The following is a 72089-nucleotide window of genomic DNA, read 5'->3' on the forward strand; positions in this document are numbered from 1 at the left end:
ACCTGTGTGTGCGCTGGGAGGTGAGCATTTGCTGTGTCCTGGAGTTCGAGAGTGGACCCAACTCTTATGAGTTAACTGCACCATGACAATGTACTGTGTTCCTGTGAGTGGTCCTGGTTCTCCATGGATGGACCAGGCCTCTATGAAGGCTGAACACCTGTGTGCTGTGGGGTGTGCATTTGCTAATTTCAGGAGTGGACTCTGCCCTCGGTTGTGGACTGTTTTTGGCAATGCACTCTGCAGTTTGGAGTGAACTCTATTTCTGATTATGCACTTTATATACTGGAGTGGACGCTGTTCCTGGGAATGGATTCCCATTTTGAAGAGAACTGTTTATGGTAATGAATTCTGTTTGTTGGTAATTGACTGTCTTTTTTGCTTGTCGGGTTTATCACCTGCACTCTCTTGTGTGTCCCTGGGTCTAGCTGGCCTCACTGTGAGCTGGGAGGCTCATAGGTCACCCCGAGAGCCAGAGGATGGGTAGGCCAGAAGGTGGGTAGGCCACCCTGATGCCAGTCACCCTGAGAGTTGGAAGGTGGGTAGGCTGTTCTGAGCACTGTCATCCTGAGTAGGGATAATCAGGACGGGCTGTTGTAGAGGTGGTCGGAAGGTGTGTCAGAGCAGCCGAGAGCCAGAAGGTGCGAAGGGGCATTCAAATGGTTGTGGGCTGCCCTGTGCCCAGGGGAGTGGGATGGGCTGTCCTACAGGTAGCTGGAAGGTGTGTCAAGGGTAGTCCATGGGCCAGATGGCACGTTGGGGTGGTTGCAAGACAGATGGTACATAGGGGCAGGCCGAGAGCCGGAAGGCGGGTAGGCCATCCTCAGCAATATCACCCCAGACACGTACTGGGGCGGGTGTCTAGAGGTGGCTGAAAGGTGAGAAGGGTGGTTAGGGAAGCTGGAATTAGGTAGACCGTCCAGACCACTGTCATCCTGGGGGTGGGGAAACAGGACGGCTGTCCTAGGGGTGGCTAGAAGGTGTGTCAGGGCAGATGGACTGAGAGCCAAAAGACGTGTAGGGGCGGGTGCCTTTGAGTGGCTAGAAGGTGGGTGGGACGGGTGGCTTGCTGGGTTACGGGGGTGGGAGGGAGCGGGGAGGTGTCTGTATTTTATGCATTGGCTTAAATGTATTTGTTAGTGTTACTATTTTGTGATGACTGAAAGTAGGGTTTGTCCTCATTTCCCTGAAAACTGGTTGAACGGTCGGGTTTGCTCCTCTCCCTTGTAATATTGCTGTTTCTCTGTGTACAGCTGTTAATGTCAATTGTTTGTAAACTTACTGTTTAACAAAATAAAAGAAAACTAACTAACTGGCTAGGCTGACCATACACAGGTCCAGGAAGCAGGCTATGGAGGTGGACGTTATGGCCCATTGCCTGCCACTCTTCCATAGCTACGTCTGAGCCTGGGTGTCTCTGGAGAAGGAGCACGCGGTGTCCACCAACTCTCCTCAGCTGTTCCTGGAGAGATGGGCACCATAGGGAGTGGAGTGTTTTATTTCCCCCCTACCACTCTATATTTTGATTTAACCCCTGCCCTCCCCTTCACTGATGTGAAGGGCACTGCTTGTCACTGGCCACTCAGGTGTTTCCTTTCTTCCTGGTGGTGGAAACTGAATAATGATTAATACCCCTGTTGCCTTTCACTGTGTCTCACACCTACACACACACAACATGGGCGCTGGGGAAAAATAAGCACTACCGCAGTTAGGTGGTAGTGTGGGGGTTTAGGTAAAATGAAAGAAAGAAAACCACATATATATATAAAACCAGGGGATAACTGGTTGTACGGTGGAGTTTGAGGTTTGGCCTTGTTGCCCCTTTCTCCTGTAAATTGTTGTTTCTTGTAAACCGCTGCTTATTGTTCATTGTTGACTTTTGCTTTGCATTTTGTACAGTTTGTTAAAGTTAAAAAAACATATAACCAGGAGATTTAGAAACTCCTCAGCCCAGGGGACTGACTCGGAGCTGGCTGACTGTAGCCAGTGAACTGTGCACTAGTAAATAAAGGGTGACTTAGTGACGGGACACTGGCCTCTTTTGCAGTTATTACATGGTCAATTAATTGTTTTGGAAGGCAAATTGAGTGCACAGCAATGTTTCACAAACTGCTGTTTGAAGGAGAACCAGTTTGTTTGTTTGTTTGTTTTGGTGGTGCTGACTGAGCAATGAATATTGACCAGGACATCAATAAATATTCCTGCTGTTCCTGAAAAATGCCAAAGCACTTCTTCTGTGTACCAGTACAGATAGTTGCGTACCAGCCTTCAACTGAATCTCACAGTCCTCCCAACTACACAACAGTTCTTCAGTATTGCACTACAGTGTTAATGTGAATAAAATGGGAGCAAACTCAATCACTGAACAGTGAGTGTACAACTACTGAATGAAACTAACAGTTGCATTAATGGTACACAGTCCAATTTCCATGCCGACTGTCTAATGACTCAACTTGTGATACGTACAATTTTTAAAAATTCAGTTGTAAAATTAAACAAGCCTTTCTGTGATACGATTCATTTTTGAAAAACGTAACACCAAATCGTCATACTGTACAAAACAAAAGCCTTTGTTGCAACGTGTCATTCCTCACAAACTTGTCATGAGGCAAAAAGTAGGCTTTTATATAAATCTTTTAATTGATCAAATTCCAGATTTTTGGATTAGCGAAGGAGCTGGAAGAGCTGCCGGGAAATAGGTTTTAAAGAATGCTGGTTATGGTTGATTCATTGATCTCCATCATCAGGAATGTTAAGCAAGGCACGCAACTCCTAACCCCACCAGGTAAGAAATATTTCAACAAGATTACAAAGTCAATTAAAAATGGACACAAACATGGCATTTGTTTGCATTTTTGTGTAAATACTGGGTTGGAAAATTAAGGAGCCACAATCCCTGGGGATATTGAAATGTTAGAACAGGTTACATGAAACTACAGCCGTAAGCCTTCCAGATTCCTTGCCAGTTTGTCAGTGCCTGGAATCTATTGATGCTGTTAGGCTCTGGGCTTCTATGGTGATTGAATACTTTTTTTCCTAACTTTGTTTAGACAACAATCCAGATGGGAGGCATTATACACCTGGTTATTTCAGAATGATCAACGGCTTGGTGGAAGTGACAGAGGGGGCTGCAAGGTTAGTGGCTGTGACAGGCCTGAAGTAAGTGATGTAGTGGATTAGGCACTGCAACATCCATTCACCTCCAGGTGCTGGCTCACAATGTCTGTTGGCTACGATAGCTTCCTATATGAAAAGAGCATGGGCAATCTCAAATCCAATTCAATTGGGCATGAGTACACAGCAACAGTCTGGTTTTAATTTGGCTAAACATCAGTGATCAGCCTGTGGAGATGAGAAACATGTCCAGTTGGCCTCATTCACATGCGTTTGCTCCAAAGGATTTTCCACATAGTTTAACCTACTCAATGATGCCGTTGTTGAATAGAGTATGGAAACAGACCCAGCACGGAAACAGACTCTTCGGTCCATGTCGAGCATAATCCCAAACTAAACTAGTCCTGCTCCTGGCCTGTATCCCTCCAAACCTTTCCTATTTATGTATTTATCTGGGTGTCTTTTAAATGTTGTAATTGTGCCCACTTCCACCCCTTCCTCAGGACATTCATTCCACACACAAACCACCCTCTGCATCAAAATTTGCCCGCCATGCTCTTTTTCAAATTCTCCCCCTCACCTTTAAAAATGTCTCCCAGTATTAAAATCCCCCAACCTAGTGAAAAGGTACTGCTTTGAGGCAGCAGTGCTAACTACTGTGCCAACTTGGTGCCATGCTGTGCCACTCACAGCATCTTTTATGCTTTAGCCCAAGCAACATGGTGAGATTGTTGGGAGGCAGTGACAAATTGTCAATTGGAAGTGATTGTTACTTATTGACTGCCTTGTTCTTGGCACAACACATCTCATTAAAATTCAGCCTGATAGATTGAGCTTGCTGCTTGCTCTGAACAACCTCCATGTTAGATATTGGGCACCAGGGTATACTCTGGAGCACCAGCCCCTTGCATCCTACATCACTGGCATCTGAGATGTGCCAAACTCTATGAACTCTCATGGCCTATCTCCAATCCTGGATGTGTCTGTAATTCAATGCTGCACCAGCAGGTATTACTCTTATGTTGCAGCAAGGAGACTGTGTTGCTCAGGGACAATGCCTAGTTCATGGACTGGACCAGGCAGCTCTTCACTCACTCTCAGCTACCCAGGTGCTCACAACATCCCTGCCTCACATTTCCTTGCCTTACCCTTCTATGTTTTGCCCCTTCAGCCAGAGATACCAGAGTCATATTACTACTCACTTGCCTTGCCATTCAGTGCAGACACAAAGCTAGGAAGTGTGTCACAGTTGTCAACTGGCCTCAGTAACGTCAATAGGGTATAAGGGATTTCCAGCACACTACCTCAAGGCCACGCTGGATAACAATCCAGGGCCTGGTATTGTGGATAGGGTGGGATAGCTTAGTGAGATACAGCCAGCAATACAGCAGTCTGCTAGGGTGGGTGATGAATGAGGTTGGAGAACTGTAAGCTTCAAGCCAGATGAATGTGAACTGGTTCCATATCTGCATGGTCCCTGAAAATATAACAAGCAATGTCAACATTGCAGAAACACACAGCAGAAAGAGGCAATGATAGTTACTGACATAATCCCCAGACCACAGCATACTCCAAGGTTTGCAGGAGGTCACATCTAAATGTCAAGAAGTCCCTCACAAGATGCAGCGAGAGATAATGATGTTTCCTCTATGTGACTATGAACAAGTAAAAGAACTCACTGATGTGCAGCTGGAAGGATGTCAACACATCAGTCAGCACAATGACTCCCTGCCAGAAAGAACACACTGGACATGAACAGGGGTCAATTGTTAAAACCTGGAAGCCCCGCAAAAGTAATTCAATGTTGTACATCATTGAGACCAAAACTAGAAAGCAATGGAAACCAGTCTGTATTTAACCTATTCCTGAGCTGTGCAAGTAGAAAAGGTGATTGACAAAACTACAGCATCACCAATCAGCAAGGCAAGTGGGAAGCATTTACAATGTCCTATCTAACCCTGGGTCACACACGCTCTGTTACACTGCAGTCACAGTGAATTGCAATGTGTTAATACACCAGCCATATGGAAAAATGCAAGAAATAGACTTAAGAAGCTGTAGCATTTTTAGTCTAAATAATGGAACTAGAAGATGCACATAGTATGTCAAAGTAATTCATCATATGCAAACCTGTTGAGACTCACTTGAGATAAAGTAGAGTAATGAGTTATGCTATAACCCAAATCTTTCCAAGTACTTGTATATTGAATACAGATTTAAGGTGTACCCAGCATCTGATTCCCTCTTGTGGCGATGAGCTGCAATGACAGGTTCTGCTTCACTGTGATGATGCCTGAAAAATGCAGAACAGATCAGTGCAGATCATTTTTATATTCTCCCACAAAACCTGGCTGGAGCAGGAGAATCCCACAGAAGGTCTAGAATTATGAAGATACCAATTAATCTCAATGTATTTGAATCGCTAAAAATATTAAACATACTAAATGCTTCACTTAATTCTATTCATAGAATGTAGAATTCCTACAGTGTGGAAACAGGCCATTTGGCCCAACAAGTCCACACTGACCCTCCGAAAAGTAACCCACCCAGACCCATTCTCCTGACTAATGCACATAACCTGAACACTATGGACAATTTAGCATGGCCAATTCACCTAACCTGCAAATCTCTGGGAGGAAACCCACACAAACACCCCCCGAGGCTGGAATCAAACCTGGGTCTCTGATGCTGTGAGGCAGCTGTGCTAACCACTGAGCCACCATTATTCTCAAGTATTTAAGTGTCCCATATAAAATATTTCTCACAATTCAATTAAGTTGCTACTTAAAACTTAATAGATATATTTAAGGTAACAATCTCACTTTTAGATGGAAAAGGACACATATACTGAGATTGCTGTTTTCAGATAACTTATGGATTTCGTTCCGAAATCGAGTGCTTTTATTTTGGAACAACAAAAACAAAAATATGCTGGAAAAGCTCAGCAGGTCTGGCAGCATCTGTGGAGAGAAAACAGAACTGACCCGAAACATTAACTCTGATTTCTCTTTCACAGATGCTGCCAAACCTGCTGAGCTTTTCCAGCAATCCTGTTTTGGTTCCAGTTTTACAACACCCACAGTCCTTTCAGCTTTTATTTGGAACTTGGGTGGTGAAAATATGAGGCTTGGGAGGATGAAGGGTGGACCTGAGGCCTGAGATAGTTGGGGTGAGTGTTGGTTTGAAACTTTTGGTGAATTTGAAAATTTGAGTGACTGCGCAATGACAGTACTGGAATCTTCCTGAAAGCCAGCACAACAGGAAGCAGGGTCTAGCAAAATTATGAATGAGTGATCCAGGAGACCAATCCTCTTAGCCTCTTCTGAATCATGAGGGTTCAATCCTGCATCATATTTCTACCCAGCAACAACTTGCGCCCAATCATTCATGATTTGGAGATGCCGGTGTTGGACTGGGGTGTACACAGTTAAAAATCACACAGCACCAGGTTATAGTCCAACAGGTTTAATTGGAAGCACTAGCTTTCAGAGCGACGCTCCTTCATCAATTAAACCTGTTGGACTATAACCTGGTGTTGTGTGATTTTTAACCCAATCATTCATAGTCCCTTTGTCATTCTTTTCACAGTTTGCGTTCCATTGGAGGATGAAATATCACCTAGAGAACCTGGGATTGAAGCTTATTTATTATAAAATCATGAGGATTTTGGATGGAATAGACAATGTTTTTTCCATGGGGTAAGGGAGTCCAGAGCTAGAGGGCAGAGGTTTAGGATGAGAGGGAAAAGATATAAAAGGGACCTAAGGGGCAACTTTTTCACACAGAGGGTGGTATGTGTATGGAATGAGCTGTCAAAGGAAGTGGTGGAGGCTGGTACAATTACAACTTTTAAAAGGCATCTGGATGGGTGTATTAATAGGTTAGGTTTAGAGGGATATGTGCCAAATGCTGGCAAATGAAACTAGATTAATTTAGAATATCTCGTCGGCCCAGATGAGTTGGACTGAAAGGTCTGTTCCGTAAGACCATAAGACATAGGAGTGGAAGTAAGGCCATTCGGCCCATCGAGTCCACTCCGCCATTCAATCATGACTGATGGGTATTTCAACTCCACTCACCCACATTCTCCCCGTAGCCCTTAATTCCTCGTGACATCAAGAATCTATCAATCTCTGCCTTGAAGACATTTAGCGTCCCGGCCTCCACTGCACTCTGCGGCAATGAATTCCACAGGCCCACCACTCTCTGGCTGAAGGAATGTTTCCGCATTTCTGTTCTGAATTGACCCCCTTTAATTCTAAGGCTGTGTCCACGGGTCCTAGTCTCCTCATCTAACGGAAACAATTTCCTAGCATCCACCCTTTCCAAGCCATGTATTACCTTGTAAGTTTCTATTAAGTCTCCCCTTAATCTTCTAAACTCCAATGAACACAATCCCAGGATCCTCAGCCGTTCCTCATATGTTAGACCAACCATTCCAGGGATCATCCATGTGAATCTCCGCTGGACACGTTCCAGTATGTCCTTCCTGAGGTGTGGGGGCCAAAACTGGACACAGTACTCCAAATGGGGCCTAACCAGAGCTTTATAAAGTCTCAGTAGCACAACGGTGCTTTTATATTCCAACCCTCTTGAGATAAGTGACAACATTGCATTCGCTTTTTTAAGTTCCATGCTGTTCACTCTCTGATTCCATGCTAGCAGCACAATATATTGTGAATCAGCAGCTGACATTTAACTGAAGTTCACAGGTCAATACTTCAAGCTCTTTGTGCAGACTAATTTCCTTGTATCGTTGTTGTTTTTATGAGGTTTCAAAATATAGGCTACATTTCCAAGTCAAAAGAAAATATGAGTAGGTGTGGTGGAAAATCCACCTGATTGTTCTATGCCAGTGACACTATTTCCAAACGTAATGTCTTCCCCTCCCCAATTCACTTTGAGATTTATAAGTCAGCTTCAAAGTAAAACTGCTATCAAGGGAAATGATGGTGAAACTGCTGGGTCACTTGTCAACCCCCCACTGTTCATCATCCACCAGCATCTGTGTTGACAATACAATGAAGTCATAGTATCTCCAGCAACTTCAGCAGTATCCTTTACAGAAGGGAACCAGCTATCATTATAGATCCATAATGACAGTATTAAAAACAAAAATTACAGGTTATAAATAACAGTGCCTATTGCCCATCCCTTGTTGCTCTGGAAAAGGAGCTACCTTCTGGCAGCACTGCAGTCTATGTGGTGGAGAGACACCGGATGTGCTGTGATGGAGTTCCAGGGTTTTGAGTCAGTATTGCTGAAGGGATGATCAGATACAGTCAGTGCTGATATAACATGATAGTTCCATTCTCATGCATTCTTGCCTTTTAAGAATATCGTGCAATAACCGCACCATTTAAATTAATGAGGCGGAATTGCGTAATAGTCAATACAAGTAAGGAAAAATATGTTCTACAAATAAGTCTAAAATCTTCAATGGTGTTAAAGTCAATTCACATTGAAGAAACACATGTTATAGCAGAACTGACAGTATTTCCAAGTCAGGATGGTCTGTGGTTGGAGGGGATGATGATGATTTTATACATCTGCTGCCCTTGTCCTTCTATGTGGTACAGGTCACAGGTTTGGAAGCTGCTGCCCAAGGAACTTTGATGAGTTGTTGCATTGCATTTGGAGATGGGTCAGGCCACTTTTGGAGTACTGTGCGCACTTTTAAGCCCCATATCAAAGGAAAGATGTACTGACCCTGGAGCGTGTTCAGAGGAGGTTCATGAGAATGGTCCCAGGAATATAAAGCTTAACCTATGAGGAATGTTTGAGGACCCTAGGTCTATACTTGATGGAGTTTAGAAGGATGAAGAGGTATCTAATTGAAACATACAGAATGCCAAATGGCCTGGACAGAGTAGATGTTGGGAAGATGTTTCCATTGGTAGGAGAGACTAGAATAGAATAGAATAGAATCCATACAGTGCGGAAACAGGTCCTTCAGCCCATCAAGTCCACACCGACTCTCTGAAGAGTAACCCACGCAGCCCCATTCCCCTCCCCTAGATTTACCCCTGATTGATGCACCTAACCTACCCATTCCTTGAACACTTTGGGCAATTTAGCAAGGCCAGTTCACCTGACCTGCACATCTTTGGATTGTGGGAAGAAATCAGAGCACCCATAGGAAACCCACACAGACATGGGGAGAACACGCAAACTCCACCGTCGCCTGAACCTGGAATCGAGCCGTGTCCCTGGCACTGTGAGATAGCAGTGCTAACCACTGAGCCACCATGCTGCCCCAAAGACCCAAGGGCACATCATCGAGTAAAGGGAAGACCATTTAGAACGGAGATAAGGAGAAAATTCTTCAGCCACAATAGTGAATCCATGGAATTCGTTGCCACAGAAGGCTGTGGAGATCAGGCCATTAAGTATATTTTAAGACTGAGATGGATAAGCTGTTGAATATCAAGGGGATAAAGACCACCTGAAGAAAGCAGGAGAATGGTGGTGAGCAACTTATCAGCCATGATTGAATAGTGGGGCAGTCTCAATGGGTTGAATGACCTAATCTCTGCTCCTTTATCTTATGGTAGACACTGCCACCACTTTGTGTCAATACTGGAGGAAATGAACGTTGAAGGTGTTAGGTCGGGTGCTAATTAAACATCGGACTTCACTTGGTTGATGTCAAGCTTCTGGAGTGTTGTTAGAGCTGCACCCATCCAGGCAAGTGGGGAGTATTCCATCACACTCCTGACTTGTAAACAGTCTTTAAAGAATCAGATGGTGAGATCTCACTGCAGAATTTCCAGCCTTATAGCTGTTCCTGCATCCACGGTAATCACATGGCTTGTCCAGTTCAGCTTCTGGTGGGTGCTGTTCTCTAGGGTCTTGATGGTGAAAAATTAAGCCATTGAATATCAAGGGCCAATGGCTGGAACGTCTTGGTGGTCTTTACCTAGCACTTGTCGATGGCATATGTTACTTTCTACCCAACATTTCAATGTTGTTTGTGTTTTGCTTCACTTAGAGATGGGGACTGCTTCAGTTTTTTGAGGAGTTACAAATGGGGCTCAATTTTATGAAATTCACATCAACAGGTTATGATTTTATTCTGTTTCAGTTGCTTGCTTTCCTCCCTCGTGATGTGAAGTGAACTCAAACAATCAGGACTGTGCCTGATAGCCAGCAGAGATTGACCCCATTCCTGGAGGATTTGCCATTGAATCACTGTTGGTTTGAAGTAATAATTATCACAAATTCAAGCCCAGAGATACCAGTTTCAATTGTGCAATGAAAGAAATACTACCCTCTGGTGGACTCTAAGATGAATAACAGGACTTGGGACAGAAAAGTCGATCAACATAGACTTGGAAAAGCACAGTGCAATGAGACAGATTGTGCATGATGCTTTTTTAAGTGGCTTTTAAACAGAATACATTTGGAAGACTTCTATGGTGCACTAAAAAAGCAATAACTTGCAAATGTTACATAAAGACCCAGAAACAATTATCTACACTTTAGCATCTAATAACAAAAGAATAAATTCACCACACAACAAATGTTATTTAAGTATAAGTTCATACTGTGAAAATATCTTCTTTTTCAAATTAAACACATCGATTAATTTGTGTTGCAATCACATGTCACTAATACTGTAGTCAGAATGTAACACTTGTCATTTATCTCAAGAGGGTTGGAATATAAAAGCAGCGATGTACTTCTGAGACTTGATAAAACTCTAGCTAGGCCCATTTAGAATACAGTGTCCAATTTTGGGCCCCACACCTCAGGAAGGACATACTGGCACTGGAGCGTGTCCAGCAGAGATTCACATGGATGATCCCCGGAATGGTATGCCTAACGTATGATGAGTGGCTGAGGATTCTGGGATTGTATTCATTAGAATTTAGAATGTTGAGGGGACAACTGATAGAAACTTACAAGATAGTGCATGGCTTGGAAAGATCCATAATGACAGTATTTAAAACAAAAATCACAGGTTATAAGTTACACTGCTTATTGCCCATCCCTCGTTGCTCTGAAAAAAAGGAGCTACCTTCTTTCAGCACTGCAGTCCATGTGGTGTAGAGACACCAAAGGTGCTGTGATGGAGTTCCAGGGTTTTGAGACAGCATTGCTGAAGAGTGGATGCTGGGAAGTTGTTTCCATTAGACATGGAAACTAGCACCCGTGGGCACAGCCTTAGAGTTAGAGGGGGTCAATTTAAAACAGAAATGAGGAGACATTTCTTCAGCCAGAGAGTGTTGGATCTCTGGAATTCATTGCCACAGAGCATAGTAGAGACTGGAACGTTAAATGTCTTCAAGGCAGAGATTGATAAATTCTTGATCTCGCAAGGAATTAAGGGCTACAGGGAAGAGTGCAGGTAAGTGGAGTTGAAGTGTCCATCAGCCATGATTTTAAATGGCAAGTGGACTCGATGGGCCAAATGGCCTTACTTCCATTCCTATGTCTTATGGCCTTTTCTCATGATGTGAATGGATTTCAAAACCAGAAGTTACTCCATTTACAACATGGCAAAACTCAGTAAGACTACTTTAGGCATGGTTGAACAAGTATCAAATCCCAGCAAATGCCATAAATGGAGAAAAACTGCAGCAGGTAATCAAGAAAGCTGATAGGATGTCGGCTATTACTTCAAGGGAGTTGGACTGTAACAATAAGGAGGTCTTACTGTGTAAGGGGAAGTGCCATGTTTGAAAGATATAAAATGGCCGACAAGGGTTAAACAGAATAAAACAACCTGCTCCAGTATTAAGACACAAAATGGCTTACAAGAGATAAGTAGAATTAAGCAGGCTGATCCAGCATTTAAGTGAAACATAATGGTAACTTTGAACAGGGCTACTCCAAGGTGAACAGGAAGCCCAAGCAACCATCCGAGACAGTTTGATAAGGGGATGCCGAAGGATAGATAAGTGATTGTTTCATTAATGAGGCTGGAATCAAATGTTGTCTCATTAGGTAAACAGCACCAGTTAGAGTGCAAATCTTAGCCCGTGAACCAGTCAGCCTAACTCATTAAGCAGCTGTAAAAACAACAGCTGAAGTGATTTTGCTGTAATTAGTTGTTTCTTTGAAGTTATTTCCAATATTAAGAAATTAGTTCCAGTTAAGATTCTTCAGATAATTGCAGATACACATTTCAACATATGTTTTGGTTATACACGTATCTAAACTTAACAGAAGCATTAGGGGAAAGTCGTGTAAACCTAGATGTTAAAGTTAATTAGTCTCAGGAAATGTTTTCCTTCTCTTCAAAAAGATGCCTGGTATGCCCCGAACAAGACAGATTGCAACTTAATAGTTACAAAGTGCTAACAGTAGAAACAGTGGTGTAACTTGGCACTTTACAACAGAAATTACTATTATGAATCTTATGGCAGTTAGTTAAAACCAACTATCTTTTTGTATTATATATATTATATTGTTGCAACAGTGGAAAATATAAGAGGAATAACAGAATTTGATAGAGAAAGCACACGGAATACAATGAATAACAGAATTCAAGCAGGCCTTAGAGATAAGCAAGTCTGGGACAGACCCAAAGGAGTATAGCCAGTAACTTTGGAATGCAAATTAATAGGATGCATAGAAAGATCCCAAGGCCTGACGATCACAATGTCTGTTAAACACCATGAGAACCTGGGGATGTCCATAGGAATATCCATAGGAATATCCATCATTGATTAACAGCAGTCTAGGTACCAGAGAGGTTAGCAAAGTTTAAGAAGGGATCTTCTCCAGCATGTTCCAAATTAAAATCAGCATAGGCATCCTCACACATTGCTCTTTGATCCTGCTACAAGATTTGCAGATATTGGGGTGCCATTGTGAATGATCTGGAGGGGATCCTGGAAATTGAAGTTAAGGCAGATCAGGTATTCCTTCTTTTGGGATGACCAAATCTGCCCTCTCTGGGTAAGCACGGGAAGAGTTATTTAACATTCTTACTCACTGTGCGAGAAAGAACATTTTAATGAACTGGATATCAGAGAAACCTCCAGGCCTTGTGGGGTGGTGCAGAATTGTGATGGAGCATGTTCCCCAAGATTATCTGGCAAGTATGGGGCACCATGGAGCATTTTTATAAGACATGGCGGCCTTTTCTAAATTACATAGACATGGACCTATCGGTGGTACTGATTAGGACTTTTATATAGCTGCGAAGGTTGTATATGGTGGTCCAGGGACCTTGAAAGGAGGAGGCCTAGTAAATACGGGTATAATAACTGTTGCTCCCATGGACAGGAGCTTTGGTGGAGGTGCAGCGAGTGGAGTATTGTAATGTAGTTTATTGGACTGTAATTTAATTTAATGCTATTTCATTTAATTTGAGTTTATTTTAACTTAAGTAAATATGAGACAATTGTATCTAGAATAGTAGGTAGGTTATTAACATTACTGTAATATACATGTAATTTCTACTTTTTTGTATTTTTGTACTATTACAACTTTTTCTTTGAAAAAAAATATTTAAAACAAACAGCAATCTAGGTTTGTTCAATACATTGTATCACTGTCATGACGCTATGATCTTTTGCTACAAATTCGGTGTCTTATGACCCTGACCCCCAGATACCTGATGAAGGAGCAGCGCTCTGAAAGCTAGTGCTTCCAAATAAACCTGTTGGACTATAACCTGACGTCGTGTGATTTTTAATCTTTGTCCAAACCACATCATCATTGAATAGGCATTTCACAGGATTGGGTGTATGGAATCAGGGTGAAGGACATAGTTACCACACTGTATGTAATGATTGTAACACAAAATGTATAAAAATGCTGTACTTCACTGTAGGAATCAGAGTGTGTCATTGATCTCTCTTCTGATCAGAGCTGAAGATTAAGAGGACGACTGGGTTCTCATGTCAAAGGTTCAGGGAAGGTCTTTGGCCCTCTCCCTGCATTAACTGGTTGCCACTTGAATAAAAGTCTGCAACTGCTTGAGTCCTGCCTGCCTCCTGAGTCATTGTCCCCCATCAGAGCCTTGGGTGACTGTTTGTATTGAGTTTGCACGTTCTCCCCATATGTGCGTGGGTTTCCTCCCACAACCCAAAGATATGCAGGCCAGGTGAATTAGCCAGAGTGTTAGGTGCATTAGTCAGAGGTAAATGGATCTGGGTGGGTTACTCTTTGGAGGGTCAGTGAAGACTTGTTGGGTCAAAGGGCCTGTTTCCACACTGTAGGGAAAGAATCTAATCTAATCAGGAAGAGTTCCACTCCCCCATGCTGCAATGGTACAAAGTGCTGGTGAGACCACATCTGGAGTACTGAGAGCAGTTTCGGTCTCCTTATCTAAGGAAAGATATTATTTCAATGGAGGCAGTTCAGGGAACGTTGACTAGGATGGTCCTTGGTAATGAAGGGATTGTATTATGAACAAAGGCTAGAGAGATTGGGACTCTACTTATTGGAGTTTAAATGAATGAGAAGTGGTCTCATTGAGGTATTATAGGATTCTTAAGAGGGGTGGCAAGGTAAATGCTGATTGGAAGTTTCCCCTCGAGGAGGGTCTAAGACGAGAAGACAGTCTCAGAATTAGGAGGTGCCAGTAAGATGGAGATGAGGAGGGTTTTCTTCTGAGGATTTTGAGTCTTTAGAATTCCTTGCCACAGGGAGCACAGGGGCAGAGTTCTTGTATATGGGCGGCACGGTGGCACAGTGGTTAGCACTGCTGCCTCACAGCGCCTGAAGACCCGGGTTCAATTCCCGACTCAGGCGACTGACTGTGTGGAGTTTGCACGTTCTCCCCGTGTCTGTGTGGGTTTCCTCCGGGTGCTCCGGTTTCCTCCCACAGTCCAAAAATGTGCGGGTCAGGTGAATTGGCCATGCTAAATTGCCCGTAGTGTTAGGTAAGGGGTAATGTAGGGGTATGGGTGGGTTTCGCTTCGGCGGGTCGGTGTGGACTTGTTGGGCCGAAGGGCCTGTTTCCACACTGTAAGTCTAATCTAATCTAACCTAAAATATATATTTAAGCCTGAGATAGTCACATTCTTGGGGAATGAAGGGTTACGGGAAAAGGGCAGGAAAGACGACATAAGGTGTGTTGGATCAGCCATGATCCCATTGAATAGTGAGACAGGCTTGATGAGTCAAACGGCCTTATTTCTAATGTGTTATATCTAGTTTAAATTTAACCTCTGGAAAACAATGGCAGACAGAATGTATGTTATTCTTATTTGACAATCTTCTCAGATGTCAAGAGGGTGAATCTTTGATATGATTGTGGGTCTTTAATACAATGATGGACAAGAGATGCTAGTTTTATGCTGCAGTGTAATGTTTATGCTTGAATTTTATATGGATCCATTGCACTATTTGATTTACAAGGTTAATTTCCTTACATCTTTATGGAGGTGAAGATTTCAAATCCAACTAACAAAGTGGCTTGCACAGCTGTGGTGCCTTCCCCATTTATCTAAGGAAGGTCACCTTGGCGTCATGCTCCACTCTGTAGCATGCCAAGTACAAGAAACATTGGCTTGAGGCCTCCAAATAAATTCCTAGGCCAACTGTATACAGAGTACTAAACAACATAAACGGGCTTTAATACATAAAGCAAAGCAAACCATTAACATGTTAAATCACTTACATTCTAATCTGTGCATCACACAGGCATAATCATTGCTTAATTATCAGTTATTGTTGCTTAACTGTCATCTGAAGAAGCCAAGTACAATTATGTGAAAGTCAACAGATATATGCAGACCACCACACCTCTGACAGTTCTCAGATGTACCAATGCTGTGATTGTAGAAACATTCAATCAGTTTGACTTCACAAAAATGCAACACTACTACAAAAGTTAAAATTACCCTGAGAGGGAAATGAATTTCCAGTTCTTCTCCAGAAAATAAACAACATTCACAAAGGTTAAGGGCTGACAGAATTTAAAGATGTTTCAACAACTGGAGGAAACACGCTTAAAACAATTTGCTGAAACAGAAACTCCTACATTTACTATTAATGAGAGAGACAGTTGTTCCAAAAATTCAACTTTACTCAAAATTTACGATGAACTTCAATGTCCATTGACTAAAAAATAATTAGAGTAAGTGGATCGTCAGCTTCTCTGAAAGTAAATGAAACAATTCAGTGATTAAAGTCTTGGGGTTAATGACATCTTGGAGAAAATCCATGGTCTGTGTTAAGCTGGCTGATCTCTCTTTGCTGTCAGCAGTCTGGGATTAGAGAAGGGGGCAAACCAACGATGATCCTGGAGTTTGAACAGACCTTCACTGAAGACGGTGAGCCAACATTCGAGGTCAAGATTCATATCTCTTTATGTTCTGTGCCAAAGTATTGATAGAATCTTAATCAGGAAAGTGAGCAATTCCAATTCTGCACCATACAAGATAACATGAGAGAACATAACAAATGGGTTCCATAAATGGTGTGCCATCTGTTCCAAGTGGTTAATACCACAAAGAAAAAAGTTTAAAATGATATCCTAGACAGGTTTAAAATAATAAGCTCAAAAAGTAAAGTGGTGGTTCCTGAGGGCCTTCAGAATTATAGGAATGAGGTCTTAATATTTCTTTCATTAAGAAGTGGATAATCAGAGTAAATTGGATAATCCTTGTTTAATTATTACGTGATCTTGCAAAGAAATTAATGATTGGGAGAACTTACTGTGATAAGTCCCTTTACTAGTTTGAAATTGAATTTGGTATCATAAATTATAAATAAGAAATCAATTTAATTACATCAGGCCCCAAGATCTCCAAACCTTCCTGTCACTAATTATAATGAGATTATGAAAAATATGATTGATTCACTAAAGGTGCAGCACCAAAATCACAATTTGCACTTTTAAATTATGATGTTCTTAGGTGGTACTTCTCATTTTGTCTATGTTCTTAAGCAGATAATAACCTCTATCAGCACAAAAATATTTTACAATAACAGTCCCACTGTAATTACCTATTTACACATATACTCGTTTAGCTCAGGTATAATTATTATTGACCTCTTCTGCTATTGCCCTTTAATCAAATGGCTCTAAAGCAGGAACATCAGGAAGTGGAATTAAATCTTGTTTTACTTTTCTAAAGATGTAGTATGCAGTCTTCTTGATGAATTTAGTATTTTAGACTGGTCTTATACATTAATGACATCTTCATTAATTCTACATTCAAAAGATGGGCAAGCACATGATGCGACATCATTGTCCTCAGTTTCTCTGAGCAACTATACAAGTAGATACTTCATTCTGAAGTCATTCTGAGCCAGCATCAAAGATAGAAAGTGCTGGAAACACTCAAGAGTGGGTAGAGGAAAGAAAGTATTGTTAATAATTCAGTTGGTGGCCTTTTATCTGGCAAGTTTGACAGAAGTCCAGTGACCTAAAATGATATCAGATTATCTTCCATTTACAACCTGAAAGTCCCCCCAAAAGCCACTTATCATCCTGATGAGGAACTATATCATTGTTTGTTTTTTGCAGCTGGGTCAAGATCCTGGAAATCTTTCCCTAACAGTGCTGTGGGGTGTATCACCTTGCATGGGCTGCACTGGTTAGCAAAGATGAATGCACACCACCAATTTCGCCAGGGCAATTAGGGATGGTCAATAAATACCATCTCTGCCTTTGATGCCTACACCCCACAAATGCATTAAACTTTCTGGAAACACTTACCTTCTTGATTTTCTTTTGCCTAAAGACAAGTCTGACTCAAGACTACAACCTTCCTTAGTGTCATGACTGGAGTAATGCTGGGGCGATCAAGCACTGCTCTTTCCAGAGTTGGTCACACAAGTTAAAGATTTTAGAATAAATCATGGGGGTGATAAGATTTTCAATAATAAAACTTCCCATTTTCCCCACTTTTCAGACCCAGCTTTTTGTACATTACTAAGTGTTACAATTAATTAGTCTCCAGCTACAGGTATACAGTTATACACTCTTGGCATGTATCACTAATTTATATTCTCATCTCCTTATAAGCTTCCTCTTCCACATACATAAACAGAAAGCAAAAAAATTGATTATGAACAGAGGGAAACTGGGAGGATATTCAGTGGGTCCTCTTCATGTGTTGCTGAGATAATCCTTATGTTGGTCAGAAAAGTTGTTTTTTAGTCATTTTTCTTTGGATGCTGCCACCGATTTGCAAGTGACACAAGATATAGAACATAACAGCGCAGTACAGGTCCTTCGGCCCTCGATGTTGCGCCAACCTGTCATACCAATCTGAAGCCCATCTAACCTATACCATTCCATCTATGTCCATATACTTGTCCAATGACGACTTAGTTGGTGAATCTACTACTGTTGCAGGCAAAGCATTCCATATCCTTACTACTGAGTAAAGAAACTACCTCTGACATTTGTCCTGTATCTATCACTTCTCAGTTTAAAGCTACGCCCCCTCATGCTCGCCATCACCATACTTGAAAAAGGCTCTCCCTGTCCACCCTATCTAACCCTCTGATTATCTTATGTGTCTCAATTAAGTCACCTCTCAACCTTCTCTCTAACGAAAACAGTCTCAAGTCCCTCAGCCTTTCCTCGTAAGACCGTTCCTCCATATCAGGCAACATCCTAGTAAATCTCCTCTGCACCTTTTCCAAAGCTTCCACATCCTTCTTATAATGCGGTGACCAGAACTGTACACAGTACTCCAAGTGTGGCCGCACCAGAGTTTTGTACAGCATAACTTCATGGTTCCGGAACTCGATCCTTCTATTAATAAAAGCTAAAACACTGTATGCCTTCTTAACAACCCTGTCAACCTGGGTGGCAACTTTCAAGGATCTGTGTCCTGGACACCAAGATCTCTCTGCTCATCTACACTACCAAACACTTGCATTCATAATGTTTGCCTTTGGGGATAGACAGGTTATTTGTTTTTCAAAAACATGCAGCAATCATTTCAAACATTGATTTTAAAATAGTTCTTTTTCATTTCCACTCACAATATACAAAAAAAAAGACTTTTTTTTACATTATGCCTTAAGTCAAAAACTAAGCTCAAGAAGCAGGATTAGGCTATTTGGCATGTTAAGTCTGCTCCACCATTCAATCATGGTAGATATGTTTCTCAACTCCATTCTCCTGCCTTCTCCCTGGAACCCTTGATCCCCTTACTAATCAATAGCCTATCTCTGTCTTAAATAGACTCAATAGCTTGGTCTGCACAGTCCTCTGCAGCAATGAGTTTCACAAATTCACCTCCCTCTGGTTGAAGAAATTCTTCCTCATCTCAGATTGAAAAAGGCCATCCCTTCACTCTGAGGCTGAGAAGCGAGATTTGAATGCAGAGTTTCTGAACAGAGGTAGGGTCACTCCGAGAGCACCTTAAGACTTCCATGGCTTACCCAACTCCAACAAAATATATATAAAGATTACTCATTGCCAATGACAGTGAAACAATGAAGAATAGTAATGTAGTCTTCTCATGTAAAAATGACACTATTCCTTACCACATTACTATTCCTAATTGATACAGTCCTTGGACAAGTCAGATCCCAGAATGAAATCCTGCTTAAAAGATCATTTTAAAAAAAAGTGTTTAATACGGTGGTCACTTACATCTGACTGCATGTTTTTCGTTAACAGTCTTTAACCTTGAACAATCCTGGAATTATCTTATTTATTCACAGGATGAACAGGTGAAATTTCTCCCACATTGAAGTCTTAGTACCACGTTCATGCTGTAATATGTTCTCTTCAGCCATTGCTAACTTTTTAAAATGTGAAAGGAATCCAAACAATGAAAACAATCAATGCACGATATTTCACTTCTAAAAATCCTTTACTGAAACAAATCAATTAAATCAACATACATCAAGAATTAATAGGTACATATCTTAAATAAAGAAAGGATAAATTTATTTAAATAGCTGATACAAAAAGATGTTCATCACTTACTTACAACACATGCATTACTTTACACACACATATAGTAGAAGGTACAATCTCACTCTAATTTCGGCTCCTATAAGAACCTCTCACATTCCATTTAATGGATTTGACCCTCAAATCACTTTCCTTAGCAGCTACATTCCATCTACAGTCCCTGGATACGGTTGATATCATTACAGCACACCCCTACAGCATTTCCCATGCTAGACTCGCAGTAGTTTTGATGGCAAGGATACCCAAAGACTCCCTTCTACAAGACCTTCATGTTGCCTCTGGCAAAACTAGAACACAATGGTCATATGTAATGCACAATCTCTGCTCTCTTCATTTAGCTTTCAACTGTATTACACACCATTCCTCAAAAGTGTCTTCTTTAGTCCCCTAACTGCTGGTTTTATTCTAAATGGGTATCATGCTATGTTCTGACCAGCTGGTTCCAAGACCATCTGAAATTTCATCAATAATTAACTTTCTATTTACTTTTGGCTTTTTATGAAAAGCTTTCTTCCCCATAGCAGCTTTTCTTGGAACTAAAGTCCAATCATACCTTTTTCAGAATGTCATTTTCCACACCCCTGGTTTCATTTTGGAATTAAAAAGGTACACTACCCAAAATGAAAATACAGCAAACGCTTTATTAACTGGCACCTATAGGACAAGGTAAGTGCAGGTTGACCAAATATTCTGATAGTCAAGAGGTTTACAGTAATCCTGACTAAGCAAAGCATCAAGATTCCTTAAAGAATCGATGTAAAAACATCAACACAACTCTTAAAATCAATGTAAAACACATAGTAAGTAATAGAAACATAATGCAAAGGTTATACACATCACTGTTATATCTTACTTACAGCATTACATCACCGTAAACGATAGTATTTGAAGTATGTAAATTTTGCCAGTTTATCAAGACTGCTGGTTGATAAGGTGCCCGTTAAAACAAAATGGTATTGGAGCTTTTACTGTGACATGGATAAAGATATCTGTGAATATTGGTCAAAGTTCTGCCCAGTTTACAGTTCTGACAAGTAAACCCCATTTGCAATGACATTGAAAATATTGGTTTCATCAGTCCAGAACTTTAATTTCCTAGATTTTCTCAACCTTTCTTTTTAGCTGCATCAAAATGACAGCGTGTCAAGTATCAGTGTGATCTCAGATTTGTCACTGCAAAGATATTGGCCCCATGGACTAGCTAATTGTGACACACACACACCATTGTTGCTTTATGACAATTCACACCACAAGGACAAGGGGGATAATTTCAATAACCAAAGGTAAACCTCGGATTGATATCAGGTTGTTAAACAGGTCTTCATACACAAAGTGAACATGTGGAATGAACTTCTTGGAAGAGTAGTGGAAACCTCGAAGAACAATTAGATACCAAAATGAAGCACTTGTGGATTTTTCTGGATGCTGAAGTAAATGGGGGAAGTGCCTGTTGTAGTTTGTGGGGGAGCTATTTTGGCAGGTTAACAGAATTTAACATTCTGTAGTGGTGACAATTCACATTGGTGTTATTGTGTGGAAGAGTAATCAGGTCCATCAGAATTCATAGTTGAACAAGATGCCAGTGTGAGGAGATCACAATACTGCAAGAACTGAAGGGAATTACCTACTCCCCACGGTAAACCACAATGTTCTTGTCTGTTTCGTACACCTTTACTTCATACAATAGGTTTGCTGGGAGGTATTTCTGTAGGTTGTCCCAGATGAAAATAGCTACGTTTTCTGTAGTGCTAAGCAAAAGGATAAAATAATCAGTTCTATTTGCTTCTCACCAACTCAATCTGCTGAATAGCTTCCTTTTAAAATGTGCATTTACAGCAATGCTTTAACTGGGTTTAGCTTGGATGTGAATACATTACTTGTATATATTCAGGGTTAAGTGCAAAGTCAGAAGCATTCTCTGCCTACACCAAGCTTATAATACAAATACACCCTAATATTCATTGTTTTTATTTTGACTCTAACAGTTTCACAGTCAAGAACACTTTTTGCAGTGAATCTATCAGATGTACATTATATATAGATACAACAGTTATCCAAGAGGGTTGTTTATCTCACTCATGGCTCAGTTAGATGCATGCCTACCTTGAAGTCTAGAAGGTTATGGGTTGCAGTCCCACTCTTGGACTCCAGTACGATGAGACTGTGACTCCTGGACAGTATTTTGAGAATCAAATACTGCATTTCAGAGAAACCGTTAAACTGATGTACCCTACCTGCTCTCCCAAGTGGATGCAAACAATTCCATGATATTATTTTAATCAGGAGCAGGAGAGTCATCCCTGGTGTCCTGACTAATATTTATCTCAAAATCAAAGGGGTGACTTGTACAAAGGACAGGAGTGTATTATGTAGACAGAGTAGTTAGTCTTGAGCTTAATGGTGTTAAAAAGGCTGCTTAATGAGCTGGGAGGGGAACCCCAGCATCAGGAAAAATAAATAATCTGATTGGTCAGCAGCTGAACAGCCCAGCCCAGAAATGAGTGGCTGTTACTGGATGACAGTTGCATCCTGGGTCTGGAGAAGAAGAGGTGGGAATTGGCTTCTTTAGGCCAGGTAGGGAGGTACAACGAAGGTAGCATCATTTCATAGGGGCATCCCTACTCAGCACAGGAGGAGAAACCACTGTGCCCATTGCCTTCTTGCTCAGAGGCCTTGAAAGACTGAGTTGGCCTCTTTTGTTCAGCCTTTCCCAGCTGCATGCATTATGGTGGCAGAGGCAAATCCAGCCCTCAATAGGCTGTTAGTTGGCCAGTTATGGCCTTCTATAGGTCGAAGGGTTGGCAGATTAGCTGATGTCTCAGCTGCCCACTGTATTATAGGCAAGAAACCAGTGGGTTAGCCCCTCGTTCTATTTTATATACTCCCCATCTGGCCATATGCCAATGAGCGGTGACAGTAATATTCTGCTCAAATTCTGTCACACTGGTCATTAGCGCAGTCCTATTGGGAAACTGCCATTGTGTTTCCTGCATTGCAATAGTGATGACATTTGAATCTCATTTTGCCTGTAAGGTGTCTTAGAAATATAGGAAATAGGTGCAGGAGTAGGCCATTTGGCCCTTCGAGCCTTCACTACCATTCAATATGATCATGCAATCTCTGTAACCAACTCCCACTTTTTCTAAATACCCCTTGATCCCTTTAGCCATGGGCCATGTCCAGCTCCCCTTTGAATATATCTAACAAACTGGCCCCAACAGTATTGTGGTAGAGATTTCCAAAGGTTCACAACTCTGAATGAAGAAACTCTTCCCGAGTGGCTTTTACCCCTACACCTAGTCTTAGGGTACATTGTGGTCAGAAAGATGCAAGTTATTTTCGCTTTGATAAACAGGCCTTCATTATATCAAAAACAAATGCGGCTTCTGCTCCTAACATAGACCCATGTTAAAGTAAAATACAGGTGAGACTGAAAACCAGCGTTGCTTCTGACATGGGAGATAGAAAAATGTTAACATCCAAGTCCTCTCCCTCCACCATCAAATTCAGATCCACTGAAGTTTGTGATGTTAGAAGTTAGCATGCTAATGAATAAACCAGTATTTCTACAAAAACGTGACAACATGCATGTTGCAGTTTGGAACTGTGGATAGTTATGGTAGAAGTTGCAATGTCTTTCCCAACACCCCCAGCTCCCCTGTCACTTGGCTGATCATGAGCCTCCCTTGCTTTTATTGCCTGCTGTTGGCTTGTGTTGGAAGAGTACTCCACAAGGTTCTGAATGCACCTTCTTTGGCCATTAAATCCTGGGGTGGGACTTGAGGCCAGAGTTTCTGTCTCAGGGGCAAGGATATTAATCACTGCAGCACAAGATTTCAACTTCCAAAACATTTACCTTCTCCCAGAACAATCTCAGCTACTTCAGGAGGATGGTGTCTCACTCAGACCCTTGGCTGAAATCCATCAGGTCCAGAGTCAGCCATGGCTCCAGCAACTGTGTCACTTCTCTCGTGACTGTAATTTTCCAAGTACCTTACATTTCCTGATTTATCATTGCTTCTGTGATGTTACTTATATTCTCCATTATGTATACTAATGCAACTTAATACCTACCAATTTATCTGTCATCTTTTCATTCTCCATTAGCAATTCTCCTGACTCACTTTCTAAAGGACTAAGACTCACTTTGTTAATGCTCCTGCTTTACACATTTATAGAAAGCATTCCTGTCTGTTTTTTCAATTTCTGGCTAGATTGCTCTCTTACTCTAATTTTCCCTTAATTTTGTGTTCTGACCAAGCTTCTGTCAAGCAACAATTATTTGCTTCTTATTTATGCTTGGTATCATCTTTATCTTTCCAGTTAACCACAGATTGTGGGTCTGTCACTTGGAATTTTTCTTACTCATTGAGAATGTATCTAATCTGTATATTCTGAAATATCCCCATGAACATCTACCATTGCATCCCTATTGACTTTTTTTAAAACTGGCTAATTCACTTTAGGCAGCTCTGTTTTCTCAAACTCATAATTGGCTTTGCTGAATAGTCGCGGAGAAAGTGAGGTCTGCAGATGCTGGAGATCAGAGCTGAAAATGTGTTGCTGGAAAAGCGCAGCAGGTCAGGCAGCATCCAAGGAGCAGGAAATTCGACGTTTCGGGTTCCTCATTCCTGATGAAGGGCTTATGCCTGAAACGTCGAATTTCCTGTTCCTTGGATGCTGCCTGACCTGCTGCGCTTTTCCAGCAACACATTTTCAGCTTTGCTGAATAGTCTCTGACCCACTTCTCTTTTCTTCCCCCAAAATGGATGTAAAATTCAATCATATTATGGTCACTGCTACCAAGAGGGAGCCTCCACAGTGAGATCATTAATTAATTATTCCTCTCTCATTGAGCAATATTAGGTTTAGTATACCCCACTCCATTTACCTCCAAAACATGCTTTTCTAAGAAACTCTCCCGAAAATTTGCAACAAATCTCTTATTCTGGGTGGCACGTGGCTGATCAGTTAGTATGCAGCCTCACAGTGTGAAGGACCCTGGTTCGATTCCGCCCTTGAGCGACCGTCTGTATAAAGTCAGAGATGTATAGCAGGGAAACAGACCCTTCAGTCCAACTCATCAATGCCAACCAGGTATCCTAAACTAATCTGGTCCCATGTGCCAGCACTTGGCCCATATCCCTCTAAACCCAATCTTTTCATGCACCTATCCAGATGTCTTTTAAACATTGTAATTGTACCAGCCTCCACCACATCCTCTGGCAGTTCATTCCATACACACACCACCCTCTGCATGAAAAGGTTGCCCCTTAGGACCCTATAAATCTTTCCCCTCTCACATTATCCCTACGTCTGGATGGGTTTCATCTCACAGTCCAAAGATGTGCAGGTTGGGATGGGCTATGCTGAATTGCCCATAGTGTCCATGGATATGCAGTCTAGGTGTGTTAGCCATGGGGATACAGGGACAGAATGAAGGGGTGGTGGTGGGTCTGAGTGGGATACTCTTTGGGGGTGGGGGAGGTGTGGACTTGATGGGCTGAATGGCCTGTTTCCACACTGTAGGGATTCTATGATCCTACAATCTAGGCTATGTTTATCAATCGAGATTTAGAGGTCTCATCATTATCATTGTGTCTTTCTAGTAAGCTCCCATTATGCCTTCGTTTAAGCTCCACCCTATTGTGTGGTTACTGTTCGGGAGCATGTCTACATTTCTACAAGTAAACTCTAGCCTTTAACATTTCTAATTTCTACCCAAAAGATTTCCACATCCAGGTTTCCTGAACTTAGAATACTGCTGTCTACTGCGCTAATACAATAATTATCTAACAGCTCTGCCTTTTCCTAACTTCCTATTGTTCCTAAATCCTTCAGTACTCAGGCACCAATCCAGGTCATCTTGAAGCCAGATCTGTGCTAAGACCATCAAATTGTAATTCTTTTTTAATAGCGCTCTCAGTTCTTCTGTTTGTTCTGACCGCGATATGCATTCAGATACAATGTCTTTAGCTTTTATAAAATGTAACATTTTTTCTTAAAGAGTAAGGAAGAAGCAAACAGGTCAGTCAGTTTAACACCTGTCATAGGGAAAATGTTAGAGTGTTTTGAAAGGAATTATAGAAAGGTTCATGGTAAAAAGACAAAGTTAACATGGTTTTGTGAAGGGCAAATCAGGCCTTAGCTAATTTATTGGAGGTGTTTGAGGAAGTAAAATAATAATAAGGCAGCATGGTGGCTCAGTGGTTAGCAGTGCTGCCTCACAACGCCAGGGACCTGGGTTCAATTCCAGCCTTGGGCGACTGTCTGTGTGGAGTTTGCACATTCTCCCAGTGTCTGCATGGGTTTCCTCCGGATGCTCTGGTTTCCTCCCACAATCCAATGATGTGCAGGACAGGTGAACTGGCCATGCTGAATTCCCCATAGTGTTCAGGGATGTGTCGGTTAGGTGTATTCGTCAGGGGTAAATGTAGGGTACTGGATAGGGGGGGTAGGTTACTCTTCAGAGGGTCGGTGTGGACTTGCTGAGCCAAATGGCCTGTTTGCACACTGTAGGGATTGAGCTGGGGATAACATGAGCTGTGGATAAAGTGAACGAGTGGAAGGACTGTACTAAAGATTTTCAGAAGCATTCCATTGCAAAGGTTATTGCAGATAATAAAAGCTCATGGGATTGGGATTTCCCTTGGCTCGAATACAAAAATGGCTGGCTAACAAAATGGAGAATAGGTAGAAATGAATCTTTTTTATGTTGACACAATAGAATGAGTGGTATGCCACAGGGATTAGTGCTGAGGCAGCAACTATTTATCACTTATATGAATGCCTTTGATGAAAAGACTGAAGGTATATTTACAAACTTAACTGTTGACACAAGGATAGGTAGGAAAGTAAGTTGTGAAAAGACATGAAGTGGTTAAAAACTCTATAGACGAGACAAATGAGTGGGAAAAGGTTTGGCTGAAGGCTATATATGCAGACATGTTAAATTGTCCACTTTGGCTGCAAGAATAATAAAAGCAAATGCTCCGAGATTGTAAAGCTCTGAGATGCTGAGGGATCTGGATGTCCTCATACGTAAATCACAAAATGCTAACACCTGGCTGCAGCAAGTAATTAGGAAAACTAATAGGTTGTTATATTTATTGCAAGGGGAATGGAGTACAAATAAGGGAGATTATGTTATAATTATACAAGCCATCAATGGATCACATCTGGTACTGTATAGGGTATCCGCCGCCTTATTTTCAAAATGATGCAAATGAGTTGAAAGCAGTTCAAGGGAAGCTTACTCAATTAATGGACAGTTTCTCTCATAACAGACGATTAGGCAGGCTAGCCTTGTATTGCTGGATTCTAGAAGCGAAAACGTGATTGAAACATAAGCTCCTGAGGGGTCTTGCCAGTGTAGATTTGGAGAGAATGTTTCCACTTGGGTGAGAATCTGGAACTAATGAGCACTGTTTAAAATTCAATTGTGGCCGATTTATAACAAGCAAAATGAATTTTTTTTTGTTCTTCAGAAGGTCATGACTCTTTGGAACGGCCTTCCTGAAAAGGTACTGGAAGCAAAACGTACCAAGGCAGATTTTGAGGTAAGCAAGGGAGTGAGAGGTTATTGAGGAATGTGGATTGGAGGTTATAATCAGATCTGAACTTATTAAATGACAGACCTTAGGAACTACAGTGGTTCAAAAAGGCAGCTCACCACCATCTCCTCAAGGACAACTTTGGATGGGCAATAAGAGCGGGACACCTACATCTCATGAATGATTTAAAAACAAAGCAGGCTCAGGGCCAAATAGCCTACTCCTGCTGCTTTTTCATTGTTTGACATGTATCTTCTAGAGCTCAGAAACAGATGAGGTGACCTCATTGAACCACTAACCTCAATGAATTCGTAAAGGTTAGGCATGGTCGGGACAGAAAGGCTATTTCCCCCGATTTGGGACAGTGAGGATCGAGAACAATTGGACACCATCTCAGAATAAGCAGCAGGCCATTTAGGACTGAGATGAGGAGAAACTCTTCACTCAGAGGATGGGTAATCTTTGCCCTTCTGAGGGCTGTGGAGGCTTAATCATTGAACAGGATCAATGCAGAGATCAACAGATTTTTGGATACTGAAGTCAAAGAATACAGGGACAATGTGGGAAAATGGCATTGAGATAAATAGTCAGACAATATCTAAAATGGTGGAGCAGGCACAAGGGCTGAATAGCCTATTCCTACTCCTACATTCCTAAGACCCATACAATCTACTTACCTAACAACACTGGCAAAGTATGGAACATCTTTGTCCAGATTCTTATGGTCAAGTGGTTTCATTATAGCTTCCTGATGAAAGAAAAGAAGATAAGGACTTGTGGACAATATTTAGTAGGTTTCATTTATTTAGTTCACGGATATCTAAAATGTTAAGGATCAGATACTCATGAACTGTATTAGGGCCACTGATAAATTAGGGTAGAGAAGGGGGCAGTTACATTTCATTTGCCATTTCAACCAGAATTCTACCAGAATTTAATCATCACCTGCATGTGCTCCTTGAGCTCTGTAATGTTGATCACCATCCCTGTGTGTGGATTGACCTGAAACATATATGAACAGAAATGAAGAATTTGGATTCATCTCTCATTGTCAAGCTTAAGATTGCATGGAATTATTTCTGTTCTATTATGGTTTCTTTCAAATTTATTGTGCTCCCAATAATACTGTTTTGTCTTTATGTTGCTAATTCTCAATCCAGAGATGTTTCAGGAGGTGGAAATTAAGTTTATATTAATGTAGGTCACTCAAAGTGACAAAATATTTCTAACACAGACTCTTCATAAGGCCATAGGTACAGAAATCAGTGTCTTCCTTGTTCTGCCAGTTATACTGATTCACTCACTGATCATAGAACCCCTACAGCATGGAAACAGGCCATTTGGCCCAACAAGTCCACACCGACCACCTGAACAATAACCCACCCAGACCCATTCTCTTACCCTATTATTTAACATTTACCCCTGACGAATGCACCCAACCTAGAACATAGAACAGTACAGCACAGAACAGGCCCTTCAGCCCACGATGTTGTGCCGACCATTGATCCTCATGTAAGGTAAACCTAATGTACGAACCCTCAAATTTCTGTGACCATATGCATGTCCAGCAGTCTCTTAAATATCCCCAATGACCTTGCTTCCACAACTGCTGCTGGCAACGCATTCCAAGTTCTTACAACTCTCTGCATAAAGAACCCACCTCTGACATCCCCTTATACTTTCCACCAAACAGTTTAAAACTATCACCCTTTGTGTGAACAATTTCTGCCCTGGGAAAAAGTCTATGGCTATCAACCCTATCTATGCCTCTCATTATCTTATACACCTCAATGAGGTCCCCTCTCTTCCTTCTTTTTTCCAATGAAAACGTCCAAGCTCAGTCAACCTCTCTTCGTAAGATAAGCCCTCCATTCCAGGCAGCATCCTGGTAAACCTCCTCTGAACCCTCTCCAAAGCATCCACATCTTTCCTATAATAGGGTGACCAGAACTGGACGCAGTATTCCAAGTGCGGTCTAACCAAAGTTTTATAGAGCTGCAACAAGATCTCACGACTCTTAAACTCAATCCCCCTGTTAATGAAAGCCAAAACACCATATGCTTTCTTAACAACCCTGTCCACTTGGGTAGCAATTTTAAGGGATGTATGTACCTGCACACCAAGATCCTGCTGTTCCTCCACACTGCCAAGAATCCCATCTTTAATCCTGTACTCAACTTTCAAGTTCGACCTTCCAAAATGCATCACTTTGCATTTATCCACATTGAACTCCATCTGCCACCTCTCAGCCCATCTCTGCATCCTGTCAATGTCCCACTGCAGCCTACAACAGCCCTCTATACTGTCAACGACACCTCCAACCTTTGTGTCGTCTGCAAACTTGCTAACCCATCCTTCAATCTCCTCATCCAAGTCATTAATAAAAATTACAAACAGTACAGGCCCAAGGACGGAGCCCTGTGGAACACCACTCACCACTGACTTCCAGGCAGAATACTTTCCTTCCACTACCACTCACTGTCTTCTGTCAACCAGCCAATTCTGTATCCAGACAGCTAAATTTCCCTGTATCCCATTCCTCCTGACTTTCTGAATGACTCTACCATGGGTAACCTTATCAAATGCCTTAGTGAAGTCCATATACACCACATCCACCGCTCAACCCTCATCAACTTGTCTAGTAACATTCTCAAAGAACTCAATAAGATTTGAGAGGCATGGCCTGCCCCTCACAAAGCCGTGCTGATTGCATTTAATCAAGCCATGCTCTTCCAGATGGTCATAAATCCTGTCCCTCAGAATCCTTTCTAACACCTTGCAGACGACAGAAGTGAGACTGACTGGTCTGTAATTGCCAGGGATTTCCCCATTTCCTTTCTTGAAGAGAGGAATTACGTTTGCCTCCCTCCAGTTCTCAGGTATGACTCCGGTGGAGAGCGAGAATGCAAAGATCTTGCAAGCGGCAAAGCAATCACATTTCTCGCTTCCCAAAGCAGCTGAGGACAAATCTGGTCTGGCCCTGGAGACTTGTCAATCTTAATGTTTGTCAAAATTTTGAGCACATCAGCTTCCTCAATCTCTTTCCAGCATGCACACCTGCTCCTCCATGGTTTCATTCACTACAAGTTCCTTTTCTTTAGTAAAGACAGAAGCAAAAAACTCATTTAGGGCTTCCCCTACCTCCTCAGACTCTATACTCAAGTTCCCTATGCTATCCGTGATCGGCCCTACTCTCTCTTTGATCATTCTCTTATTCCTCACCTGTGTGTAAAATGCCTTTGGATTCTCCCTAATCCTTCCTGCCAAGCCTTTTTCGTGCCCCCTCCTGGCTCTCCTCAGACCATTTTTGAGCTCCTTCCTTGCCTACCTGTAATCCTCTAGAACTGAGCAAGACCCTTGCTTCCTCCGCCTTCTTTCTTTTGACAAGAAGCTCCTTCGCTCGTCATCCAAGGTTCCTTTATCTTACCCCTCCTTGCCTGTCTCAAAGGAAAACATTTATGCATCACTCACAACAACTGTTCCTTAAACAGTCTCCACATGTCTATAATGCCCTTTCCATAGAACAATTGCTCCCAGTCCATGCTTCCCAACTCTCGTCTGATAGCATCATAGCTTCCTTTTGCCCAATTAAATATCCTCCCATTTTGCCTAATCCTCTCCTCCTCCATTGCTACGTAGAATGTGAGGCAGTTGTGGTCACTATCACCAAAATGCTCTTCCACCGCAAGATCTGACACCTGCCCCAACTCATTGCCGAGCACCAAATCCAAAATGGCCTCTCCCCTTGTCGGCCTGTCAACATAACTGAGTTAGGAAGCCCTCCTGAACACACCTTACAAAAACAGCTACTTTCAAACCATCTGCTTGAAGGAGGTTCCAATCAATATTGGGAAAGTTAAAGTCACCCATTACAACAACCCAACTACATTCACATTTTCCCAAAATCTGCCAACCTATGCTTTCTTCAAATCTCCCTGCTGCTATTGGAGGGCCTGTAGTAAACCCCTAATGAGGTGACTGCTCCCTTACTGTTCCTAATTTCCACCCATACTGACTCAGTAGGCAAACCTTCCTCGACAATGATAACTTCTGTAGCTGTGATACCCTCTCTGATTAGTAGTGCTACACCCCCTCCTCTTTTTCCCCCACTCCCTATGCTTTTTAAATGTTTTAATCCCTGGAACATCCAGCAACATCCAACATAACAGTCTCTGTTATGGCCACAACATCATAGCAACCAGGTACTGATCCATGCTCTAAGCTCATCACTTTTATTCCTGATACTCTGCATTAAAGCAAACACACTTTAACTGATCCCTTGGTTCTTTCCCAGGAAATTCCTTCCCACTGGCTGCGCTACCTCTTGCTATTGCCTCATCTCCATCAACTCTCTCCTCCGGTATACAGCTCAGGTTCCCACCTCCCTGCCATACTAGCTTAAACCCTCGAGCAAACCTTCCACCCAGGACATTGGTCCCCTTCCAGTTCAGATGCAACCTGTCCTCCTTGTACAGGTCCCACCTTCCCCAGAAGGCTTCCCAATTATCTACATATCTGAAGCCCTCCCTCCTACACCAGCTGTGCAGCCACGTGTCAAGCTGCGCCCGCTCCCTGTTCCTCACCTCGCTATCTCGTGGCACCGGTAGTAAACTAGAGAACACTACTCTGTTCGTCCTGCTCTGCAGCTTCCACCCTAACTCCCTGAAATCATGTTTTATATCCTCAGTCCTTTTCCTGGCTATATCATTGGTGCCAATATGTAACACGATTTTTGGCTGTTCGCCCTCCCCTTTCAGAATCTTATACACCCGATTGGAGACGTCCGGACCCTGGCACCAGGGAGGCAACATACCTTCCGGGAATCCCGATCCTGACTACAAAATCTCCAGTCAATTCTCCTAACAATCGAGTCTCCTCCCACTAGTGCTTTTCTATTCTGCCCCCTTCCCTTCTGGGCCACAGTGCCAGAGAACTGACCACTATGGCTTTCCTCTGGTAGGTCACCCCCCTCCCCTCCCCAAGCATTTTCCAAAATGATATACTTATTGCTGAGGAGAATGTCCACAGGGGATCTCTGCATAGTCTGTCTGTCCCCTTTCCTTCCCATGTCTGTAACCCATCTATCCTTATCCTGAGCCTCAGGAGTGACCAACTGCCAGTAACTTCTCTCAATTACCCCCTCAGCCTCCCGAATGATCCGCAGTTCATCCAGCTCCAGCTCCAATTCCCTAATACGGATTTCAAGGAGCTGGAGGTGGGTGCACTTCCCGCAGATGTAGCCAGTGGAGACATGTATCATGTCTCTCACCTACCACATTCTGCAGGAGGAGCAAGCAACTGCCCTAGCATCCATACCCAACCTATCTGAATGCCCACACAATACTAAACAAGAAAGCTTAATTTACTTGCTATAAAATCAAGCAATAAACTAACCTACACGTCCCTGAACACTATGTTAAGTTAGCATGGCCAATGCACCTAACCTGCATGTGTTTGGATTATGGGAGGAAACCAGAGCACTCAGGGGAAACCCACAGACACAGGGAGGATGTCTGTGTGGAGTCTGCACAGTCACCCAAGGCTGGAACCGAACCTGGGTCCCTGGCACTATGAGGTAGCAGCGCTAAGCAGTGAGCCACTGTGCCACCCCATTATTAAAATAAATGGTATCATAGTAATAAATCAGCAAAAATGTATCAGAATAGCTTAATTGCTAAAGTAATTCTAAACAAAATTTCAAATAATTTAGTTAGAAAGCAACACTTCTCTATTTCATCTCAACCTTCCTGATTCTCCTTTCTCATTTCTTCAATATTTCATTTAAATCTGAATGTTACCACTCCCTATTTATTCAAATGTAACAATCAGTTGTACACATTATTGGCTTTGACAAAAGGCACAAATTTAAATCTTTTGTCTGGACTTTAATCTTTAATCTCTCCAGCATGAAGCTTCCAGGTTTAATTTTGTAGGTGAGAGAAAATTGAATAAATGGTTTTTGAAATTGGTCTGATTGCTGTCTTCACTGAAAGCCAAGAGAATGAAATCTTAGCGCTTGATTCTCAAATTGGAGGGTTAGGAAGCAGACAACTACATGTTTTCTGGTCCCATCTCTGACCAGACGTTATTTTAATATTCAAAGTTCCGAACTGGGATTGGAAGTGATATTTGCAACTAATTTGAAAACACCCCACCCTTCTCCCTCCCAATGCTGCCTCGAGGCGGGAACTGGCTCTGGATTGCAATGCTCAAAGCCAAATGGGAGCCATGACTCGGCTAGTTGCTGTCTTGTGGAATAATGCTGGCAACAGATCAAAAAGCCCTCTGCCTCATGCTGTAAGGAAGTGGCTAACTGGTACGTGGTTCTTCACTCACCCTGCCACTACCTGAGAATCCTAGATTGCATAACACTCTGTAAATATATAAAGCTAGGTGAAATATTCCTATGGAGGTACCTCAAATGATTAAGGTGACTAATGGGATGTTTTAAATTATTATAAGGGAATTGGACATAGATGTAAGAATCTTATGCTTCAATTTCACATCTTGAATACAGTGTGTGGTTTTGGTCTGATTTCGGGCACTGGAGGTGGTTCAGAGGAGGTTAGTAGATTAATACTTGGAATAAGTAGGTTATCTTATGAAGACAGGTTGCACAGGTTGGGAATGTTTTCACTGGTGTTTAGAAGATAGAAGGGTAATTAGACTGAAATGTATAAATATCCTGAATGGCCTGGACCATTTCTCTGAATGTGTGAAGGATATTTCCCTGTCAGTGATTCCAGACATAGACAGACACTGATAATAAATGTCCTTTCATAACAGAGATGAGGAGGAATCTTTGTTCAGAGCACCTTTAGATGGTCTAGCTCAGAAGGTGATGGAGCTTGGGTCATTGACTATTTTTAAAATGGAGCTGGATTGATTCCCCTGCCTAACAAGAATCTCAGATTATTGGAGGTAGAACGTGTGATTCAGTGAGTGTGGAATTCAGAACACGATCAGGCATAGAATGAAGGAGCAGGCTTGAGGGGCTGAATGGCCTAATTTGCATGTTCTTTGGTGCTTTAACTCAGCAGTGACATCACATTAAGGTGCAGATGTAACGTGCCGAATAGTCTCCTCTGGCATTGCCAATTTTATGGCATAACAATTAAGTGGGTGTGACTTGAAACTGGGTGTCCTGACCCAAAAGTAGGGACATTTCCACTGACCCACTACATTCCTTGTTCCTTTTGCACTTGAATGATTCTGTGATTAAAGTCCAGCCTGCCCAATTGCTCTCAGAGGGTGTGCATTAGATGATTCAACTTTCTCCCTCACTAGGTTAAATATGTTCTAAGGGCCTCCTCACCAGCCTGTTTCCAAGCACAGCAAAGAGCAACACATTTAGCAGCCAGTGAGTTGGAGTGTGCAGGTTGCTGTGCTCTCCCTCCTGACTGGCCAGCGTTTTAGAAAACTGCAGCACACCCTGCTGATGCCAAAAGGTGTTAGGCCACCTGGGACTGCAACTTTCAAACTGTTCCTGTGTCTGAACACACCCACCCATTGTCAGAGAATCACAGATTCATACAGAATGGAAACAGAGCCTTTGGTCCAACTTGTCCATATTGACCAGATATCTAGTCCCATTTACCAGCATTTGGCCCATTTCCCTCTAAACTCTTCCTACTCATATACCCATCAAGACGCATTTTAAATGTTGCAATTGTACCAACCTCCACCATTTTCTCTAGCAGCTCCTTCCATACATGAACCATTCTATGCATGAAAAAGTTACCTCACAGGTCCTTGTTAAATGTTTCCCCTCTCACTCTAAACTTAGACTATTGTCTTGGACTCCCCTACACTCAGAAAAAGACCTGACTATTCACCCTTTCCATGCCACTCCCCATTTTATAAACCTCTATACAGTCATCCCTCAGCTCCAGGGAAAATAGCCCCAGCCTATTCAGCCTCTCCCTACAGCTCAAACTCTCCAGCACCGACAACATTTTCTGCACCCTCTGATGTTTAACTACATATTTCCGAAAGAAGAGAGTGATCAGAATTGTATGCAGTATTCTAAAAGTGACCTAACCAATGTTGTGTACAGCTGCAACATGACCTCCCAACTCCTATACTCAAATGTTTTAACTAATGAAGGCAAGTGTGCCAAATGCTTTCTTCATTCCCTCAACTAATGACACCACTTAAAAGGAACTGTGCACTTTGTCTCTTTTGTTCGACAACACTCCTCAAGGCTCTTCCATTAACTGTATAAATCCTGCCCTGATTTGTCTTACCAAAATGTAACCTCACATTTATCTAAATTAAACTCTATCTGCAACTCCTCAGCCCACTCGCCCATCTGATCAAGATCCCGTTGTACTCCGAGATAATCTTCACTGTCCACTACATCATCTATTTCGGTATCATTTGCAAATTTACGAACCGTGCCTCCAATTTTCACACCAAATCACTTATATAAACGATGAAAATCAGTGGACCCAGCACCAATCTCTGAGGCACACCACTGGTTACAGGCCTCCAGTCTGAAAAACAACCTTCTACCACCACCCTCTGTCTCTTACCTTCAAGCCAATTTTGTATCCAATTGGCTAGCTCCCCCTGGATCCCATGTGAGTTAACCTTACTAACCAGACTGCCATATGGAACCTTGTTAAAAGCCTTCCTGAAGTTTAGATCAACAACATCTACTGCTCTGCCTTCAATCTTCTTTGTCACCTCTTCAAAAAACCTGATCAAATTAGTGAGCTACCATTTCCCATGCACAAAACCACATTGACTATACCTAATCAGTCCTTGTCTTTCCAAATGCATGTAAATCCTGCCATTTAGAATCCCCTCCAACAACACACCCACCACTGACACAAGACTCATCAGTTTATAGTTCCGGAAAGACATGACCAAGTCAATGTTAGTACTTATGACTTGAAAATAAAAATTGGGCAGAATCAACTCTTGCTGTTTTCTTCAGTCATATTTAGTACTCGTTTCTGGGTAGCCTATAGTTTTGTTTTATTCTTTATGCTCATGGACATCGCTGGCAAGGCCAGCATTTGTTATCCATTTCGAATTGCCCTTGGGCTGAGTGGTTTGCTAGCCAATCCAGAGGGCAACTAGGAGTCAACCACCTTACTGTTGGTCTGGAGTCACATGTCAATCATGATAAGGATGGCAATGTTCTTTCCCTAAGGAACATTAATGAACCACATGGGTTTTTATAACAATTGATGTTAGTTGTCATGGACACTGGCTTTCTATTCTGCAATTATTAACTGAATTTAAATTCCACCAGCTGGTGAGGTGGGATTTGAAGCCTTGTCACCAAAGCATCAGCCTGGGCCTTTAGTAGTAATGTCAATAGGCTACTATGTCACCATCTGCCCCCGCCCCCACCCCCACGCAGACTCTCACACTCACCTCGCCACGTACTGTAACTTCCACTGCAAAACACAAATACAACTGGTCAGAAATGTCACACACTAAAAATTGCTCAGAAGATGAAAACTGAAAATTCACATAAACAATGCTTATTTTACAGACTTTTTTTTTAAAAAGTTAGTTTTTGAAATGCAGTAATTGTATTTTCAGTTTACGGATAGCTACAAATTATATTGGAGCAATAGCCTTCAAGTAGATAAGCAATAAATAAACTGTGAGCACGAGGTATTCTATGTGACTCAGTCACGAGCAGATATGAATCCCCACAACAGGTAGCCCGTGTGTTCTCCACCATGGCATCTTCCTAATGGATGGATTCTTAGCTTGTGGAGCAGCTGGGAATGAAGGCGGACACATACAGAATTTTACACTGCTGATTTGCTTCCTTATTCCCCTCTTCCAACCCACCCCATTTCCCTGGAATGGTCTGGGGTACCCACATGCCCATCAAAGCCTACTGAAAGAGGCTGACTGGGATTTTCCAGTTATCATCCAGATCAGCGTAGAGTACCCGCTGGCCCATGGCTTGAGAAAGGACTGCAATGTTTAACTTCTAACTTACTTTCTTTATCTTTCCACTTTATACTAAAAAAAAACCTGTACGATGAACTTTTAAACTTTTTTTTCTATTCTAAGATTTTGAACCTAGAAACCTTTGTAGTCAAGATGGTGCTGAGAATGGTGACGTTTTACACTTTACACAGTACTCTTTACTTGAATACATGTGGCATTAAAACCTAAATTTTATATTCTGTCCTAGTCAATGATAATAAAAGATGCAACCTTTCCGAAAACAGCTGATATAAATTGAGAAAGCATTAAGGACCTTTTTGGGCTCAGACAATCCTTCATCACACACACACGGCCTTAACAACCATTCCAAACCATCAGCTCTTCGGCCTTTATTGATAGATTTTTCAACCTGTAGGTCTCAACAACAAAAGAATTCAGCATAGAATCTAATTTTTGCTCATTAAAAAAATCCAGGGAGAGGAGAATGAGAGAAAAAAAAATTCCACTTTCCAAACTAGGTAAAGAGGTTCTTTTAAAGCTATTGCACCAATTGCCTAAACATTTGGTTTAACAGCTGTATTAAACTTTCTTGCTCTCTACTTCACCCCACCACCTTGTGGGGAAATGTTGCCACCAACAGAGCATCTTGAGTGTGGGATCTCAGGAAATAGCCATTTATACAAGGTGGGCGTCTGGGGTCACAGGCTTTGAGGCAGCAGCGGCATCCCTGGAGCTCTGACTGAATTATTCCAGCTGAGCTCCCACTCTAAACAGGCCCTCTGCTCTCCCAGGACCCCCACCCCCTTTCTCACAGGTCACACTGAAGGATCACAAAGATGTTTGTCTTGAAATGGGGTGAAAACTTGGAAAATGTTCCTCATTAAGAAATAAACAACACCACACAAAGATCGGAAGTCTGATCAGCTGGCAGTTAACGCCACGGAATGAAATATGTGCCACAGTTCAGAAGCAATCAAACACTGCAACACCAAACTGCTTGGAGCTACCGGTGGTTCTGCTATAATGTGTATTGCGTTAGTGTGAATTCACTGTAACACGATCGGTGAACTGGGACAATGTTTCTAAAGCACAAACTTTTAAAGCGAGTATTGGTTATAACACATTTCTGGCCCTTTTAGTTTAAATGGTGCTGCTATTACACAATTTTCTTATAACATGGGATTGCACAAGTACAGAACGACTGTGTTATAACAGTTTGATTGTACTTGGCTTGCAGAACACAGTAAGGAACTGTTAAGAGTTCACTAGACAATGTTACTTATGTATCTAGGTTGAGGTAGTAATACATTGCATACATTTTGGTTATGAAATTATGTCAATAAGGTTTACTGACCTTTGTAGTTATGGCCATGACCATTTGGGTTGTTGCATTTTCCAAAAATTCTCTTATTCTCTTCATCACTCAAGTAATTACTGGAAAACAAGTTCCCAATGGTATTACATTTTCAAAGCAATTATTCTAAACTGAACACACTACACTGATTTCCTATCTAGTATATGGTGTATTTTTCTCTCTCAAATCTGTGCGAATGGTCTTGCAGATTTCTCTGTCCTACGGCTAGTGTCTAACATTGGGTGGGCTGACACACAACTCCAGTTCACTCCAATTCACTTTTTACTGATATCTGAAAATGGCTGAGCAAGCCACTGCCCACATCCCACGCATTAACGTTTTTAAAAAAATGGGGGCATGAACACTGAATATTGGGAAGCAGTGGCCTAGTGGTGTTATTGCTGGACTGTTAGTCTAGACATGCAGGAAATGTTCTGGAGTCCAGAGTTCAAATCCCACCACAGTAGACAGTGGAATTTCTATTCAATAAAATCTGGGATTAAAAGTCTAATAATGACCATGAAGCCATTGTCAATTGGCAGAAAAATCCATCTGATTCACTAATGTTCTTTAGGAAAAGAAACTGCCATCCTCATCTGGTCTGCCCTACATGTGGCTCCAGACCCATGTCAATATGGTTGATTCATAACTGCCCACTAGACATTTAGGGACAGGGCAATAAATGCTGTCCGAGCCGGTCATGCCCTCATCCCATGAATCAATTAAAAGAAAATATTGACCCTCGTGTAGTTGGAACCCACCTGACCACAGAGCACCAGCTAAGACAGACACCTATTTTGAGATTATGAACCCACAGAATATGTTGTAGCAGTACCTTCAGCATATTTTCAAATACATTGCCATCCTGTACTTAGTAAACCTCTTTGACTGTTTTTTAGAAGATCTTGGTTCAATTACCCTTTTTTTTCTGCTTCACTATTACTTCAAGCAGCCAGGAATTAGCCAGCAGTCCTCAAAGCAAGACAAGCTCCCCTCATACAACATGTCCATATAAGCATAATTGTCATCACCATAACAGAAATTAATACATGTTTGGCCATATTCCTGGATATCCTGGCTTGTTGACTTTAAGAATATGTCCTCTGTGACCTGCAAACTTTCTTTGCAACATTAGCAAAGCCTTCTTTTCAACAGTTTAAGAACAAGACAAATTTCAAACTTCATTCTGGGGCAACCATTAATTTGTAAGTGATTGCAGCTTTCAGACAGATTGGAATTTGTTAAGCCACAAGGCAGCTGGTAAGACTAATCACAGCTCCAGCAAGCAGCAGAATAACACTCATTCATGATACAATACTCTAGATATGGGAAAAAAAACAGCCTGAGCATGAGATCAGCAACAACTGTTTTAGCATGACCAATCTACCTATTCTACACAGTGGCACAGTGGTTAGCACTGCTGCCTCACAGTGCCAGAGACCCAGGTTCAATTCCAGCATTGGGTGACTGTGTGGAGTTTGCACATTCTCCCCGTGTCTGTGTGGGTTTCCTCCCACAGTCCAAAGATGTGCAGGTTAGATGATTTAGCCATGCTAAATTGCCCGTAGTGTTAGGTGCAGGGAATGGTCTGGGTGGGTTGCTCTTTGGAGGGTCAGTGTGGAAAGAGCCAGCTCAGTGGTTAGCAGTGCTGCCTCACAGCATCAGAGTCCCAGGTTCAATTCCAGCATTGGGTGACTGTGTCTGCGTAGGTTTCCTCCCACAATCCAAAGATGCGCAGGCCAGGTAAATTAGCCATTGCCCACTAGTGTTAGGAGGGAGGTGGTTCTGGGTGGGTTTCTCTTTGGAGGGTCGGTGTGGACTGGTTGGGCCGAAGGCCCTGTTTCCACACTGTAAGAAATCTAATCTCACTACCTCTGTCTCCTAAAACCTTGGTTACCTGCCCCAGTGTCAGTGTCAGTGTGAGTGTCAGATACTTCATTAATAACATTCCATGTGAACTGTTCAGGGATGACAGGTGCTGCCTCACAGCACACCTCAAAGCGGCTGAGTAAATAAATCGGGTGTAAGTAACTGGATTTGCCAGAATGCCAAATGGATGAGGGGGTCACTGATTCCATTCCCCTGTCTCGGATGTGGAAATAGATGGGAGATCAGGGTAAACTGCAGGCCTGCCTGAATCCACGGACCTCAGACAGACATTGAAGAAAAATGTAGCTAATGAGCCAATCCACCACACTGACTAAATCCCGAAAGCTAGTGTGCTTCCAATTAAACCTGTTGGACCATAACCTGGCGTTGTGTGATTTTTAACTTTGTAAATCCCGTCCAACACAGCTAGCTCGGTATTAGACAGGATTTCCGGAATGCATTACACCGAATTAAAGAGGACCCGTGTAGCTGCGGGTCTGGGTACAGGATCGCCACAGAATGAATCCCAGGCTTTTCCCTCAGAGAGTGTGAAAGGTTCATTTCACATGGTGTTGCACAGTAAAAGGACAACCATGACGCGAGAGACCCTGCACAAAGAGTTTCTGTTTGGGAGATAAAGTCTAATACAAGGACATTCTATAACACAGTGAAGTGATGGTTAAATAAATTCTGTAAACCCACGTACAATTACATCAGACTAGACAAACCGGAGCTTATATCCTGAGAATGGTTTCCGTATTATGCTCCTGCTCTCAGTTAAAGTGAAACTCACAAGGTCTAAATGTTGTCCCCATTGCCCGGGAGACATGGTGACAAGTTTTATTTTTTTTACCTGTGGAGGCGATGAGCAGCGTTGAAGTTTTCCACTCGTGTCACCAGCGCTGTCCTGGTTGGTTTCATTTGCTGCTCTCCTACTTCCATGAGTACAGCAACAACCCAAGCCCCAATTGCCAACGTAGTCACAAAGCGACAGGTTAAAATGCTGGATACACGCCAGCCACGCACAGCACATCATCCAGGCGACGTTCAACTCAACTACCGACTGATCATCAAACCATTTCAGATCCCAAACACTCACAGCTGCATTTATGAATTCAGTATCGTTATGTTGCTATTGCTTAGATATATTTGTCAATGGGGCTTTGAAGATAGAAAATCAAACAATTTAGGGAAAATGCGAACACTTTATATTTACTTATAATGTATTTTCTCATTTATATTTAGGTCGGAAAACTCAGCCGTATTTGAATTGCAAACGGGAAATAGGCATTTGTCAAATATAGTTTGATATATTCCTATTATGACATTTCATCAAATGATATATTTGTAAATATAATTGCATTTACCTCAATTGCATCTTCTGCAACAAATCTCCAGAAGGAAAAAAAAGTTGAAAAGTTTGGTGGTGCCTACTTGCCCTTGCTTTGTATAGCGATGGTGGTTCATGTAGGTACCAATGGCACAGTTAGGACGAGGAAAGAGAGTATGGCGAGCTAGGCACTACATTAAAAAGCAGGGTGTCAAGGAAATCACTCCCAACAGTCATTTCCTTCACCTATTTCTTCACGTCCACAAAACCTTGATTGGTGCAGGTGTCCTGGAGATGTTCCCTAAAGCGCTCTGCTAGGAGGTGTCCAGTCTCCCCAATGTAGAGGAGACCGCATCGGGAGCAACGGATACAATAAATGATATGTGTGGAAGTGCAGGTAAAACTTTGATGGATGTGGAAGGCTCCTTTGGGGCCTTGGATGGAGGTGAGGGAAGAGGTGTGTGCGCAGGTTTTGCAATTCCTGCGGTGACAGGAGAGGGTGCCAGGATGGGAGGGTGGTTTGATGGGGGCGGGGATTTGACCAGGTAGTCATGGAGATTCTTTGCAGAAAGCGGAACATCTCTGGGACACCTGCACCAATCAACCACACCGCCCCGTGGCCCAACATTTCAACTCCCCCTCCCACTCTGCTGAGGACATGCAGGTCTTGGGCCTTCTCCACAGCCGCTCCTCACCACCTGACGCCTGGAGGAAGAACACCTCATCTTCTGCCTCAGAACACTTCAACCTCAGGGCATCAATGTGGACTTCACTAGTTTCCTCATTTCCCCTCCACCACCTTACCTCAGTTCTAACCTTCCAGCTCAACACTGTCCCCATGACCTGTCCTACCTGCCAATCTCCCATCCCACCTATCCACTCCACCCTCCCTTCTGACCTATCACCTCCATCCCCAGCCCCGTTCACCTATTGTACTCTTTGCTACCTTCTCCCCAGCATACCCCCACCCCCCACCCCACCATTTATCTCTCCACCCTGGAGGCTTCCTGCCTCTATTCCTGATGAAGGGCTTTTGCCCGAAACATCGATTTTCCTGCTCCTCGGATGCTGCCTGACCTGCTGTGCTTCTCCAGCACCACTCTGATCTAAACTCTGGTTTCCAGCATCTGCAGTCCTCACTTTTGCACGACTGTACTATTCAGACAGTCTACACCTGAATAAACCAGTGAGGGCAAGGGATCAAATGTGGAAAGATGCTTTATATCAAAGAGTAGGGACAAGCTAAGTAGGAACACAGTAGTATGGAAAATGAGGGCCACAGAAGAGCAGGAAGGGCTAGAGAGAGTAAAGACTTCTGGTCTCCCTGCGATTGGAAAGCTGTTGTGAAACCTGAAAGGGTTCAGAAAAGATTTATGAAGATGTTGGAGAGTTTCAGCTATCAGGAGAGACTGAATAGGCTGGGGCTATTTTCTCTGGAGTGCCGGAGGCTGAGGCGCGGTCTTATAGAGGTTTGTAAAATCATGAGGGGCATGGATAGAGTGAATAGTCAAGGTCTTTTCCCCAAGGTAGGGGAATCCAAGATTAGAGGGCGTAGGTTTAAGGTGAGAGGGGAAAGATTTAAAGGGAACTAAGGTACAACATTTTCGTGCAGAGGGGGGTGTAGGTATGGTATGAGCTGCCAGAGGAAGTGATGGAGGCTGGTACAATTACAACATTTAAAAGGCATTTGGTTGGATATTTGAATGGAATGGTTTTGGGATATAGGCCAAATGCTGGCAAATAGGACTAGATTAATTGATGATATCTGGTTGGCATGGACGAGTTAGAACAAAGGGTCTGTTTCTCTGCTGTACCTCTCCATGACACTAACTGGGAATGCACCTGCCTTCAAGACTGGACATTACAAAGATAAGAAAAATAAGCCTGATGTGTATACCATTCAGAACAAAGCAAATGAATTGATAGCACAAATAAAAACAGATAAATATGATCAGAATATAATTATAGGGTCATGTCTTCAGGATGACAAGGATTAGATCTTGAATATTGAGACGTATATGACAGGCAGGAGAAACAGGAACTAGTTTAAAGGTGGAATGGTAGCACTGTTAATCAAGGATGGTATTTGTATAATTGTTCAAGATGAACTTGGTTGAGGAGATTAGGATGTAAAATAGGTTTGTGCGGACGTGATGAGATAGGTGAAGGAAGTCACTGTTGGGAGTGATCTACAGGGTCCCTCATAGTAACTACAATGTGGGACAAAGTATTCAAGACAAAGTATTAAGTTCATATGATAAAATATCAGCAATAATTGTGAGTGACTTTAAATGTGAAAAAGCAGATTAGCAATAGTAGCCTGGGTTAAACGTTCATACAATACTTTTGAGAAAGTTTCTTACAGCAGCATGCTTTAGAACCAACCAAAGAATGGGTTAAATTAGACTTGAAATCATGTGATGTGACAGCATTAATTAGTGACCTCAGGGTTAAGGTAGCAACAACCACAATTTGATTGACTTTTATATCCAGTTTACCAAGGAGAAGATGGGAGCGAAGACAAATATCTTAAATCTAAATAAAGACAACTAAGAGAATATGAAAGCTGAAGTGAACGGGAATAGTAGGCTAAGAATAGGTCAATAGAATACAGTGGCAGACATTTAAGAATACATTTCAAAATAAGTACATTCCCACTGTTAAGAAAATATCCAAAGCAAAGAACCACAATCTTTAGTTAATTAAGGAAATTAGGGAAAACATTAACCTGAAGTTAAAGGCATAAAACTGCAAATAAATGAATAGCAGGTGAAATAACTGGTCAGAATATAAAGAATGGCAGAGAATGACTGAAAGGTTAACCAAGATGAAGGAAGTAAAATGTGGCAGGAAGCTAATAAGGAACGTAAACATAAATAGTAAGAATTTCTGCAGGTATTTAAAAATTAAAAGTGTAACTAGAGTGAATTTTGCTCCTCTAGAGAATGAGAATGGGAGTTAGTGTTAAACAATAAGGAAATGGTGCGTGCAATGAATCAACATTTTGCTTCTATCTTCACTATAACAAAATACAAAACATTCAAGCGATAACTATGAATTAGGAGATGGAAAGGAGGGAGCAACGTAGCACACTTAAAATTATAAGGGAAGTGGTACAAAGCAAACTGATGGAACTGTGGATTGACAAGGTTCCAGGGCCAGATGGATTTCATCCTTGGCTCATAAATGAGGCTAATGAGGTAGTTGATGCATTGGCATTAATTTTCCAAAATTTGTTGGTTTCTGGAAAAGTTCCATCAGATTGGAAAGCAATAAATATAATATAGAAGGGAGGAAGGCAGAATATGGGGAAATATCCACCAGTTAGTTTGTTGAATGTTGTGGGGAGGTGTTAGCAACAATCATTAAAAACATTATAGTTTCACGCAGAGAAAAACTCAGAGTAATCAAGCAGAATTGGAATGGTTTTGACAAAGGACGATCATTTCCAGATGACTTATTGAAGTTCTTTGAAAGAGTAACCTGCAAGCTCTTGTTAGACAGGGTATTCAAGGATAAATGGGAAAGTGGATTTTGAAATAGAAAAGGTCAGCCATGATGATATTGAATAATGTAGCAGCCTTAGGAGGTTGAAAGGCTGACCTCAGCACAGATTTCGTCTAATCTTAAAGTTCCTAGCAGCGGACCTGCTCTTGTAGCCTTAATATTCATATGACCCGTTCAGTTCAGGTTCTAGTCAATGGTAACCACCATGATGTTAGTAATGGGGATTTGGCAATACTAATGTCATTGGACATCAAGAGACAATTATTAGATTCTCTCCTGGTGGAAATAGTCATTGCCTTGCACTTGGTTTGACAAAATGTTACTTGCCACTTTGCAGCCCAACCCTGGATGTAGTCCAGATTTTGTAGAATATGGATACAGACTGCTTCAATGTCTGAAGAATCATGAATGGTGCTGAACATTATGCAATATCAGCGAATGTCCCCAGTTCTAAGTGAAGCTTGTTGAAGCATCTGAAGGTGGTTAACCATCGTCATTATCCTGAGCAACTCTTGCAGTGATGTTCTGGGGATGAGGTGATTGACCTCCAACAACCACAACTATCTTCCTTTGTGCACTGTATGAATGTATCATTACAACAATTTCCAGGTACATTTTACATGGCTTGCTCCAAATTGTGAAGCTCTCAGGTATAGCGGAATAAATTGGCTGTCTATCTTTATTAATCCAAACCCTCAATTGGCTCCAACGGAGTGAATTTAATAAGGATCCCTTCCCTTGTCCCTTGCCTTCTCCATGAGCAACTGAATTTATCTTTTAAAAAGAGCTGATTTAGCTGGGCTTTCTTGCATTAACAAAAGTGTGAATTTATTAATTACTAAACAGGAGAAGAAATCCAATATGCAAAGCATGTACGCAGGTTAAAAATATGTAGTGAGTCCAAAAACGTTTTTTAAAATTTACAGATGTGGTGGATTGTTTGTAAAGAGTTGATAGAGGAATGTTGTGGTTGCTACATTGGGTGATATAAGTGTTAGTAGGCAAGCAATTTATTTTAAGAAGCTTGAAAGTCGGCTAAAAGGCTTTTTTCTTTTTCATTTCAACTGTACTTTCACTTGATTTCTGGCTTCCTGCAAGGAGAATAAAGAGAGAGAGAGAGAGAGAGAGAGAGAGAGGAGTTGGGATAGAAATTCTTTACCTGTATGCCAGAAATGGCTATTGATTTGTTCAGTTATAGCGTGTGCCATCACCCATTGGCACATCGACCAGGGTTGGAACTAATTTTTAATTCCTCTTATGCATTGCTGAAAATCAAAAGTACTATTATATCTCTCATCAAAACTGCTGTCTTTTCTCCCATCATGTTCACAGTTTGAGGTAATTTACAGGAGATTGCAGTTCAGTTTGCAATACTGCCCCTCCTACCCAGGTATGACATTCCAGAGTGTCCCTCTGAGCATAATCCATTCAGGCCTTGTAGATTATGTTGCTCAAAATTTACAGTCTCAGTTACTGGCTTGCATGTCCTCCTTTTACAAATACATGTGGCTTAATCAAATGATCATTGTATCAGCAGGTTGATCCTTGACTATAAAAAATCATATTTTTATAGACTTTTGCTGAAACATTTCAACAATATATGTATGTATACAATAATTGCTGCGAGACGGATGATCGAATTTATAAATTATGGAACAAACTTGAAAGATTGTACATACATATACAAATGCGAATTAGAAGCAGGATTCTCTCACTTTTGAAACAGTCATATTGGAGTTGAAATGTTAACCCTGTTTCTCTCATTACAGATGCTGCCAGACCTGCTGAGTTTCTTCAGCATTTTCTGTGTTTGTCTCAGATTTTCAGCATCCACAGTATTTTGATTTTACTTACATTTGAGGGAATATTTACTGAGGAAGTTTACTCAGGTTCATAAAATATTTGAGAAGCTTCAAATCTAGCCTAAGATAAAGTAATTGAAATTTAGAATATCAAGAAAGGAGTAAAATTCTTGATCAGCTTCCTTCCTTTGTGTGGGGGTCAAGTTAAATTTAATGGACCCGATTGTGTTTCCATTGGACTGGTTCCCTCTAACTAAGTTTGAGGAGAGTTAATCAGAACATACAATTGATCTTGATAGGTCTAGGCACACACTTGCAATTTTAATAAACAACAAAAAGACCTTGGAGTGCAGGTTCATGGTTCCTTGAAAGTGAAGTTGCAGCTAGACAGGGTAGTGAGAAGGCATTTAGTATGCTTGCCTTTATTGGTCAGTGCATTGGAAAAAGGAGTTGGAAGGTCATGTTGCAGCTAACAGGACACTGGTTAAGGCCACTTTTGGAATACTGCATTCAATTCTGGTCTCCCTGCTATAGATATTTTGAAACTTGAAAGGGTTCAGAAAAGAATTACAAAAATGTTGCCAGGATTGGAGGGTTTGAGCTATAGGGTGAGGTAGAATAGGCTGGGGCTATTTTTCCTGGAGCTTCAAAGGCTGAGGAATGAGCTTATAGAAGTTTATAAAATCATGAGGGGTGTGGATGGGATGCAGGGCCAAGGTCTTTTCTCCAGGTTTTGGGGGTCCAAAACCAGAGTGCATAGGTTTAAGGTGAGAGGAGCAAGATTTAAAAACTACTTAAGGGGCAACATTTTCACTCAGAGGGTGATGCGTGTATGGAATGAGCTGCCAGAGGATGTGATGGAGGCTGGTACAATTACAACATTTAATCGGCATCTGGATGGGTATAGGAAGAGTTTCAAAGGATATTGGCTAAATGGGACAAGATTGATTTAGGATATCTGGTCAGCATGCACAAGTTGGATCAAAGGGTTTGCTGCCATGCTGTACATCTCTATGATGCTATTACTCTATAACGTCAAGTTAAACATCATGGAATCAGACCTTTCAGTCCAACTAGTCCACACCGACCGTGTTTCTAAACTAAACTTGACTTGTCCCACCTATTTGCACTTGGCCCATGCCCATCTAAACGTTTCCAATTCATGAACTTAACCAAATTTTTTTTCAAACGTTGTAACAGTATCTGCATCATCACTTTCTCTGGCAATTCATTCCAAGCATGAACCACTTTGTCTGTAAAAAAAAGTTGCGCCTCATGTCCCTTTTAAATCTTTCTCCTCTTACCTTAAAAATATGCCCCCTAGTTTTGAACTCTATCATCCTAGGGAAAAGAACCTTGTCATTCACCTATCTATGCTCCTCATGATTTTATGAACCTCTACAAGGTCATCCTTCAACCTCCTACACTCCAGTGAAAAAAGTTCCAGTCTTTTCAATCTATTTTTATACCTCAATTTCTCCATTCCCAGCAGTACCCTGGTAAATATTTTCTGAATCCTCTCCAGTTTAATAATATTTTTTCCATAACAGGGTGACCAGAACCACAAACAGAACTCCAGAAGAGGTCTCACCAATGTCCTGTACAACCTCAACATGATAACTCAACTCCTTTATTCAAAGGTCTGAGCAATGAAAGCAAATGTGCCAAACTCCTTCTTAACCACCTCGTCTACCTGTGATGCAAATTTCAAAGAATTATGGACCTGAATCCCTAAGTCTGTCTGCTCAGCAACACTATCCAGTGCCCTTAGGAGAAAGTGAAGACTGCAGATGCTGGAAATCAGAATCGAGAGTGTTGTGCTGGAAAAGCCCAGCAGGTCAGGCAGCATCTGAGAAGCAGGAGAATCAATATTTCAAGCATACATCCTGATGAAGAGCTTATGCTCAAAACTTTGATTCTCCTGCTCCTCGGATGCTGCTTGACCTCCCATTATTTGTAGAAGTCCTGTCTTTGTTTATTGCCAAAATGCATGACCTCACATTCATCCAAATTAAACTTCATCTGCCACTCCTCAGCCCATTGACCCAATTGATCAAGATCTCTTTAAAATCTTAGATCACCTTATTCACTGTCCACCACACCAGCAATCTTGCTGACATCTGCAACCTTCGTCAACTCCTATATCCTCATCCAAACCAGTTACACAAACGACAAACAAAAGTACTTTGCTGCAGATCAGTGTTGCACGGCAGGGTGAACACAAATACTCTATCTGTTAACCTTCTTTAAAAGTCATCTTTCCATTGAATGTATAAGCGACAAACTCATATTTGTGGTCTATGATTTTCGACAAATAGAGATATCTTCTCTGTGCTGACCCTATCAGAACCCTTTATAATCTTGAAGACACCTATTAGCCGCACTTAATTTTCTTTTCCCTAAAGATAAAAGACTCAGTCAGACTTTGGTGAATGTCTAGGGACCTATCTGTAGTATGGCTTTTTCGCAGTGATTTCTGTCTGCCCCAACTCCAGAGTTCCTGCTAATAAGATTATTATTCAGCAATATGGACTTTGTCTGGTTCTTGACCAGCAATTCGGTTGATGGATTAGTGGTGCAGGAAGGTAAATAACACGGCAAATCTTACCTAAGAATTTAATTACATTGACAGATTGAAGACAACAGATTATCCTCAACATTGGCAAAGCTATGGAAGAATGACATCATTTCTTACTGCACTTTCAGCAATTTAAGAACTACCAAGAATGACCTGCATTTGTAAAGCACTTTTAAAAGTGGGAAAGACTGATTAAAATGCTTTGCAAAAGAGGCAAAAAGAAAAAAAAATCAGCATAGTGTCAAGTAAAGAGGGATTAGGAAGGGAAGGATTCAAACTTGGTCAGAAAGGTCAGTTTGAGGGAATGGCTTGAAGGAGGAGAGGAGGTGGTGGAGTTTGTTTAGGGCATCACAGAGATAGAGTCTACACAGCTCAGAGAATGGCAGCCAATGGTAGGAAGAGGGGAGGGATGGAAGAAAGAGATGTCAGAGTAACGGTTGGTGGAGAGTTAAATGGAGGATGGGCGTTTGGCAGAGGGGGTTGTGGAAGTGATTACGAAGAAAGGACAGGCGGGAACACAAGGAGTATAATTTTAAATTTGAAGTGTTGGGTAGACCTGAAGCCAATGTAGGTCAGTGAGCACAGGCTGATGGCTGTATGAGATTTAATATGAGAGCTTTGAATAAGTTGAAGCACATAAAGGTGGTTAGGAGACCACTGGAGTAGTAGTGAGGTCTGACAGCAGCTGAAACAGAGTTGAGATTTTGGTCATTGACAGCAAACCGCGTCAACCTATGATTTTAACTTTGCCTTTGCACTGCTGCCTGAACTGTGAGTATTTCCAGGTTTTCCTGTTTACAAGTCAGTTTTTTAACAGCAGCAGTATCTAGCTTTAGTACTCGAACAGACTAGTCTGGGTTTGTTTCATTTAGGGATGACAACCATCCAACCCAAACTTTGGGTCTGCTACGTGGATGACACCTTTGTCATCACTAAATCAAACAAATTAGAGGAAATCTTCAAGACCATCAATCATACCCTTACTGGCATAAAATTCACTAAAGAGGAGGAAAACAACAACAAATTGCCATTCCTTGATGTCACAGTATAGCGAATAGCCAATGGGGAACTTCAAACCATTGTCTACAGGAAAACAACACATACGGACCAAATATTGAACTACAGAAGCAATCATCCCAACATCCACAAACAAAACTGCGTCAGAACATTATTTCAATGAGCCAACACATACTGCAGCACAGAGGAACTATGCAGAGCAGAGGAAAATCACCTAAGCAGTGTTTTCAAAAAGAACAGGCATCCAATGAACACAGTCTGCCAATTTCTCAGCAACAAACCCAAACAAGCAGACAAACACATCCAGAAACCTCGCCATTCTCGCCTACATCAAAGGCATCTTGGAAATGACTGCCAGACTACTTAGACTCTTTAGCATCATGGTAGCCCACAAATCCACCAACACACTAGAAAAGCAGCTAATGAACTTGAAAGAGCCTGATACAGACAACGAGTAAAACTAATGTAATTTACAAAATACTGTGCAAGAACTGTAACAAACACTATATTGGACAAACAGGCAGCCACCAGCTAGCCACGAAAATACATGACCCTCTCTCACTAGTATCCTTACATACAGATAAGGAAGGATACCACTTTGAACTGGGACAACACATCCATCCTAGGACAAGCCAAACAAAGACACACACAAGAATTCCTAGAAGCATGGCATTCCAACCGAAACTCTATCAACAAACACATCGAGTTAGACCCCATCTACCACCCCCTGAGAAAAGGAGCAGAAAGTGACTTCACCACAGGAAATAACATCACCATAGGAAATAACGCCACTACAGGAAATGACATCACCAACCCAAACATATAAATAGTAAGCAGGAATTATCAGCAGTGCTTCACTTGAGGCCCACTGAAGATGTTATCTAGTAGAGTGACGAAACATCTGGCAATTAACCTTCCTGTTCAGCGAGCAAACCTACATCCAAATCTATCTTTCATTATAGCTTAATGAAAGCTCCAGAAATCCTAACCTGTGAGAGCTGGTCACACTCACTCAAGTTGCATTAAAAAAGAAGGCCACCTTAGATGTTTACTCAAATGGATTCCAGTAGCCAGCTCACAACCACTTGGGCAATCTTACTCTTAAAAGAAACCAGGAAAAGGTGACTTCTTGAAGCTGCAGCATCATCACAATAGGGTTAATTGCAGGTGTCCTTTCCCTGGAATGGGGCATTTCAAGACTAGGAAGCATATTTTTAAGGTGAAAGAAGAAAGATTTTAAAAAGACACGGATGACAGATTTTTGAACACAGAATGGTTTGTGTATGGAATAAGCTTCCTGAGTGAATGTGAGCATAGTTACAAAGTTTAAAAGACACTTAGATAAGTACATGAGTAAGAATGGTTTGGAGGGATAAAGGCCAGGAGCAGGTAGGTGGGACTATTTCTGTTTGGGATTATGATCAGCATGGACTGGATGAATCAACCTGTCTATTTCCATGCTGTATGACTGTATGAAAATGTGTTGCTGGAAAAGTACAGCAGGTCAGGCAGCATCCATGGAGCAGGAGAATCGACGTTTCGGGCATGAGCCCTTCTTCAGGAATGAGGAAAATGTGCCCAGCAGGCTAAGATAAAAGGTAGGGAGGAGGGACTTAGGGGAGGGGCGTTGGAAATGCGATAGGTCCCCCAAGTCCCTCCTCCCTATCTTTTATCTTAACCTGCTAGGCACACTTTCCTCATTCCTGAAGAAGGGCTCATGCCCGAAACGTTGATTCTCCTGCTCCTTGGATGCTGCCTGACCTGCTGCGCTTTTCCAGCAACACATTTTCAACTCTGATCTCCAGCATCTGCAGTCCTCACTTTCTCGTCCTGTATGACTGTATGACCCTTTACATAATATTTTATGAATCAACACAATACAAACAAGATATAAGTTACCATGCTCAAGATGATGCCATCTCCAGTTAGCTACTGTGTACTTTACCGAGATGGCCTGGGATACTAACTGGTTCCCTGATTGCTTTTTTCATTTTGTATTTCCTTTAGAACCTTAGATATGCCTCTTCAGCACTGACTCAAGTTAATTAAATAATTGCTCATTTTCTTGCTGAAGAGCTGAGCATCACACTAGAACATAGAACATAGAACATAGAAAAATACAGCGCCCTCGATGTTGCGCCGATCCAAGCCCACCTAACCTACATTAGCCCACTTTCCTCCATATGCCTATCTAATGCCCGTTTAAATGCCCATAAAGAGGGAGAGTCCACCACCGTTACTGGCAGGGCATTCCATGAACTCACGACTCGCTGAGTAAAGAATCTACCCCTAACATCAGTCTTATACCTACCATCCCTTAATTTAAAGCTATGCCCCCTCGTAATATCTGACTCCATACGTGGAAAAAGGTTCTCATGGTCAACCCTATCTAAACCCCTAATCATCTTGTACACCTCTATCAAGTCACCCCTAAATCTTCTTTTCTCCAATGAAAACAGCCCCAAGTGCCTCAGCCTTTCCTCATACGATCTTTGTACCATACCAGGCAACGTCCTGGTAAACCTCCTTTGCACCCGTTCCAGTGCCTCCGCATCCTTCCTATAGTATGGCGACCAAACCTGCACACAATACTCCAGATGTGGCCGCACCAGAGTCTTATACAACTGCAACATGACCTCAGGACTCCGGAACTCAATTCCTCTACCAATAAAAGCCAGTACACCATATGCCTTCTTCACAGCACTATTTAACTGGGTGGCAACTTTCAGAGATCTGTGTACATGGACACCAAGATCCCTCTGCTCATCCACACTACCAAGTATCCGACCATTAGCCCAGTACTCCAACTTCTTGTTACTCTTACCAAAGTGACTGACTTCACACTTAGCTACATTGAACTCCATTTGCCACCTTTCTGTCCAGCTCTGCAGCTTATCTATATCCCGCTGTAACCTGCCACATCCTTCCTCACTGTCAACAACTCCACTGACTTTTGTATCATCAGCAAACTTGCTCACCCAACCTTCTAGCCCCTCCTCCAGGTCATTTATAAAAATGACAAACAGCAATGGTCCCAAAACAGATCCTTGCGGAACACCGCTGGTAACTGCACTCCTAGATGAACCTTTACCATCAACTACTACCCTCTGTCTTCTTCCAGCCAGCCAATTCCTAATCCAAACCTCCAACTCACCCTCAATGTCATACTTCCGTATTTTTTGCGGTAATCTACCATGGGGAACCTTATCAAACGCCTTACTAAAATCCATATACACCACATCTACCGCTTTACCCTCGTCCACCTCCTTAGTCACCTTCTCAAAGAATTCAATAAGGTTTGTGAGGCATGACCTGCCCTTCACAAAACCATGCTGACTATCCTTGATCACATTATTCCTATCCAGATGTTCATAAATCCTATCCCTTACAATTCTCTCTAAGGCTTTGCCCACAACAGAGGTAAGACTCACCGGCCTATAGTTACTAGGGATATCCCTACTCCCCTTCTTGAACAAGGGAACCACATTTGCTATCCTCCAGTCTTCTGGCACTATTCCTGTAGACAACGAGGACATAAAAATCAAGGCCAATGGCTCTGCAATCTCCTCCCTTGCTTCCCAGAGAATCCTAGGATAAATGCCATCAGGCCCAGGGGACTTATCTATATTCACCCTTTCCAGAACATCCAACACCTCTTCCCTACATATCTCAAAGCCATCCATTCTAATTAATTGTGACTCAATATTCACATCGGCAACAATGTCCTGTTCCTGAGTGAATACTGACAAAAAGTATTCATTCAGTGTCTCCCCAATTTCTTCAGCCTCCACACGTAACTTCCCACTACTATCCTTGACTGGACCTATTCCTACCCTAGTCATTCTTTTATTCCTGACATACCTATAGAAAGCCTTTGTGTTTTCCCTAATCCTACCAACCAAGGACTTTTCATGTCCCCTCCTTGCTGCTCTTAGCTCTCTCTTTAGATCCTTCCTGGCTACCTTATAACTCTCAATCGGCCCAATTGAACTTTCACACCTTATCTTTACATAGGCCACCCTCTTCCCTTTAACAAGGGATTCCAATTCCTTATTAAACCACGGCTCCCTCACACGACCCTTTCCTCCCTGCCTGACAGGTACATACTTATCAAGGACACTCAATAGTTGCTCCTTGAACAAGCTCCACATATCGATTGCACCCTTCCCTTGAAGCCTACTTTTCCAAGCCACGCATCCTAAGTCATGCCTCACTGCATCATAATTTCCCTGCCCCCAGCTATAACTCCTGCCCTGCAGTACACACTTATCCCTCTCCATCACTAGAGTAAAAGTCACCGAATTGTGGTCACTGTCCCCTAAGTGCTCACCTACCTCCAATTCTAACACCTGGCCTGGTTCGTTACCCAGAACCGAATCCAGTATGGCCTCACCTCTTGTTGGCCTGTCTACATATTGTGTCAGGAAACCTTCCTGCACACATTGGACAAATACTGACCCATCTAACGTACTCGTGCTATAGCTTCCCCAGTCGATATCTGAAAAGTTAAAGTCCCCCATAACAACCACCCTATTACTTTCACTCTTCTCCTGAATCATTCTCGCAATCCTTTCTTCTACATCTCTAGGACTATTAGGAGGCCTGTAGAAAACTCCTAACAGGGTGACCTCACCTTTCCTATTTCTAAGCTCAGCCCAAACTACCTCCGATGGCGAGTCTTCATCCATTGTCCTTTCCACTGCTGTAATACTATCTTTGACAAGCAATGCCACACCTCCCCCTCTTTTACCCCCACCTCTGACTCTACTAAAACATTTAAACCTTGGAACCTGCAACAACCAATCCTGTCCCTGTTCTACCCATGTCTCCGTAATAGCCACAACATCAAAATCCCAGGTACCAACCCACACTGCAAGTTCACCTACCTTATTTCGTATACTTCTCGCATTGAAGTATACACACTTCAAGCCACCTTCCTGTTTACAGGCACCCTCCTTCGAGATTGATGCCATGTTCCTAACCTCCCTACACTCCTGGTCCTGTACCCTAAAGCTACAGTCTAGGTTCCCATGCCCCTGCAGAGTTAGATACATTTAGCGAAATATTTAAAGCTTTAATTAGAACTGGTGGGATAAAAATTTGTTAAAACCGTGGACTTGTATCACCAAAATGGATCTAGTCATAATTTACACCATGACAGCTTTCAGTGGGACTTGTGTCTTTCTCTCATATGTGTGTTCAGCTTATGGCATGTTTATTGATTATAAAGCAATGGCTAGTTTCATTATCAAAGAGAGCTTCTTTAACCAGTTTTGCAATCATGAATCAAGACTACTAAAGAATGATGATGACTTAGGCAGGATGCTGAACAAAGCCTGATTTCTCCTCTGGGTCTTCATTCATTCCTCATGGTAGTGTCTTGACAAATCCAAATTAACCTGGTAATGTTATTCTGTGGAGCTGGCCAAGGTATAGGTTGTGTTAAGATAAACATTGCAGAAAAGGAATTCAGTAATAAGGGGCTGTATAGGTTCATAGCATTGCTAAGTTGAATTGGAAGCTAACAGAAAACCTGTGTCTTAGCTTCCACAGATCTATGCGTGTTCTGATCTCACCAAAAAATTACCAATGAGTTGAATCTTGCTCTGGTCTGTTATGAACTCTCTTGTAGCTACATTAAAATTGTAAACGCAAACATACTTTACAGTAACCCCTGCTGCAAACTGTATGACTTGAAAGTTTCAGCTCTAGACAGACAGCTTGAGCCTCAGGAAAACATTCACATCCATCTGTGAATTCACACCGATGTTCCCTCTAAACTGTGTGGCCACATCACAGGCAAATGCTTGGAGCATCCACACACACCAATTAACATGCAGATGTTTTGAAACATAGGAAAGAGGAGCAGGAGTAGGTATTTGGTCCTTCAAGTCCATTGGACTGATAGCTTTGGAAACCATTCCTGCCCATGGACCTCAGAGGATTTATAAGAGGGAAGAACATATTTGAGGGAATTTGGATTTACAAACTCCTTGTTTAAAGATAAATCAACACGAGATCTGGAGTATTCTCGCCAACTTGTCTTTTCACTTTATCAAGGGAAAAAGATGCTTTGTATGTTAAATGAATGTAAATTAATTCCATTTACTTTCCTTTACATTATAATAATTTTCCTAATTCAAACTGAGCTGGGTGCATCTCAAGGTGTGAAGTGCCAACACATTATGTGTATTCAACGCATCACCTTTCTTTGGTAAAGGTTTTTGAACATGCACAAATCACAGGATCAGAATATCTTTTTATTATCTGCTTTCAATATTAGAGCAGAAACTGTTTGATAGCATTCCATCAGAAAGCATCAAAACAAGTGTATGTGTCATCAAAACAGCTAAGATAACAAACAGCAATGCATCAAAAGTAGAAGGACATCTCTCAGCCTGATCCATCTTCAGGTTCACCTGAGAACTAATCAACTAGAAATTCAACTCCAAGAAGCTTGCATCTTACTGCGAATCCTCCACAAGTCCTCACTGCAACTAAAGCATTAACTTATCTGAGACATTACGGAGCCTTTATCTATATCGACTCTTTGTGTATGTGTTATTTAGGTATGTGAGGAAGATAAGTGAGATATTCCATTTTAAACATGTAAGGTATGTGATTAATAAATACCCTTCTTTATTTTACGGCCTATAAAAAGCCTGCTGAAGTGAATTATTTAATTGGGATGATAGCTTGGAAGGTAAGAAAATACATATTCCTTACCTCCAAGTGTAAAAGGAACAAATAAATTCAGTCTGTTATGTTCAATTAAAGCAGTTCATCTCCCGCAACTAGTGATATAAAAATGAAAAAAAGATAAATTGCAGATTCTTCTCTCAAAGTCTCTCATCTTAACACCAGTTTCTGATTTGAATGCTTGTAATCTTACTGTCTGTCTGTTAGATTACACTAAATACCCTTTGAGTAAAGGAGCTTATGCTAATATTAGTTCTGAATTTACTTTTGTTTTTGTGTCCGCTGCTTCTGCTGGCTCCATTCACTTGAAAATGAAATTCTGACATTACCTGATTTATCTCTATTTGATGCTTGTTATATACCAAAGAGACCCAAACTAAAGACTTTCCATGTATCTTTAACAATTTATATCCTTTGTCTGCATGACTGTACATTCTTAGTGTCATCTACCAATTTGGCAAGTTTCCGATGTGAGACTTTTGTCATATATATACAAAACATTGACTTGCATTTAAATGGTGCCTATTATTTAGCAAATATAACAAGCCCAAGGTGCTTCTCTGGAGCATTATTAAGCTGTATAAGGAAGTCACCAGGTCAGAAAGGCAGATTTTAAGGGGTGTCATGAAGGAGCAGAGAAATAGATAGAGAGGCTTGTGGAGGAATTCTTTGAGGATTTAGGCATAACTGCCAGCAATGATAGTACCTTCCTGTGCTAACTTAAGGGGCCTGATTGAAGGAACATTGAGATCCCAGAGTGTTATAAGCTGATAAGGTAAGGAGAAAACAAATGACATTGAGAGTGTTAAAGTCAAGACATTTTGGAAAATGGAAGGAATTGAGTCAGTGAAAGCAAGCATGGTGAATGAAGGATACCTGGAGTATAGAGATTTGAATGAGGTCAGGGCATCATTTTCCCCATGGACTTGTAGGCTCTAATGGGATTCAAGAGGCCGAAGTGCGCGAGGAATAATCACTCGACTATGATTTTCTCTGAATTGGTCAAGTTATGGCGAGAGAACTGCCCATTAGGTGGAGCCCATGGGTGGGCTCTCGAAGTTGGATGGCTAATAGGTCGCTGTTCAGCTCTGATGGAGGAGTTGGTCAAGGAAATGAGAAAGAGGATGCTTCAAGATGGAAGTGCCAACTTGAACTGTGTTCCTTCAAAAGTTCTAATAAAAGATTCGATTAACTGGGTCACCATTCTGAAGTGGTTCCAGCTCCAGGGGGAACTGTACGTAGAGCCGGTGTGGAGGGCCTTTAAAACTGACTGGAGCAGAAGGTGGCCTGCAGGAAGCTCCACAGTTCCCTAACATCTTTGGAGACATGAGATGACACAGAATTTCCAGTTGGCCTTCAACAATTGATCTTAAATAATCTTTTAATCTTTTCATCATTATGCCCGAAACGTCGAATTTCCTGTTCCTTGGATGCTGCCTGACCTGCTGCGCTTTTCCAGCAACACATTTTCAGCTCTGATCTCCAGCATCTGCAGACCTCACTTTCCCCCCTTAAATAATCTTTCACAAGGTCTATCAGCTGCCTACTGCTTGCAAGTGGGTAACCTCTTCCAGTCCTGCATCATGTCATCCAGAAAGCAGGCTGCTGGCACCCCAGCTGGCAGGAGGGAAGTCTGTGCCCATGTCCTATAAAGATTCACCCCTAAACTGGAAACTGTCCAGTGTCATTGTAATTTTATAATTTTGAGTGTGTGGGTTATCTGTTTAACAAAGACATTTCATCTGAACTGTTCCTTGTAAAGAAGATGTACTTCTTTGTTACAATTTACATTTCTAATGCCAAGCTGCACAATGATGGATATTGCCATAGAATGCACTGATTAAACATTTTTGCCAAATGACTTTGTATGAAAAGTCAGACTGCTCCAATATTTGCTTTAGCATTTAAAAATTATTTATTTCCTTTGTACCAATTTTTTTTGGCTTGTCATTTAACAGACTCATATGGTCTTGTTATAACATAAACAACAGTGGAGTGTGTGTCAAAAATTGTGTGGAAATAGAAGCCAGTATTTTAAGGCTAGATTCTTGTCTGACTGAAATACTGCAGCTGCTGAATATCTGAGGTCATTTGCTTCTGTTGACTTGCTATTCGAGTGAACACTAAGTTGCATCAGGTCGAAATGGAATTCTCTTTATCCATAAAAGGGAATCCAACTCATGTACAATGAGAAGTTTAATGAAGTTGTGGGAAGCATTTTCAGTACTTCCTGATTTCACAGTTCCTTGGTTTTGATTTGAGTTCAATACCTCCTGCCTCTTCTGTAATTTCTGCCACTGAATTTTCTCAATTTGGATTTCACCAGAGCTGCTCAGCTCTGGACAAAACGGACTCAAAAGCTGGATTTCAGTAGTGAGGTAGGAGTGGTCGTCCTTTATAGTCATGGCAGGTTTTTGATATCTCTGCTGTTCATAGCCATTCTTAGCACAAAGAAAGACAATTTAGGTTGTTGGAAGATAACTACCTCAGCCATAAGGGTTTCCCCAGAGCAGCGTCCATGAGATATCATTTTCTCGACGCTTGATCATTGACCTTCCCTCTAACATTCGTACAGAAATGTGGACGCTCGCTTATTTATTGCAGTGTTGTTCACAACTCTATTATACTGAAGCAATTCACATCCACACGCAGTAATCAAGACAATATCCAGGTTTGGACTGATCATGAGACTATAAGACATTAAGATGCATGAACTGAAATAGGCCATTCATCCCATTGAGTAAAAAGTGAGGTCTGCAGATGCTGGAGATCAGAGCTGAAAATGTGTTGCTGGTTAAAGCGCAGCAGGTCAGGCAGCATCCAAGGAACAGGAAATTCGACGTTTCGGGCACAAGCCCTTCATCAGGAATCAGGAATGATGAAGGGCTTGTGCCTGAAACGTCAAATTTCCTGTTCCTTGGATGCTGCCTGACCTGCTGCGCTTTAACCAGCAACACATTTTCAGCTTTCATCTCATTGAGTCTGCCTCACCATTCAAAGACTAAATAAGAAGGACATATGGAACATTGTCATCTATCAGTTCCCCTTTAAATCACACACCAATCTGTCTAGGATGTAAACAGTTGTTTCCAGCATTGGCACTGAGTCAAAATCCATTATGGGATTAACACTGTCACCACAAGAAATAGAATGGTTCAACGCGAGCACTCAGACATTTCTCTGGGAGACTATATTATCTGTAAATTTTATGTAATTCTCTGCAAGCTTAGGTGAGAGAAGGGAATACAGGGTTACAATGATTTAATTAATTGAAGGAAGATAGGAAATATCTCAAATGGAACAAGGATTTGATTGGCCCATTTCTGCTTGAGATAAAGGATCAGCCATGATCTTGGGAACGGCTGAGTGGTTTCGATGGAACGAATAGCCTACTCTTGCTCCTACTTTCTATACTTCAATACGTAAATTAGCAACAAAATTGAACTTAGCAGTTTTATCACATCCTGAGAATGAAATTAAAAATAACCAGTTATTCCATTCTCTGTGAATACAAATAATCAATGGACTCATAGACAGTAGGTGTTAATGCAAAGTGACATGATATAGAAATTGAACCATCTGCAAGGACAGATGTTCATTACAATTTGAAGATTTTCCGACCTTAGGTCAGTTATTTCCATTAGCTAATTAGCTTGCACTATGTAAGAATTTTGCTGTCTTTGTGAATGTCAGGCAAGGAGATGAAGACTAATCCCTTTAATCCATAAGCTTAATCTGTTCGGATAAATACAGTTCTGCTATCAGTCTGTGCAGTCTTTGGAGAGTCTGAAGAGGTCTTGTGCAGTCCTTTACTTCTTCTAGGCTGTGACAGTAAAAATGGGAAATTCTAAAAGTAGCGCCCTATCCAAGGGGATCTTGGAAGACCTCAAAATGAACACCAAGTACTCAGAAGCAGAGCTCTCCTTGTGGTACCAGACATTCTTGAAGGAATGCCCATCTGGCTTGATCACCAGGGAACAATTTGAGAAGATCTATTCTGGCTTCTTCCCAGATGCAAACCCCAAAGATTATGCTCAACATGTCTTCAGGAGCTTTGACACCAACAGTGATGGGACTCTGGATTTTAAGGAATACATCATCGCCCTTCACCTCACCTCCTCTGGAAAGACTTCACGAAAGCTTGAGTGGGCTTTCTCCCTCTATGATGTGGATGGCAATGGCACAATCAACAAGGAAGAAGTACTGGAAATTGTTAAGGTATGGATCAATTTTAAATCAATGCCCAAAATTGCACAATGCCAGTTTTGAAAATTGGTGAACAACACCATTTTCAACTTGGTGTTATTTTTTTCTCTCTATTTCCACCTAATGTTTACCATTCAGCTGCAGGGAGGGAATCTTTGGAGGGAACCTTTCCAATCAAGAGCTGTTCAGTAGACAGTGACCATTATCTGCAGAAATAGCCTCAGCTGAATGAGTTAACGCTATTTCTTTTTTGCCTCCTCATCTCTTCCCAAGACGCAACAATGGGCTTCCTAACACAAGTGCAAGCATTATACATTCTATCATTATAAAACTTAATTTCAAACTCTGAAGTAACTTTACACATTCACTGCAAAACAAATCTTGAAATTGTTTTTATTTCTAAAGAATTGAAACATAAGCCTAAGATACCCTGTAGGCACTTTGCTTCTGAAGGATAGACATGATTGTACAACGGACTGAACACAAAATATACTGGCAGCAAAGTTTGAAAAAAAAAGCAAAGGAACAGAATAATAGATCATTTGTTTCTTCATGATGTTGGTTGTAGGAGGAAAATTAACTCAGTTACTGGCAAAAATCCCCAATCTTATTTGAATAACATCATCAGAATGAATACACTAATTTTGTGGCACAATAATTAAATGTAAAGCACATCACATCAATAATACTACCCATCAAAAGTAAAATTATCTACTAACCTTTCAATCAATAATGCATTGTAATAGCAGATACTTATTAGATAGAAGGAGACTGATTAAATATACAGTTGCAGTCCATGCAAATACAATGGATATATGAAAGAGTTCTTAATGGTTTCTTCACTGTTATTCAGTTGCATTATGTTACTTTAATAGTTGTGATGACTTTGGAGTGTTTATGCTGCATCAGGAATTTGTAAACATATTGAAGCTCAAAATTAATGAGCTTTATTTCCTTCATTGCTTTTAGTGTTGGAATACTCATGACCAAAAATACTAAGGGATAGCAATTGGGATGTGGTGATTGACTTATCGAATCTTTTAACAATGGCCATATTTCATGTCATTGTCCTTCAGAAGCAGTTTATTGTCTCTTTTAGAAGTTTCAAGAGCATGAAGCGCTCTAATTAAATACATGAGGGACAACATTTGCCCTGAAAACAAATGTGGGGATTATGATCTGCTCATTCTTTCCAATGCAGACAGCAGGAAACTTTCAAACAACCTGCTGACTTGCATAATTTTTAAGTGCAGTGCTCTGGGTGACTGTATACTTCAGTGAAGACTCTCAAGATCTGTCAGGCTAGCAGCACTTAAAGCTAACTTCCACAACTTAAAGACAACTGCATTTTGTAAGGAAGATGTATTCTGGCTGGAGAAGCTGTTGGAAGTAACTCATGATTTTGAGGAGGAGGAACACTGACTAATCAAGAGTCTCAGATCCAGCACTGGAGGTGCTAATGCCAATGGTGGAGGAGAGGAGAGATGGCTTCCATCCACAAGGACTTCAGAGACCCCTCTAGATTAAGGTTGCAAAGGCAATGGGAGCAGTTAGATTTCATGGTCAAACACATCCAATATAGCTGAAAGGATCCGGATGCAGTGCTTTAAGCTCAATGCCTTCAGGTGAGTGCTCAAATTCAGGGAAAATATCTTTAAATCTCACATTCTCAGAAACTAATCTTATAACATACCTCAAACACTGCTCTGTTCATCAATTCCCTTCACTCACCTATTGATAATCGCTATCAATCATTACTCATACCTCACATATGCCACCATACATATCTCAACATTGATTTGCAAAACTGCCAGCTATTGCTATTGAACTGTGGCAGGCAAATCACATAAACTCATTGAAGCCTGCTCAGAGGCACAGCTCCAACTCTCTTGATGATTAAGTTGGGCTATAACTGGAAGCACAGCTTTTGAGAGAAAGGGGACAAGACTGGCTATATCTATTTATCTGCAGAGGTGGACTCATACTGAGTCCTCTTTCTCAGTCTACCCCTCACCTCACAATCTCCTCTGATTTAAAAGTTGCACAGGGTTTAATAACAGACCTCTTACTGCCCTCCCTCCCTAAATTCGCTGACCGTCAACACAACCCGAGCCATGTGCCTTTCTTTTGTCAGATCCTCAGGAACTCACCAGCCGTGGAAGTTTCACAAGTGGTAAAAGGGCAGGAAGACAATGATGTAGAGGGATCACTGGTGTTCACAGCTCAGACAGTGACACTGTACAGAGCTCAGAGATAGGATCTGCACAAGAATCCTAGAGCTGAATCAGATGTCAAAGGTAGCAGCAATAGTGATTGGCCAGAGGATGAGATTACTCTTGGGTCCTGCTGCAGGAGAATCTGATGAGAATCAGGATACTGAGGACAATGGCTGGTCACATACAATGAAAGGGGTGTTGCATTGGTAGATCTGCCAGGAAGCTTGTGGTCAATGGAACACAGTAAGAAGAGGTGCAGCGTTAACTTTATTGCAGGACTCTGTGCTCGACAGTCTGTTCTCCGGGACACTCACTAATACAAACATGGAGGAGGACCAATGCCTCAGATATACGTAAATATAGTCTTCTACAAGTAAGAAATGCCTTTGGTTTGTTTGTTGAATAGAGTCAAACGCCAATGTTTGTTTATTTAGCCATATGCTACGATACAGACCCGAACTGCTTCAGTGACTATGAATGTAAATAAAGATATTTTAATGAATAAATATAGTCTTGAAATTTAAAAAAAATTGCAAAGTTTGCAGCCCTTTATACCTTGCAAGGGCACGGTGAATATGAGAAAACTGGCCAACCCAAGCACAAGGGAGGCAGTGGTGTAATGGTCAGTCACTGACCTAGTAATGCAGACCCTGGGTTAATGATCTGAGGACACCATGGCAGATGGTGAAACTTAAATTCCATAAGAAATCTGGCAAGGAAAAGCCTGTCTAATGGCGACTATATAACCATTGTTAATTGTAAAATCCCAACTGGTTCACTAATGTCCTTTCCGGAGGGAAATCTGCCATCTTTACCTGGTCTGGACTACATGGTTCTCTAGATCCACACCATTTTATGGCTTACATAATTGCCATCAATAAGAAAACTGCAATAAATGACCTAGCCAGCAGTACCCACACCTGTGAACAAATCATGAAAAAAACAATCTGATATTAAATGCCTCAGTTTCTGTTGTTGCACATACACAATGGCTAGATGCTGTGAAAAAACTCAGCGTCCGTACAGCCCCCATCGCCAATCTGCCAGTTTTTTCACGGCCAGCTCTCAGCCTATAGCCATTGTCCACGCTAGGACAGTGCAAGCCAAAGCTCAGGCTTCTTGGGTCAGAGCTGCTTGAGGTCACCCTTCAAGACAGTCTCTCCCATTAAAAGTCAGTACTTTCCTTCAACTCAACCCTATTGCAGTCAATGGGGGAGAACTGCTTATGTGCACTGAGCCTGGAAAAGACACTCAGAAGGGAGGTACAAAGGGAAGGAACAAAGTTGATCTTTTTTTTTAGATTAGACTTACAGTGTGGAAACAGGCCCTTCGGCCCAACAAGTCCACACCGACCCGCCGAAGCGCAACCCACCCATACCCCTACATTTACCCCTTACCGAACACTACGGGCAATTCAGCTTGGCCAATTCACCTGACCCGCACATCTTTGGACTGTGGGAGGAAACCGGAGCACCCGGAGGAAACCCACACAGACACGGGGAGAACGTGCAAACTCCACACAGTCAGTCGCCTGAGTCGGGAATTGAACCCGGGTCTACAGGCGCTGTGAGGCAGCAGTGCTAACCACTGTGCCACCGTGCCGCCCACTACTGTTGACTTTTATATGAAATTGTGGCCAGTCTCATTCAGAAAGCTGATTTGAACTGTTCTTGAACTTTGTCCCATGGTCCTTTTTCCTTTAGGATTTTGGCCAAATGAATGCAGTGTGACAGGTATACAAACAGAAAGCACTGGTGAAACTCAGCACGTCTGGCAGCATCTGCAAAGAGGGAGAGAAAAACAGGGGTTAATATTTTGAGTCCATTGACTCTTCTCTGGCATGTTATTGGATTTGAAGTGCTAACTCTTTTTCTTTCTCCACTGACGCTGCCAGACCTGCTGAGTTTCTCCAGCACGTTCTGTTTGTATTTCAGATCTCCAGCATCCGCAGAACTTTGCTTTTGACAGGTATGATGTGTGACTGGGTTAAATGGACTTACCTTCTCTCGTTCCACAGTCAGATGAGACAGTTACTCAGAGGCCAGCCAGAATGGGAAGGGTGCCTCCTCTAGACTTCTTCCCTCGCTTTATTCCTCAAACTGTTCCACAGCAGCTCAGCCAAGACCTGGTGGCAAGGGTTGCATCCACATGAGTTGTGCAGTCCATAACAAGCTTTGATGACAGCTTCTTGGTGACTACTGTGAGGCAGATAGCCCATGACCTCTGATTTGTGATCTTGCTGCAAGTAGACATGGCAGATCCAGACATGGCAGAATGAAATTACTACAAAACCTCATGTTGATCTGACTACAATCACACACCACTTGAACATTGAGATGGAGTGGAAACCCTGGGTTGCTGTGCAATTCAGAATTTACACCTGCCAACAAGCCATGCTGTACCTTAAATGCGGGACCCTTCTGATTCTTGCAAAGATGTACTCCCACATTGCCTGCTTTCAAGCACTGCTGCCTCACAGCGCCAGGGACCTGGGTTCAATTCCCGCCTCAGGCGACTGACTGTGTGGAGTTTGCACGTTCTCCCCGTGTCTGCGTGGGTTTCCTCCGGGTGCTCCGGTTTCCTCCCACAGTCCAAAGATGTGTGGGTCAGGTGAATTGGCCATGCTAAATTGCCTGTAGTGTTAGGTAAGGGGTATATGTAGGGGTATGGGTGGGTTGCGCTTCGGCGGGTCGGTGTGGACTTGTTGGGCCGAAGGGCCTGTTTCCACACTGTAAGTAATCTAATCTAATCTAATCTAATCTAATCTAATCTAATCTAATCTAATCTAATCAGATGTTCCTTGAGTTCTCAATCTCAGTGTCTTCCCCTAGGCAATGGCGAAGAGTAAACTTGAAAGTCTTGGAAAACCCACCGCTGGGAGAAACAAGTTGTATGGACACAGCTACAATCTACAATAGGTTTAGAGTAAGGGGCAGGAAAGTCAGAGGGGATTTGGGAAAAAAAATGCTTTCCTTCAGCAGATGGTGGTAATCCGGAATGCACTACCTGGGAAGGTAATGGAGGCTGGAAAACTTACAGCCTTTAAAACATATTTGGATGAGTACTTCAAATACCATCACATTCAAAGAGGTGGGAGAAGTGCAGGAAATTGGGATTAGTGCATTTTTAGTGGTAGTTATGTCAGTGCAGACTCGATGGGCTGAAGGGCCTTTTCTGCACTGTATGAATCTATGAATTATCTTCACTGTTACTGGCAAGGCAGTTCTGCCTCTGCTCTGTGCCTGCAGCAGATGACAAGACTTCAGAATGTACCACTTCAGTGAAGTAGAGATGTTTGACATATAATTTCTCCGAAATTACAATAAAGAGAATTGTTCACTGAAGAAATTGAGTAAATATGATTTCTTGCTGAGAGCACTGCAACCCTTTGTCCTTCTCCCACTTTCAGTGTTTCATGTTACCTCCCCCCACCCCCCACCCCTCCTCTCCTGGTTGTGCTGCAAGTGATAGATTCCTGCACCCATGGGTGGGATTAGGTAGCCTGAACAGGATCCTTTAAGTGAAAAGGGAAACCTTTACCGTGTATGATACCACACCTTATGGACTTCTATAAAAGACAAAGACACCAAACTCAGCAATGACCGGAAATGTTATCCAGCAAGTAATCTGAACGAAGGAGTCTTTCTTGCTGCTTACTACATGTTACTCTGTTCAAGGTTAAGAAAAGGTATGCACTGAACTATCAGCATTGAAACATAGAAAATAAAAATAGTAGTAGGCCATTCAGCCCTTTGAGTCTGACCTGTTAGTCAATATGATCATTTAGAGACAAAAAAAAGCTGCTGGTGCTGGAATCCAAGGTAGACAGGCAGGAGGCTGGAAGAACACAGAAAGCCAGGCAGCATCAGGAGGTGGGGGAGTCAACGTTTTGGGTGTAAGCCTTTCTTCAGTGCTGAAGAAGGGTTACACCTGAAATGCTGACTTCTTCACCTCCTGATGCTGCCTGGCTTGCTGTGTTCTTCCAGCTTCCTGTTTGTCTACCTTCAGTCTGAATATGACTGATCACCAACTCAGTAACCTGTTCCAATGTTCGCTCTTACCCTTTGATCCCTTTAGCCCTTAGAACTATATCTACCTCCTTCTTGAAAACACTCAATGTTTTGGCCTCAACCACTTAATGTGTCAGAGAATTCCACAGGCTCAGCACTCTCTGGGTGAAGAAATTTCTCCTCATCTCAGTCCTAAATGGCCTAGTCAACATTCTTAGTCTGTGACCTCTGAATCTGGACGCCCCAATCATCGGAAATATGTTTCCTGCATCTACCCTGTTTTGGCCTGTTAGAATTGTATGGATTCCTATGAGATTCTCCTTCATCCTTCTAAACTCTAGTGAATATCGTCCTAACTAATCCACTCTCTCTTCCTACATAGTCCTTCCCTCCCAAGAATCAGACTGGAAAATCTTTGTTGCACTCCCTCCATCGCTAGAACATCTTTCCTATGATAAGGAGACAAAAACTGCACACAATACAACAGTTGTGACCTCATCAAGGCTCTCTACAATTTAGTATGTTATATGCACTTCCATGGCACAGTCCCAGTGCCCTTGTTAATTCCCTCACCAAGATAGTCCCTGGTTTGCCTAGTGTTAGAAATGTATGGATTTACTGTAGCCTCTATTTTGAATGCAGAATGATATCCGTAGCATCAAAACAATGGACTGTAATGCAATTAAACATTGTGCCCAAGTTCCTTCTTCCTTTGTCTTTTAATAATTCGTAACAGAAAATATAAAACAGGAACAATTCTTGATCCTGATCTCTAACCGGTAAGTTACTTTGAGACATGCATGAGAACAGACACTGAGAACAAGACTAGCTCCAATCATCTCACTGGCAATCATAGTATAGGCATGTAAATGAAAAATGGCAATGGTTTTAAGATATTGGAAGGGTTTTCACAAAATAGAATGCTCTTTAGGGGAGGAAGGAGGAGTAAGATTTGAACATTTGAAAATGAAATTGTGTTCCCACTGTTTCTTTATTGGTCATTCCTTGGATTTATCAAAAGTAAGTATAGTTTGGTATAAGTTAAGTTAACTGTGTAAATTAGAGAAACCATTATTGTATATCGACATCTGTGAAAAAGGGAAGCACACATCGCCGTGTCCTCTGCAGAATTATTGCAATGGTCCGTCACACTCATTGCCACTTTGATGAAATCAGTTGTTTTATTTTCCCACAGTCGATATTTAAAATGATCAATGAAGAAGAACTGAAGACTCTGCCAGAGGATGAGAACACCCCAGAGAAGAGGGCTGACAAAATTTGGGAGTATTTTGGCAAGAAAGAAAATGGTAAATGTGAGATGGTTGGGAGAGGAGAGGCAGGAACTGCGGTGGGGTGAGGGGAAGCTGTGAGGGGGTGGAGGGAGTGCAGGAAATAACTCCCTGCCTTTTGTTAGCTGCTATACACTGACATCCCTGCCTTTTGTTAGCTGCTATACACTATACACAGATTTTAATCCTGTGATACTAATTCACCTGCAAATTAAATATTGCTCCTGTATAATAAAATTTCATTTATGGTGGGGGAATAAATTCAAGGAAATAAAAATTTCTAACTAGCAATTACAATGGATTAGTAAGGACTATGTGGATATATATGTATATATGGCATATTCTATTAATTCATTGCCTTGTTGGAGTCTATAGTTAATAATAGCAGAGTCTAATTAAATATTATTTACAAATCCACAACAAAGAACTTGTCAAGATGTCAGATATTACAACAGGAGAAATACTGAACAAGGAGCAATAATCCACCTATTGCTCATTTATAATCAATAATCCTTAATTATCTGTTACTATTTAGCACAGTGATTACTGTATCACAACTGAGTGAACTAACTCTCAAAGCTTTAAATCACCGCACACAGAGATTTTGCTAGAACAAGGAAAATAGACCTACTTACGTGCCAGGGATTTAAAGAAAAAAAATGGGATGTCTAGAAATCTCAAAGGAACATTGAAGATGTTGAAAACGTTCAGCAGGTCATCAGCATCTGAAAGTGTAAAGGAACTGTTCAATAAGACTAAGATTTTACCTTACACATCCTCCTTGGTACGTCCCCATCACTTCCTTGAGACCTAGTTACTTGATGCTATTCCAGGTTTATATTTACTTAAAATAAATTCATTTTTCCATAACATTTTATTTCACTTAAAAGTGGGCAATTTCCTTAAAAGAATTACCACTGCTGTTTCACAACTAAAGTTACAAAGAAACCCTATTATAAAATGTAAAATGTCAATATTGTACAAAGCAAATTGAAGTGAAAGTTTGTTTTAGATACATACAACTTTTAATTAAATGTTCTTTTTCACAGATAAATTATCGGAAGGTGAGTTTATTCAAGGCACCCTGGAAAACAAGGATATACTCCGACTGATACAGTTCGAACCTCAGAAAATCAAAGGAAAACCAAATCAGAACTAACTTTCACCAAGGAAGCTATTTTTCCAAAGACTGTTTTAAAATTGTTTACAAATTGCATATTTCTACATAAATAGTGTAAACGTACATCTAAATGCATAATATTTGACTGTACACATTCACTGTAATATACTTGCATATTCCGCTGTTTATCAAGCACGTAATGAATGTGATTGAGATTTTTCTAATCCAAATTAATGGTTAAAGCTCTTAATCCTCAAGGTCATTTACAGATATCCATTTGTTAATTTTTAGAGATGTTTGGGTCCCAAATAAATTACATTTAATGATGTAATATTATACACATTGCTTATTGTACTTATTAATGAGAACTGATATGATTTGTCTTTTGTCAGTCTTCCTGTTGGTGAATTTGGTGAGATGTTAATCTACCATCTATATGTCCTCAATTGTCTGAGGTGACTTTATTTCAAAGTTATCAATCTGAGTTTGCTGTTTATTACACTAAGTGAAATCTATTGATAGTTACACACATATGGGATGAACATAGATTTAAATGCAAACTTAACTGAATTTCAGAAGCAAAATCTGGATTCAGATATTGATTCTCGCCATAAATCAGCTCAAGATTTTTTTTATTATGGAAGGTAAGGATCTATTCAATTGGAAGAGTTGCCTCAATTAGTTAGCACTTGAAAATGTTTTTGAGCAGCAGAATATCTGGTGTTACATTACAGCCAAATAGATTGTTTTTTAGGAAATCAAATTACTTGGGCCTTCAATATTTAACTTAGTAGTACAGAACTTGATTATTGCTGGAAAAAGAGATATGGCGTCATGCTTTTTGTCTTTGTGACCATCTGGATAACTGTAAGAGTGACAAGTTTCAGAAAGGAACAACAATGCATACTGTGTCAGAACCAGGATACTGTTTGCAAGTAGACTCTAACTGGTTTAGGCATTGCTATGGACATTGCACCATGGAGCAGTGATCTAAAAGCATTTATTTAAATTCAAAAGATGCAAGACAGCTCTGACTGGTCGCAGGGAACAGTAGTCTCTGAACTGCTAATTGAAAAGGTATAATACATTGACAAATTCTTATTTTGTCTCCAGGTGACTGGGACCTCCATATGAATGCATGTAACTTGTAGCAAGCACAAGTGAGTCACATTGAGAACCTGACTGGTAATCTTTAAATGGTTGTTTGTGCAGGGATTGACAAACTCAGGATTTATTAACAAGTGCTGCCCATTTGTGTCTCTTCTGGTCCCAGTCTAGTTTTCAAGGGTGACTCTAACATTGCACAACTTGAATGATTCTTTGTTGTTCATCTCTTGGCTGGGTTCGAATTATGCCTTTAAACCTTGACATTCCAGTCATCATATGGTCCTTGCCTGTTGGCATTGGGCAGCTTTGGCACACACATAAACTCAGGATTTAAACTGGTGGGATAAAATGGTAAAGTTTCCATAGTCCTACTGGATTGTAGAGCTGCTCTCTCAAGAAGGAGAGGTGATTCAACCTGGTGATTTAACCTGAGGGTCACCAAGCTGAGGGCAAGGTGAGAGCTTGACAAGGACAGTCCCTCATCCTAATCTCAGTCAATGTGGGATTGGACCCCTGCTGTTGGAGTTTTCTTTGTAAATACTCTGCCTTCC

General features: G+C 41.6%; 2 protein-coding genes across 3 annotated transcripts; one reads left to right on the forward strand and one right to left on the reverse strand.

Moving 5' to 3' along the window:
• Positions 1–19907: 19907 nt before the first annotated feature.
• pts (6-pyruvoyltetrahydropterin synthase) lies at positions 19908–41617 on the reverse strand. 2 transcript variants are annotated; one of them, XM_060844610.1, is made up of 6 exons: positions 41511–41617; positions 38789–38868; positions 36901–36923; positions 28459–28515; positions 28191–28261; positions 19908–21700 (listed from the first exon to the last, which is right to left on the reverse strand). In XM_060844610.1, exons 1-6 carry the CDS (start codon positions 41597–41599, stop codon positions 21637–21639), a joined length of 384 nt encoding a protein of 127 aa, XP_060700593.1. In that variant the 5' UTR covers positions 41600–41617; the 3' UTR covers positions 19908–21636. The 2 variants fall into 2 exon arrangements, with proteins under 2 accessions (XP_060700593.1, XP_060700592.1); XM_060844609.1 differs by having other exon boundaries at positions 19908–21708.
• A 19810-nt stretch (positions 41618–61427) lies between these two features.
• LOC132827993 (recoverin-like) lies at positions 61428–70470 on the forward strand. The gene is made up of 3 exons (XM_060844846.1): positions 61428–61808; positions 69218–69329; positions 70361–70470. The coding sequence occupies exons 1-3, from the start codon at positions 61428–61430 to the stop codon at positions 70468–70470; spliced, it is 603 nt and encodes a 200-aa protein (XP_060700829.1).
• The last annotated feature ends 1619 nt before the right edge of the window (positions 70471–72089 follow it).

The sequence above is a fragment of the Hemiscyllium ocellatum genome, chromosome 25 (genome assembly GCF_020745735.1).
Source record: "Hemiscyllium ocellatum isolate sHemOce1 chromosome 25, sHemOce1.pat.X.cur, whole genome shotgun sequence".
In the NCBI taxonomy this organism is placed as follows: Eukaryota; Metazoa; Chordata; class Chondrichthyes; order Orectolobiformes; family Hemiscylliidae; genus Hemiscyllium; species Hemiscyllium ocellatum.

Coding starts and splice junctions, on each gene's coding strand:
- LOC132827993 (XM_060844846.1), top strand. CDS start 61,428: ATGGGAAATTCTAAAAGTAGCGCCCTATCCAAGGGGATCTTGGAAGAC. Junction 61,809..69,217: donor AAGTACTGGAAATTGTTAAG/GTATGGATCAAT, acceptor ATTTTCCCACAG/TCGATATTTAAAATGATCAA. Junction 69,330..70,360: donor TTTTGGCAAGAAAGAAAATG/GTAAATGTGAGA, acceptor TCTTTTTCACAG/ATAAATTATCGGAAGGTGAG.
- pts (XM_060844609.1), bottom strand. CDS start 41,599: ATGGAAGTAGGAGAGCAGCAAATGAAACCAACCAGGACAGCGCTGGTG. Junction 36,924..38,788: donor TCATGGCCATAACTACAAAG/GTCAGTAAACCT, acceptor TGTGTTTTGCAG/TGGAAGTTACAGTACGTGGC. Junction 21,709..28,190: donor TACTTTGCCAGTGTTGTTAG/GTAAGTAGATTG, acceptor CCTTTTGCTTAG/CACTACAGAAAACGTAGCTA.